Source organism: Aegilops tauschii, chromosome 4 (genome assembly GCF_002575655.3).
Source record: "Aegilops tauschii subsp. strangulata cultivar AL8/78 chromosome 4, Aet v6.0, whole genome shotgun sequence".
NCBI classification, from domain to species: domain Eukaryota; kingdom Viridiplantae; phylum Streptophyta; class Magnoliopsida; order Poales; family Poaceae; genus Aegilops; species Aegilops tauschii.
The window spans coordinates 362,308,354-362,380,442 of record NC_053038.3 but is presented as its reverse complement, the minus strand read 5'-3'; the positions used below and the strand labels follow the sequence as shown (position 1 = coordinate 362,380,442).

The 72,089-nt window shown below is 45.1% G+C and overlaps 1 protein-coding gene across 1 annotated transcript; it reads right to left on the bottom strand.

Moving 5' to 3' along the window:
* Positions 1-19,696: 19,696 nt before the first annotated feature.
* Positions 19,697-22,036, bottom strand: LOC109763356 (uncharacterized). Its single transcript, XM_020322196.4, has 9 exons — positions 21,856-22,036; positions 21,716-21,777; positions 21,511-21,601; positions 21,327-21,413; positions 21,176-21,229; positions 20,890-21,074; positions 20,668-20,750; positions 20,282-20,382; positions 19,697-20,138 (listed from the first exon to the last, which is right to left on the bottom strand). Exons 1-9 carry the CDS (start codon positions 21,907-21,909, stop codon positions 19,920-19,922), a joined length of 936 nt encoding a protein of 311 aa, XP_020177785.1. The 5' UTR covers positions 21,910-22,036; the 3' UTR covers positions 19,697-19,919.
* Positions 22,037-72,089: the final 50,053 nt, after the last annotated feature.

The window sequence follows — 72,089 nt, the reverse complement described above, 5'->3', positions numbered from 1 at the left end:
GCAAGTAACATACCGATTGACAAAGGGAATTGCATACGGATTGATTGAATCCTCGACACCGTGGTTCACCCGATGATATCATCGTGGAACATGTGGGAGCCAACATGGGTATCCAGATCCCGCTGTTGGTTATTGACCGGAGAGGCGTCTCGGTCATGTCTGCATGTCTCCCGAACCCGTAGGGTCTACACACTTAAGGTCCGGTGACGCTAGGGTTGTAGAGATATATGTATGCGGAAACCCGAAAGTTGTTCGGAGTCCCGGATGAGATCCCGGACGTCACGAGAGGTTCCGGAATGGTCCGGAGGTAAAGATTTATATATGGGAAGTCTTATTTTGGTCGCCGGAAAAGTTTCGCGCTTTATCGGTATTGTACCGGGAGTGCCAAAAGGGGTCCGGGGGTCCACCAAGGGGGTCCACCAGCCCCGGGGGGCCACATGGGCTGTAAGGGGTGCGCCTTGGCCTATATGGGCCAAGGGCACCAGCCCCAAGAGGCCCATGCGCAAGAGATAAGAAAGAAGGGAGAGTCCTAAAGGGGGAAGGCACCTCCGAGGTGCCTTGGGGGGGAAGGACTCCCCCCTGGCCGCACCCTTCCTTGAAGGAAGGGGCAAGGCTGCGCCCCCCCCCCCTCTCCCTTGGCCCTATATATAGTGGGGGGAAGGGAGGGCAGCAATATCTAAGCCTTGGGCGCCTCCCTCCTCCCCTGCAACACCTCTCTCTCTCTCGCAGAAGCTCGGCGAAGCCCTGCCGGAGACCCGCTACATCCACCACCACGCCGTCGTGCTGTTGGATCTCCATCAACCTCTCCTTCCCCCTTGCTGGATCAAGAAGGAGGAGACGTTGCTGCACCGTACGTGTGTTGAACGCGGAGGTGCCGTCCGTTCGGCACTCGGTCATCGGTGATTTGGATCACGGCGAGTACGACTCCGTCATCCACGTTCATTGGAACGCTTCCGCTCGCGATCTACAAGGGTATGTAGATCCACTCCTTTCCCCTCGTTGCTAGTAGACTCCATAGATGCATCTTGGTGAGCGTAGGAAATTTTTAAATTATGCTACGATTCCCAACATTAAGCTGGTGTGTGCAGGTCAGGCGTGTTTTCAATTAAAAGACCGTAGACGGAATTAGTCCTGATGAACTAAGTAAACCCATTACTCGTCGGAAAATAGTACTCCCTCTACAGAGGATATATTCCTGTCGGATAGCTATGTTCCTAGTTAAGGACCACAGTCTGAGTTGAATCTAGTAACGGTATTCGGATGGAGAACGATTTAACTAGAACTCAGTGACGGTATTCAGATGGAGAACGATTTAACTAGAACTCAGTGACGGTATTCGAATGGAGAACGATTTAACTAGAACTCAGTGACGGTATTCGGATGGAGAACGAATTAGCTGGATCATAGTAACGGTATTCGGATGGAGAACGAATTAGCTAGAACTCAGCGACGGTCTTCGGATGGAGAAACGGCTAGACTAAATTTTTGTTTATGACCTATGGCATCTGAGGATCATGTTGTAATTTTTTATGGACTAACCATTTACATTATGTATTTTTGTTGAGTATCCCTAGGATGGTTCTACCCCTTGGATATTCACTGTGATTATTCTTTTATAAGCCCTTTCTGTGGTGTCGCTCAGACGCCCGACTGCGGCATGCTTGTGGTTTATTTATTCCTTTATAAGCCCTTTATGTGATGTCGCTCAGACGTCCGACTGTGGCACGCATTGCCTTTATTTTCTGTTATAAGCCCTTTATGTGGCGTCTCCCCGACGCCCGACTGCGGCATTAGTATTCTTGCAGTTTCCTCTCGAGGAGTCATTCAGACCCTCGTTTGGCACCAGTATTACTATTCTTGCAGTTTCCTCTCGAGGAGTCATTCAGACCCTCGTTTGGCACCCAGTATTTTATTTTGGGATTTCGGGAGGACTACCGCCCGACTTCTCGCTCAGTGCATTTCTTTTACTCCCATATTGCACGTCCATGTTTTCTCTGCACGCGTGCATCACAGATTTTTGTTTACTTCATGGCAGACTTATCATCATAAATGTTTCGGAGTATGATTATCTCCTGTTATATTATACCCGTGTTCTTAATGTTTGCGAGTACATTCAAACGTACTCACTGGCTTGTCCCTGGCTATTGTCTTGGCCAGATTTTTGCGCATGGAGATAAGTATCGCGGTGACAGCCTCGGAGCCTACGTGTTGACGATAGCAACCTTGCAAAGATAGGAGTTATCCTGGTCAGCTGTTCTTGTGGGAAATGGAGTCCCATAGATGCAGATGTATCCAACCGCTTCCGCCCTCAACCATTAGAAACCAAATGTTGTACTCCTAGGCCACAATGGTCTTGTACTACATATTTTTGTACCTTGCTTGGGATTCTTGTATCAAGTTGGTGCCTCATCAGCTAACGGTAATCCTGGGGCTGGTGAGCACAAAGGCCGTTTTTCTTGGAAACTATTATCCCAAAAATCCGGTCGTGACATCGGGCAAGTCAGTCAAAGTCCATACTTCGTTTTTATACATGGATCCTATCTCGGATTTCATGGCTTCTAGCCATTTGTCGGAATCCGGGCCCACCATCGCTTCTTCATAGTTCGAAGGTTCACTGTTGTCTAACAACATGATTTCCAGGACAGGGTTGCCGTACCACTCTGGTGCGGAACGTGTCCTTGTGGACCTACGAAGTTCAGCAGTAACTTGATCCGAAGCTTCATGATCATCATCATTAACTTCGTCCCCAGTCGGTGTAGCCACCACAGGAACATCTTCCCGCGCTGCGCTACTTTCCGGTACGGAAGGGGTGACTATCACCTCATCAAGTTCCACTTTCCTCCCACTTACTTCCTTCGAGAGAAACTCTTTCTCTAGAAAGGACCCGTTCTTGGCAACGAAGATCTTGCCTTCGGATCTGAGGTAGAAGGTATACCCAATAGTTTCCTTAGGGTATCCTATGAAGACACATTTCTCCGACTTGGGTTCGAACTTTTCAGGTTGAAGTTTCTTGACATAAGCATCGCATCCCCAAACTTTTAGAAATGACAGCTTAGGTTTCTTCCCAAACCATAATTCATACGGTGTTGTCTCAACGGATTTCGACGGAGCCCTATTTAAAGTGAATGCGGCAGTCTCTAAAGCATAGCCCCAAAATGAGAGCGGTAAATCGGTAAGAGACATCATAGATCGCACCATATCCAATAGAGTGCGATTACGACGTTCGGACACACCGTTTCGCTGAGGTGTTCCAGGCGGCGTGAGTTGTGAAACGATTCCACATTTCCTTAAGTGCGCACCAAATTCGTGACTTAAATATTCTCCACCACGATCTGATCGTAAGAATTTTATTTTTCTGTCACGTTGATTCTCAACCTCACTCTGAAATTCCTTGAACTTTTCAAAGGTTTCAGACTTGTGTTTCATTAGGTAGACATACCCATATCTACTTAAGTCATCGGTGAGAGTGAGAACATAACGATATCCTCCGCGAGCCTCAACACTCATTGGACCGCACACATCGGTATGTATAATTTCCAATAAGTTGGTTGCTCGCTCCATTGTTCCGGAGAACGGAGTCTTGGTCATCTTACCCATGAGGCATGGTTCGCACGTGTCAAATGATTCGTAATCAAGAGACTCCAAAAGTCCATCTGCATGGAGCTTCTTCATGCGCTTGACACCAATGTGACCAAGGCGGCAGTGCCACAAGTATGTGGGACTATCGTTAACAACTTTACATCTTTTGGTATTCACCCTATGAATATGTGTAACATCACGTTCGAGATTCATCAAGAATAAACCATTGACCAGCGGGGCATGACCATAAAACATATCTCTCATATAAATAGAACAACCATTATTCTCGGATTTAAATGAGTAGCCATCTCGAATTAAACGAGATCCAGATACAATGTTCATGCTTAAAGCTGGCACTAAATAACAATTATTGAGGTTTAAAACTAATCCCGTAGGTAGATGCAGAGGTAGCGTGCCGACGGCGATCACATCGACCTTGGAACCATTCCCGACGCGCATCGTCACCTCGTCCTTTGCCAGTCTCCGTTTATTCCGCAGTTCCTGTTTTGAGTTGCAAATATGAGCAACCGCACCGGTATCAAATACCCAGGAGCTACTACGAGTACTGGTAAGGTACACATCAATTACATGTATATCACATATACCTTTGGTATTGCCGGCCTTCTTGTCCGCTAAGTATTTGGGGCAGTTCCGCTTCCAGTGACCACTTCCCTTGCAATAAAAGCACTCAGTTTCAGGCTTGGGTCCATTCCTTGGCTTCTTCCCAGTAACTGGCTTACCGGGCGCGGCAACCCCTTGCCGTCCTTCTTGAAGTTCTTCTTACCCTTGCCCTTCTTGAACTTAGTGGTTTTATTCACCATCAACACTTGATGTTCCTTTTTGATCTCCACCTCCGCTGATTTCAGCATTGAATACACCTCGGGAATGGTCTTTTCCATCCCCTGCATATTGAAGTTCATCACAAAGCTCTTGTAGCTTGGTGGAAGCGACTGAAGGATTCTGTCAATGACCGCGTCATCCGGGAGATTAACTCCCAGATGAGACAAGCGGTTGTGTAACCCAGACATTCTGAGTATGTGCTCACTAACAGAACTATTTTCCTCCATTTTACAGCTGAAGAACTTGTCGGAGACTTCATATCTCTCGACCCGGGCATGAGCTTGGAAAACCATTTTCAGCTCTTCGAACATCTCATATGCTCCATGTTTCTCAAAACGCTTTTGGAGACCCGGTTCTAAGCTGTAAAGCATGCCGCACTGAACGAGGGAGTAATCATCAGCACGTGATTGCCAAGCGTTCATAACGTCTTGGTTCTCTGGGATTGGTGCTTCACCTAGCGGTGCTTCTAGGACATAATCTTTCTAGGCAGCTATGAGGATGATCCTCAGGTTCCGGACCCAGTCCGTATAGTTGCTGCCATCATCTTTCAGCTTGGTTTTCTCTAGGAACGCGTTGAAGTTGAGGACAACGTGGGCCATTTGATCTACAAGACATATTGTAAAGATTTTAGACTAAGTTCATGATAATTAAGTTCATCTAATCAAATTACTCAATGAACTCCCACTCAGATAGACATCCCTCTAGTCATCTAAGTGAAACATGATCCGAGTTAACTAGGCCGTGTCCGATCATCACGTGAGACGGACTAGTCAAGATCGGTGAACATCTCCATGTTGATCGTATCTTCTATACGACTCATGCTCGACCTTTCGGTCCTCCGTGTTCCGAGGCCATGTCTGTACATGCTAGGCTCGTCAAGTCAACCTAAGTGTATTGCGTGTGTCCCGAGGCCATGTCTGTACATGCTAGGCTCGTCAACACCCGTTGTATGCGAACGTTAGAATCTATCACACCCGATCATCACGTGGTGCTTCGAAACAACGAACCTTCGCAACGGTGCAGAGTTAGGGGGAACACTTTCTTGAAATTATCATAAGGGATCATCTTACTTACTACCATCGTTTTAAGCAAATAAGATGCAAAAACATGATAAACATCACATGCAATCAAATAGTGACATGATATGGCCAATATCATTTTGCTCCTTTGATCTCCATCTTCGGGGCACCATGATCATCTTCGTCACCGGCATGACACCATGATCTCCATCATCATGATCTCCATCATTGTGTCTTCATGAAGTTGCCACGCCAACGATTACTTCTACTTCTATGGCTAACGCGTTTAGCAATAAAGTAAAGTAATTTACATGGCGTTATTCAATGACACGCAGGTCATACAAAATAATAAAGACAACTCCTATGGCTCCTGCCGGTTGTCATACTCATCGACATGCAAGTCGTGATTCCTATTACAAGAATATGATCAATCTCATACATCACATATATCATTCATCACATCTTCTGGCCATATCACATCACATAGCACATGCTGCAAAAACAAGTTAGACGTCCTCTAATTGTTGTTGCAAGTTTTTATGTGGCTTGAATAGGTTTCTAGCAAGAACGTTTCTTACCTACGTAAAACCACAACGTGATGTGCCAATTTCTATTTACCCTTCATAAGGACCCTTTTCATCGAATCCGTTCCGACTAAAGTGGGAGAGACAGACACCCGCTAGCCACCTTATGCAACTAGTGCATGTCAGTCGGTGGAACCTGTCTCACGTAAGCGTACGTGTAAGGTCGGTCCGGGCCGCTTCATCCCACAATACCGCCGAAACAAGATAAGACTAGTAGCGGCAAGAAGAATTGGCAACATCTACGCCCACAACTGCTTTGTGTTCTACTCGTGCATAGTAACTACGCATAGGCCTGGCTCATGATGCCACTGTTGGGGATCGTAGCAGAATTTTAAAATTTGCTACGCATCACCAAGATCCATCTATGGAGTATACTAGCAACGAGGGGAAAGGAGTGCATCTACATACCCTTGTAGATCGCGAGCGGAAGCATTCCAATGAACGAGGTTGATGGAGTCGTACTCTCCGTGATCCAAATCACCGATGACCGAGTGCCGAACGGACGGCACCTCCGCGTTCAACACACGTACGGAGCAGCGATGTCTCCTCCTTCTTGATCCAGCAAGGGGGGAGGAGAGGTTGATGGAGATCCAGCAGCACGACGGCGTGGTGGTGGATGTAGCGGGATCTCGGCAGGGCTTCGCCGAGCTTCTGCGAGAGGGAGAGGTGTTGCAGGGGAGGAGGGAGGCGCCAAAGGCTGTATTATTGCTGTCCTCCCTCCCCCCCTTTATATAGGCCCCCTAGGAGGGGGGCGCCAGCCAGGAACCCATCTGTGGGGGGGGGGCGGCCAAGGGGGGGAAACTTCCCCCCAAGTCAAGTGGGGCGCCCCCCACCCTAGGGTTTGCAACCCTAGGCGCAGGGGGGAGGCCCATGGGGGGCGCCCCAGCCCACTAAGGGCTGGTTCCCTTCCCACTTTAGCCCATGGGGCCCTCCGGGATAGGTGGCCCCACCCGGTGGACCCCCGGGACCCTTCCGGTGGTCCCGGTACAATACCGATAACCCCCGAAACTTTCCCGGTGGCCGAAACTGGACTTCCTATATATAATTCTTCACCTCCGAACCATTCCGGAACTCCTCGTGACGTCCGGGATCTCATCCGAGACTCCGAACAACTTTCGGGTTTCCGCATACTCATATCTCTACAACCCTAGCGTCACCGAACCTTAAGTGTGTAGACCCTACGAGTTCGGGAGACATGCAGACATGACCGAGACGCCTCTCCGGTCAATAACCAACAGCGGGATCTGGATACCCATGTTGGCTCCCACATGTTCCACGATGATCTCATCGGATGAACCACGATGTGGAGGATTCAATCAATCCCGTATACAATTCCCTTTGTCAATCGGTATGTTACTTGCCCGAGATTCGATCGTCGGTATCCCAATACCTTGTTCAATCTCGTTACCGGCAAGTCTCTTTACTCGTACCGCAATGCATGATCCCGTGACTAACTCCTTAGTCACATTGAGCTCATTATGATGATGCATTACCGAGTGGGCCCAGAGATACCTCTCCGTCATACGGAGTGACAAATCCCAGTCTCGATCCGTGCCAACCCAACAGACACTTTTGGAGATACCCGTAGTGTACCTTTATAGTCACCCAGTTACGTTGTGACGTTTGGCACACCCAAAGTACTCCTACGGTATCCGGGAGTTGCACGATCTCATGGTCTAAGGAGAAGATACTTGACATTGGAAAAGCTCTAGCAAACGAACTACACGATCTTTGAGCTATGCTTAGGATTGGGTCTTGTCCATCACATCATTCTCCTAATGATGTGATCCCGTTATCAATGACATCCAATGTCCATAGTCAGGAAACCATGACTATCTGTTGATCAACGAGCTAGTCAACTAGAGGCTTACTAGGGACACGTTGTGGTCTATGTATTCACACATGCATTACGATTTCCGGATAACACAATTATAGCATGAACAATAGACAATTACCATGAACAAAGAAATATAATAATAACCATTTATTATTGCCTCTAGGGCATATTTCCAACAAAAATATCCCTACGATTTGTTTCTTCACACTTATCGAAGAACCGTTCATACGAGTTGTTCATAGTATTCACTAGATACATTGAAATACTACCCGATCTTCCGGTAGTCCTTCTGCAAATACTTGTTTGCTTGCAGTATGGACAATTCCATTTGACTAGCAATAACCATTAAAATCCTTGTGATTGACATTCTGATCGTGTTGATTCAACATGTGTGTGAATGCACACAATCATCAGTTATTCCCTGGAAATTTCCTTCCGGCTCAGACGTCATTTTAAACGTGAGCTGGTTCTCAAGCAATCCAATTGTCGTCGATTGTACCCTAAGCCTACTCAACTATCCATCCTTAATCAGAGTTTTTGCCTCTGAGCCCTTGAATTGGAAATTATGATTCTTTGCCTTTGAGCTTTGAGTTAGTCAGTTGTTTCTATAATCTAAGGCCTTTGCATTGATTCTTCCTCTGGTTGTGCGCTGATGCACACATCAGCTCCGTTATGAACCGTCGGGTCCTTTGTTGAATTATCATCCGACAGCATCCATCGTATCCAAAAATCTCGAGAAGTTCTTTCCCTGTTACATAATGCCATTGATAAATCTTACTCTCTGTTTTGGCCAACCGTGCTCTGCTCTCAAGCTAGTGATGTTTACTATGAAGTTTGTGGTATATGTTCCTAAAATGCCCCGATGGGTTGAACCAACGCCTCCCCTAATCTGTGTGAACCCGAAAGATTTCACGGGTCATACTTATCTGGATTGCGCCAGGTAAAACTTTCAGCAACTAATGTCATTTTCGAAATACGAGAGGTGAATGGAAGGTTATGCATTGAAGACGTGGGAGTCGAACTTGAACCTTTGTGTTCTTGCCCATGGACACGATGTAGATCCTATCATGGAAGCTTCTTGTAATAATAACTATTTTTCCTTGATATAATATCCTTTGGTATCGGTGGATTGATCCTCTGCAATCGTGGTTCCGACCATATGTTCTTCTCTGATCCCATTTCTCGGGCAAGTTTAAGCACTTGTCTTCTGTGGATCAATACACCAGTCCAACCTTTACTTTGATCTATCATTGAGTATTACACTCTGGTATCTCGAGAATATCATGGAACTGCATAACTTTTTATGGGTTCTCCATCAAATGTTATTTCTCACCGAATCCAATTTTTCCAGGGTTCTGGGTTGTCGTCAACCGAGAACACCGAATAGTGAATCGAGTCCGTACTCCAATTCAATAACTCTTAAGTAATTTCCGTTGCTTATGAGTTTAATCCTTCAAGTCATTCCTAGCCTGATTGGCCATATTATTATCATGGTAAATTTTAACTGTGCTACCTGGTCCTTTCTTCCCGGAGCACAATTTTCGACGATGAGGTAACCTTACGCCGATCTTCCTCATTGTATCATTTCGCCTTGAACACCAAGCTTGATTTCGAGTTTGTGTCATACTCTTGGTTCCAATAATCTTTCGCCTCATCATTCCTTTGACTTGATGTCGTCGCCGATCGATTACATCTTCATGAAATCTCGCGACAAATGTGTCGTGAACATCATCAACATTCTGAGCTTTTCCAAGATATCTATCGAATTCTTGATGAGAAATACCGCCCTTTGGTCTCGATGATTTGTGTTATCATCGACCACTTTATTGCCTTCTGTTCAACACAAACTTGTTCGTGTTTTGTGTATACCTTGAGATCCTTGCTACCCAGCATTTGTTCTTCGTTACCTTGGAGTAATACCATTTTTATGTCAAGAATGTCGTGAGAATTTCACCACGTCTTAAGAGTTCTTGGTATTGTGATACTTCTCACCCTCACCATTCTTTCTTGGTCCCCGTATTGATTCTAACCGGGATACCAACACGTGAACCGTGCTGCTTGGGTTCTGTACTTCTAGCAACCCTATTGCTTTGAAGTTAATGGTCGATATTTCATTCTTAGACCATTGGTTATCGAATCACCATTCTAACATTGATCATGCTACCTAAGCCCATATTTCGGGTGCACCTTTCAACCAATGTTTAACTGTGTATGTTTTCCTCGAGCATACCTCATTATATCATTTGATTTGACAAATGTTATCTCCTTGTTCACATAAGTGTGGAAATCGATCTTTTGAAAATCTCAATGAATTGTCGCTGAGTTAATCAGCCACCTCCTCACCTCTCCTTGATTTAATGATGAACTCTTGTTTCGGAACTCGCTTCCATAGTTCAATTCCCAAGAATCTTATAATGTCATCTCGACAATTTGTGTTGCACCTTTCTTCTCAGGCATCCCGAGTCTGAGTTATCCTGACACCAATCAGATCTGAATCTCGGTCAGATATGATGGTTAGAACATATTTCCAAGAGTTATAACAATGGTCTTTATGTGACCCGGTAAGGTGATGTGGTGCCTAGCACACCTGGCCGGAGGCCCTATTGTTATAGTTTCCTTTTCAGCAAGGCTATCCTTTCTTCCATGAGGAAATTGTAAGACTTATTCTATAAGTTGTTCCTGATGGATCCTTTTTGTTTCCAAAGTCTGATCTTCACCTGTTGACCATGTCAATGATATCTCGAAGCATGTCTATGGTACTCCGATTTTTCAACAAGAACATTTGAAGCCCAATGCTAAATGTTTCTTGCTCAATTATCCAAACACCGTTGTATGGATAATGTCATGAAATTTCTCTCCCCTCACCTAGAGGCTTTTCTACGTAATATCATGTCATGGTTATCATGTTCTGCTTGTCCTTGGGAAGGATATACCCCTGAAATATGTGTTTAAACACATTTTCCTTTCCATTGTTCTGTTTAATCTGATAAACATACTATCCTTTCCATTGTTATGTTTAAACTTTCCAATACTCTGACTTAACTGAGTAGTGATAATTTCCTGCTTAGGTAAGCACCTCGATGTACCACTCTGTCAGTAAGACCCTGTTACTTTTGTTGATGACATTCCGGTAACCACCGATGGACGAGAACTTTGCCTATTGGTCCGCCTCGTTCAACGAGCAAAAAAATGGTTCTCTTCGTCCCTCGCCCTTGGTAATGATATTGTTGCTGACATAACTGACAGGCGATACTCTGACCTGCCTTGCTATCTTGACCGTGCAAATTGATTAGCGCCTTCCTACATTTAACCCACATGGTGGGCCCATAAACCACAGTTCCACATGATCGAAACCTGACTCTCCTGTACACCCCCTGATCTCAAAGTTATTCCTCGCACGTGGCCTCGTATGTAATTCACGAGCCACCTTCCGATGAGATCATCAATTCTGGTATCAGCCACAATGCTTATTCCCGTTGCTACGAACCCCTTTCACGCCCTGTTTCAGGCACCGAACGATTGCCTGCCCGCTCGAAACTTCTCATAATACCTTCTTACTTTGCTCTCGATATTTTCTAAGGTTTTAATTCGAGAGTTACTTTCCGCCACCTTCCCCGATGTTATCGACCAGGTAGTCAACCTTGCCGAGGTCCGTTCTCCCGGAATACTCCCCCTTTATTCTTTCGTAAGTACGATGGAGTTCCCGAAGAAAGGATGCTGACTTCATCATGATGACATGAAGCAGAGAAATGGAGACATCAACGTAAAGGATCAACTACTTCGGGAAGTGCAACAAAGACCGAGAAGACCCGTTAGAATTTCGCAACCTAGTATTTCCCACTTACTCCCCTCCTAAATCTCGGGACGAGATTTCTTGTAGTGGAGGAGATTTGTGACGCCCGGATAATTAAGCTATAGTAATCCCACGCTAATGATGCCATGTCACCACGGTTACTATTGTTAACCTCGCGATGTTTCGAAACCATTTCAAAATTCAAATTCAAATTAATGTCAACAATAAAAGTTTTCAAAAGTTAAAACAAAAATGTTCGGGAGGTGCCATATTTTGCATATGTAAATATAGTGCAATAAACACATTTTTATAAAATGCCTAGATATATTATAGTGGATGGAAACAACAAAGAAAAAAATAAAAAGAAAAGTAAAACAAAACAAAACAAAAAAAAGGAAAAGAGAAACCCCCCTCCCACTAGGCTTCGGCCCAGTAGGCCACCGGCCCAGCTGCCGGCCGGCCGAGCCGGCGCTCCCATATCCCCTCACCCCCCGCAAACCCTAACCCACGCACCCACTTCCCCCCACTCGCGCCCCCACTCTCCCTCTCCCCCGATCCATTCGGGCTCGGGCTCGACGCCCCGGTGCTGCCCCGCCGCCACACCGACGCCGCCCCGTCCTCACCTCCTCCCCGACCAGCGACCCAGGGCAACGGCGCCCCTCGCCGCACCCCCGACGCCGTGCCTCCTCGGATCCCGTCGCCGGAACCACGCCGCTCGCCTCTCCGTCGTCGACGCGTCCCCGTCCTCCTCCCCGCCGGCCTGCCTCCCCACCGCGCATCGTCCCCGTCGACCTCCCCGAGCCCCGCTGCCTTGACCCTACGGATCCACTGTGAGGCCCCCGGCCTCTCTTCCTCTTTGCTCCTCGCGCCGTCCCGCAGTCGTGCACGCGCCGCCCGGTGCTCGTGCTCGCGATGAGCTCGCGCGCACCCGCGCGTTACCCGCGCGCCAGCCTCGCTTCGCTGTCGACGCCGTCCGCACGCCGCTCGCCTCCCGCGCCGCTACCCCACTGCTGCGCCCCTGCTCGTCTGCAGCGTCGCCGCGCTTGGAGCTTCGCTCCCTGGCCCCTGCGCGCTGCACCCGCGTCTACCAGCCGCTACTGCGCCCCCCCCCCCCGTGCTATGCGCTGCTGTTGCTGCTGCCGAGGCCACTGCAGCCGGCGCCCCGCCCCGCTCCCTCACTCGCTACGCGCCCTGGCCGCGCCGGCTTCGCCCAGCCGTGCACGTGCTAGGCTAGCACGCGCCCCAGCCGCCTGCCTCGGTCGCGGCCACCTCCACGGCTGCCGGCGCCAGGCCGCGCCCCCCTTTCGCCTGCTGCCCGTAGCGCCCTGCCGGGCGGGCAGGCGCTCGTCGCCCGGCTCCGCCCGAAGCCCGTATCCGCTGCCCGTCGTCCGCTATGGCCTCCTGGCCAAATGACCAACGGGGCCCACGCCCCAGAACGAAAATTAAGAAAAAGATTTAATAAAAAAATAATAGATAAATAAATAATTAAAATATTAATTAATTAACTTAATTAATCCTGATTAGATTAACCTAATCACTAAGTTTAGTTAATTAATCTGTTAGGTTAGTTAACACTCAATGACAGCTGGGGCCCACACGTCAGATTGACTCAGTCAACGCCCTGTTGACTGCTGACGTCATGCTGACATCATGATGACGTCAGCAAGCACTATTCTGCATAATGTTTATTTAAAATAATTAAATAAATGCTAAAAATGATTTAAATATTTTAAAATTAATATAAAATAATCCGTAGCTCGGATGAAAATACTTTGTACATGAAAGTTGCTCAGAACGACGAGACGAATCCGGATACGCAGCCCGTTCGTCCGCCACACATCCCTAGCATATCGAACTCGCAACTTTCCCCCTCCGGTTCATCTCTCCGAAAACGTGAAACACCGGGAACACTTTCCCAGATGTTTTCCCCCTTCGTCGGTATCACCTCCTACCACGTTAGGGCGCGCCTGGCACCGTTACTTGTCTTGACATGCATATGTTTGCATTATGTTTATTGTTTCTCCCCCCTCTTCTCTCGTTAGACACCGAGACCGACGCCGCTGCTACCCAGTACGACTACGGTGTTGACGACCCCTCCTTCTCGGCTGAGCTTCCAGGCAAGCCCTCCCCTTTGATCACCAGATATCGCCTATTCCTTCTCTCTACTGCTTGCATTAGAGTAGTGTAGCATGTTACTGCTTTCGCTTAATCCTATTCCGCTGCATAGCCTGTCGTTGTTGCTATAGTTGTTACCCTTACCTGCAATCCTAAATGCTTAGTATAGGATGCTAGTATTCCGTCAGTGGCCCTACATTCTTGTCCGTCTACCATGCTATACTATTGGGCCGTGATCACTTCGGGAGGTGATCACGGGCATATGCTATATACTTTGTACTGTTACATTACTTATGATACTGTTCTGAGATGGGGGCTGAAGGGGCAGGTGGCTCCATCCCGGTAGAGGTGGGTCTGGGTTCCCGACGGCCCCCGACTGTTACTTTGTGGCGGAGCGACAGGGCAGGTTGAGACCACCTAGGAGAGAGGTGGGCCTGGCCCTGGTTGGCGTCCGTGGTTACTTCAAAATAACACGCTTAACAAGATCTTGGTATTTGATCTGAGTTGGGTCGTTGACCTTATACACAGTAACCGTCACGTGGGACAAGATATGGGCAACCGGCGTCGTGGTATCAGCCGAAGCTCTTTTTGACGTCAGCGACTGAGCGGCGCGCGCCGGGTTGGACTGGAACGCCTTCTCATGTATAAGGGAGGCTAGGTCTGCTCACCGGCCGCGTACGCAACGTGCAGGTGTGCAATGGGCGATGGGCCCAGACCCCTGCGCGCATAGGATTTAGACCGACGTGCTGACCTCTCTGTTGAGCCTAGGTGGGGCTGCGACGTGTTGATCTCCCGAGGCCGTACATGACCCAGGAAAGTGTGCCTGGCCAGAGGGATCGAGCGTGTCGGGTAATGTGGTGCACCCCTGCAGGGAAGTTTATCTATTCGAATAGCCGTGATCTTCGGTAACAGGACGACTTGGAGTTGTACCTTGACCTTATGACAACTAGAACCGGATACTTAATAAAACACACCCTTCCAAGTGCCAGATACAACCCGGTGATCACTCTCTAACAGGGCGACGAGGAGGGGATCGCCGGGTAGGATTATGCTATGTGATGCTACTTGGTGAACTTACCATCTACTCTCTTCTACATGCTGCAAGATGGAGGCTGCCAGAAGCGTAGTCTTCGACAGGATTAGCTATCCCCCTCTTATTCTGGCATTCTGCAGTTCCGTCCACCGATATTGCCCTTTACACAGATACCCATGCATATGTAGTGTAGATCCTTACTTGCGAGTACTTTGGATGAGTACTCACGGTTGCTTTTCTCCCTCTTTTTCCCCCTTTCCTTTCTTCCTGGTTGTCGCAACCAGATGCTGGAGCCCAGGAGCCAGACGTCACCGTCGACGACGACTCCTACTACACCGTAGGTGCCTACTACTACGTGCAGGCCGCTGACGACGACCAGGAGTAGTTTAGGAGAATCCCAGGCAGGACGTCTGCGCCTCTTTCGATCTGTATCCCAGTTTGTGCTAGCCATCTTATGGCAACTTGTTTAACTTATGTCTGTACTCAGATATTGTTGCTTCCGCTGACTCGTCTATGATCGAGCACTTGTATTCGAGCCCTCGAGGCCCCTGGCTTGTATTATGATGCTTGTATGACTTATTTTATTTTTAGAGTTGTGTTGTGATATCTTCCCGTGAGTCCCTGATCTTGATCGTACACGTTTGCGTATATGATTAGTGTACGATTGAATCGGGGGCATCACAATCCTATAGGCCCGATGCAGCTCTGTGTATTGCCACTTCTAGGCTCTTAGCGTTCATGGTAGCATGGGAGAAGGCCTTGGTAGCATGGGAGCCGGTTTGAAGACGATGAAGAGATAGAAGCTGACGCTGGAGAGAAAACGAGTGGAGGAGGATGCATCCTAGAAGAGATAAGGCTAAAGGAGTAAACTAATCGTATGGGACCACAAGCCAGCGCAGCGCGTTGGATGCGACCGGCGGAATTTCGGCCAGTCGACCGGGTACGAACATTTACCTAAACATTTTGGGTATAATTAAGGAGGAAGTGTCGTGATTTAGAAACATGTGTAGGAATGGGGTGTGCCGGTAGCATCCTCCGGAAATTATATTGAGCAGACATCTTTATTTTTACGTAATAATAAAAGGGTGATCGTTTTTTGCTCCTAAATTTTCGTCCGTACATCCGATTTTTTCGTCCGTCGTACGTTAGACCCGATCGAGTCGCTGGATCTTTTAAATTCACGTCCTGGTTTTCCAAGCCCACTCGAAGGTGAACACACCAATTTTTCCGGCCCACCCAGCCCAACAGTGCAAAAACAATATTGTGCAGAATCGAACTCACCAATTACGTGTTTGATACACCAATTTTTCTGCTCTTGAAGAAGGAATGGTGCAGCCGCGCCTATGGTCGACTGGGACAGGACGTGATGCGTGCATAGGTGAGTCGGGGAAGCATGCATGCACAGGGGGGGCGAGATGCCGGGCTGCATGCATGCCTGCTCGGTCGGATGTGCTCGCTATGATCATCATTCTCCTTCTCCGCTCTCATGAAATTTTTTAATTAGAAGCCATAATGAGTTATCGTTTTAATTTCGGAAAAGGCTATCGCTCAACCGGCGGATCTAGCGCGGGCGTCCGCCGCCTCCTTTGATCAACACGTGCCCTACCTCCAACGGGCTCGCAGCGAACGACGGTGGTGTTTTTGTTTTGCAACATCTACTTTGTTACAAGAAATATTTCCGCAACATCAGTTATGTTGCATAAGTTTCTTCCGTAACACCATATAAAGGTGAAGACAAAAAAAAAATCTGCAACATCATCTCAGTTGCAAAGTTTTTCTGCAACAATACCTTTGTTGCAAAAAAAAATGAAGATGGAATTTTTTTTTTGCAACATGACCTATGTTGAAAAAAATAAATCCCCAACACGATCGATGCTGGAAAAAAAATCAGCAACACAATTTTTGTTACAAGAGTTTCCGCAACAAGACCATTGTTGCAAAGAAGAGAAAGACATCCAGCCGCTCAATTTTGTCTTAATTAACGGCTCGCGAGGCGGTGGATCTCCGGCCGACGGATAGCAGCCCCTTTTATTTCTTACAAAAACACCTCTGATTTTAATTTTTTTCTTCTGAAAAAAATTCGTCCAGGACTTGGAGCGGAGCGAGAGATCCATCTGCAACTTGGAGTAGACCAAATATCGATGGAAGCTTTCACGTTCGGCTTTGATCTAGAAACGCCGCCCACTTTCAAGCTGATGAAATTTAGCTTTCTTTGAAATATGACAACTTTGTGTTGATGCTTTTCTTTACAAAAAAGTTTGCATTACTCTTGTCATGCCTATTAGTAAGCTTCTGAATTTCTTAGGGTGTCCACTAATATAAAAACAATACATATTCGAGCAATCTTCACTATCCAGATGCCTAAACAGTAATTAATGGTGTACCAAACACGTACTAGGTTTGACTGATGATGTCAAGTTGCATGGCATAAAATCTATTTAGGTCGTTGCATCATTAGTGACAATGAATAATGTTATTTCTTCCTATTATACTTTTATAAATTTCATTATGCACTAATAATATGAATTTCTGTTATTCACCCAGATCAATTGACTCGGGATCATGTTTCATTTCTGAACTACCGTCTTCAGTAACCCTACTATCAATCGGTCCATTGTTATTGTCATCAGCAACATGTGTCCCGCGACCCAGTTTACCAACCTTGCCACCCCTGATTCATAGTAAAACACATGTCTCTAAGCCTGATTTGCGTCCCTTGAAGTCTCCCGTTGCAACGCACGGGCCAGGGGCGGACCCAGGACAAAAATGACCCGGGGTCCCATCTCTATCACATATATGTCGATCTCATGTAATTATATAGATAAAAGTAACACACTTATAACAATACAATATACCAAGAATACAATATAACGTTGAATATGCTTACCAGAGATCTAAAATAAAGAGTTTCACTTGAAATATTAGTTGATAGCAGGAAATTGAACGTTGAAGAAGAACCGAAGTGTCCAGATTATGGATAAAGTATAACCGATGACAAGAAAATGCAACACTAGATCTTGATTGCCTACAAATCAAAAGAAGCAAAACCACTTAGAAAAATATTAATTACAGTTGTGAAATAATAAGTCTGATAAACCAAGGGATAGACAACATGTTTTCTTGTCTCCATTTTTTGAGAGAGCTCACAAATATTACTTAAACCAGAGGAGCGATCATCTTGCTCGGACACAACAATGTAAAGATGAAGGTGATGTCTAAGGTCCCTGAGTTCTCCATCATCAAAATATTTTGGATAAAATTTAGCAAGACTCATCAAATGCACTATGTTGAAATCACAAAATAATTCATTTGGGCTCAAAGTCGCCGAGCAAACAAGCAGTTCAGATTTTTTCTCTGTGATGCTATTATCAAATTCTTGAAGCAACCAATCAATAACATCATTAGAACAATCCACTTAAGAATAAGTACAAGTTTGAGAAGGCCCATTGGCCAAATATTTCCTTCTTACCAAATCTTGCTGATTTGGATGGTACTCATCAATGCTTCTTTTACCTCGATCATTTTTTTTCCTTCCCAATTGATCTCTTCTTCATCTTGAAATGAATTCCTTGTATTATTGGCAGAACTCCATATCTGGAGGCATTATTTTGTCCATGTGGTGATGGCGGGGTGGGACATTAATCCCGTTCATGCGGTGAGGCATTACTTTGTCCATCTGACGGTGGCGGGAAAGAGACATCATTCTGATTATGTTCGTGTGACGGACCAACATTTTCATCTTGCACTGAGGTTCTCCTCTTTTTTAGAAACCTTTCGATAAACCGAGCTTCACCTGAAATTTATAGTTTATTCAAATAATTAAAATTTGCAAGGAAGAAAAGAACTATGAATCATGTGTACGCACAGAATACTTGAATTGCAATTGCACGGTTGTAACATAAAAATTATTTGATATTGTGCTGCCGTCATAGAGTGTTGCAATATTGGTCTCCACTCGGTGCGAAATTATTTTAAAAAGTCCAATTACCCAATACAATCAAAATCTCTAGTCTTATTCAGTAGCCCTAATTCCCTAGGGTTAGAGAAAAAAGCAATAATTAGAACCGGATATGCAATAGAGGCTGAGGCAGACCGCATTAGGTTTGGGGACTGATGCAGCGTACCTGTTCCTTCTTTTCTCCACTGATTCGACGACTCGCCGTGATATGGCGATAGGCGGCGAGTACGGCGTACGGGGGGATACAGACGAAAGCCAAAGGTCAAGGGCACAAGGGCATAAAGCGCAGCGTGGAGCGGACGAATAGGAAAACACGTATGGATCTATTCGATCGATCCGCTGCGTGCATTAGACAGGTTGACTGGGTCTTCGTCACGCGCTGGGCTGCACTTGAGTTGTGCTGGGTGGAGCCTTGTATGGGTGTCCCTCTAGAAAAATTAGGGGTGTCCCAAGGTATGTGGGCTCTATAGGTATAACGTAAGACATTTTTTATCCGGTGTCCTGTGCTACCTGCTGGCACAACGTGGGCTCGCCCCTGGCACGGGCATATGTGCTAGTTAATAAAAGGCCCCTAAACTTGCTATTCGTAAGTTGCCTTTATTCTCGGCGTGAAGAAGACGCGACAGAGACAGGAGTCAAGACCTCATCGGAGACGGGGACGCCGCCATAATTCAAGTGACGTTTTTCAAGTGCTTCATGTGTTACTGCACAGAAACACAACAATAATATGGATCGAGTGCAATTCACCAACTGCACACAAATAGAACAATAACATGGTTTTTTATCAAGTACTCCCTCCCTTCCAAAATAAATGACTCAACTTTGTACTAACTTTAAATAAGTGACTCAACTTTGTACTAACTTTATTTGTTCTAACTTTATTTGTTCTAACTTTAGTACAAAGTTGAGTCACTTATTTTGGGACAGAGGGAGTAATATGCAGAGAAGTTTCCTTTCTGATTTGTAAATAAGTACTACCAAACAGGCTGAAAATTATGGTGACATACAAACCTAACTGTTGATTCTCAATCGAATGATGTCAGTTTACAATGCAAACCATCTACAAAAACGCAGTCAAGTAATATTCTTCAGATGATTTATTATCATAACTGAAGATCTGAATCTTGTGCCCTTTGGTTTGAGAAAGAGCTACTATCCCCTTCAACCTAATCCGCTATAGCTCTTTACGCTGTGCAGAGCTTCTTCTTCTAGCTCGACCAACATGCGGCAGAAGTCCTCGACATCCTTGACTGCTTCCTTGAATGTGAACCTGAACTCTTTCCAGTGGTACTGCTGAGGGACATCAGGTGCGGTAGCTCTTTCAGGAACCCTGGCGAGCACCTCAAATCCATGGTGATCAACGGAGAGCAAGACTGCATCCTTCAAGCAAAGAAAAATAGGATAGTCAACAGTACTGTGACAATAAGAGGACTTGGTTAATTTGTCCGGAAAGCTTCAGAAATGAGAAACTAATAATACACTTATCCTACATTGCACATTGTCCAGATATACAAGACACTTACTCTGGCAGTCACATCAAAATACTCGAAACAGAAAAGTATAAGTGCTCTCCGCCTTGGGTCACTCCTGTTGATACCATCAATAAGCTTCGCAGAGAATGGCACTACAAAGAATAATATATGCATTTAGAAACTGAAGTATTACTGCAAAATTAGAAGGTGCAAGTAGAAAAGTACATCTATTTAAGCAATCAACTAGCATCTTAATGACATTTCTGGAATTAAATGCTGCCAGTCAATAAAGTTGTTGGAAGGTACATAAGTAAAGATGCATAGCTGGAAAAAAATCTTGATAAATGGAGTTTTATTTACTCAATCGTCACACCAAGGTATACAATCGCATAGAGTACAAAACCCGGCCAGCTGAAATCAATTAAGTAGAAACTTACATAGCAGGTCGGCTTTTGGTGGTTCAAAAGTATCCAACTCAATATTATGGCTGCTCCCCAATGAATCTATGAAGACACACGAGCTGCAATGTAGATATCTCCGCAATCACAAATAGTTCCTTTTAACTAATTACACAGATGATCAACAGATATTTAATGCACCAATGGTAAACATAAAGACTAGATAATGAATATTAGAAAACATAAAGGCATATTACACACCCAATTTCAAACTTCAAGATATTGTAGGAGCTCTCTTCATTGAGTAAGCTAAGGAGACCTTCGCTGCGCGACCTACAAGTAGCACTTGCGGAAGACAATACCGTTGATACCCCATAAGTAGCTTCGCTAGCAGCTTTATGTTCCTTCAGAATAGCTTTCTTAAAGCTTTCAGCTATAACTGGAATCTTAAGACAAGCATATGAAGCACAATCAGTACCACTCTGCCGACTACGACTGGGAAATCGAACATGTTCACCCATGCTGGGGGTCTCCAAAATGGGCTTACCTTTGTCTCCTTCATGCGCAGGACATCGCCGGTCATAGCAACCCGGGGAGGCAACTGCACAAGACAACAATATCACCACGCGCTAGAGAAGGCAATCAAGCAACCATGCAGCAAATTGTGTTGCATTTGAGCTTATAGAGAAAGGACCGACCTTGTTGATTGACTTGAGCAAGCTGGCAAGGCGACCTGGGACTGGACTGGACACCGAGAGAGAACCCCGCTCGTCGATTATAATGTTCTACATGACAGCCGTTTCATACAAGCAATTCATCAGAACATAACAGCAACCACTATTTCAAATCAATCAACCATCTAAGAAAAAGATAGAGCATTACAATGTTGTGCATGTCGTTCTCGGGGACGATCAGGTAGGGCATGCCCTTTTGGACCATGTAGTGCACCCTGGACGTGTAAACCTCCCCCTTGCTGCCCACAGCCCCGAGCAAGACCAATCAAAAACAGCGAAATTTGGTATTTTAGCTGCTACTCGCACAAGCATATCGATCAAGAGGTTGAGGTTGTAGGAAGTGGCGTGCGCACCTTCCCTTGGCGTCGGCTTTGATGGTGTTGAGGTGGGCTTCCCAACTGGCGCCCAGGATGTTCTGCGAAGGGCGAGAGGGAGTCAGCGGCAGAGCCTAAAATCGGAGGAGCGAACCGCAGAGGATGCTTGCGGGAAGTACCCGGCACTTTTCGGCGGCGGAGAGGGCGGTGGATTTGGCCTTCGCCATCGCCATGGCCTCAGCTCCGCGCGCGCACCAGCTGCTCGCGGAAATGTGTCGGGGGAGCGAAGGGGCGCCGCCGGGGGTGAACGGGTGGTGCGGGTCTGCGGGATCGACCAGGAGAGCTGCAAAGCCCTGGGCTAGGGGTTCGCGCGGCCTTTTGGGTCTTCTCGTGGGCCAGTGGTTTAGTTCAGAGCTGCTCGCGAAGGGTGCGTTGGCGCGCGCGTGCTATATCTCGCACTAAGCGAGACCGACAGTTCTCTGGCCGAAGGGGTCTACAGTAATCGGGCCGGCCCATTTTTGCAGAGTTAATAAAGAAAAAAGATAGTTTTTTTGTTCTTTCACCGGCTTTCTCTGTTTTTTCTCTATTTTCATTCTGTTTTTTATTTTCTTTTCTTTTCGTTGTTTTTCTTTACTTACTTTTTCCTTCTTCTTTTTCTTTTCCTTCATTTCTTTTCTCTTCTCTGATTTTTAAATTATTTTTGCATTTGTTTCTTCGGTTCTAGTTTTTTTTGTTTTCATTTTCTGGGTTTTCTTTGTTTCTTTTGGTTTTAATCCTCAATTTTTTGTATATATGTCAACCACTTTTTTCTAACACATGTTTAAAACTTTTCCAACACAAATTTGACATTTTTTAATACATGATCAAAAAAATTCTATCACATTTTTAAATTTTCCAAATGCTTTTTTATATTTTTAAAATTTAATATTAACATTTTTTTAATAGATGGTCAACATTTTTATATGCATATTTATTTATTTTTTAAATGCTTGATTAATATTTTTCAAATAAAAATATTAACATTTTTTAAATACATGGTTAATATTTTTCTATACACGTTTAACATTTTCCAAACGCTTGATTAGCATTTTTCAAACACTTGTTCAACATTTTTTTCAAATGCTTGATTAACATTTTTATACACATGATCAAAGGTTTTTCATCATTTTTATTACATGTTCAACATTTTTTCTATACACATATAACATTTTCCAAATGCTTGATTACAATTTTCAAATACTTTTTCAACATTTTTTTTCAAACGCTTGACTAACAATTTTATATACATGATAAAAAATGTCATCATTTTCTTAATACATGGTCAACATTTTTTTATACACATGTAACATTTCCCAAATGCTTGATTTACATTTTTTGAATACTTGTTCAATTTTTTTCAAATGCTTGATTAACATTTTTTATATACATGATCAAAAAAATTCATCCTTCTTTCAATACGTAATCAAAAAAAAAATCTATACACGTTCAACATTTTTCAAATACTTGTAGAGTATTTTCGAATGTTTTTGTAGAGTGTTTTTATATATAATATTTTTCAAGTATAAATAAAAGTAAAAAATAAAGCAAGAAACAAAAACAAAAAACAAAAGAAAAAGATGTTGCGGCCTCTCGCGCGCATGGGCCAGCCCATCTCGCGTGCCCCTTCGGCGAGTTGGTCTGCAGTGATAGTGCGTTTCTCAACCACCCCCCCCCCCCCCCCCCGCCTCCCCAAAAAAATAACAAAAACAATTAGTTAGTGTGGGTAATTTTTTTTAATCAAGTGCAGTTGCACTATTTCGCTGAAACAAGAGCATGCTCGTGTTGCAGTTCATCCGGTACAAAGTGGTTGTGACATGTAACATGTGACTGTGGTGGTAGTCTGTGGGGACGACATAAGGATTATCTACATACATGTGTTAATGTCATCCCATTTTATTTTGTTCCATTTTTTCTCCAAAAAGCTACAACTTTTGAACCGAGCTTATGAACGAAGATCCATTTTCGCCGTTAAGTTTCACGATGAGCCCTTCAAAACTAGATTTATATGAATTGTTTTGATGATTTTTTACAAAAGCAACTTTGATGCTAGATGAGGTAACTTTAGTGCCAAACAGAAACAATTTCCCTTGCACCATGTGCACTAGTGAATTCATCTAGCACGTATATCATACACAATTTTAGAAACCATGGCAGATAACTTTCACAACTTTCACCGTATTTAGGCAACTGAGCATCATCCGTAGGCAACTTTGGCATTACATGAAGGCAACTTTACGTTAGAAGGTGCATACAAAATATATTATGTATAGACGGTCCTATAGTTGCCTATTCATGTCTTGTGAAGGAGGTAAAATATTTCTCCTAAGTTGCCTATCATGATTATGAAGTTGCCTACAACATAATATGTGTACTAAATTAAGACTAATGTTAGAAAACAAATAAGATAGCCAACTTCACTCCATTAAAATAAACTAATTAACAACAGTGAACAACTTGAAAAATAGAGGCAGGTAACATCACATCACTTTCAGAAGCTACTTTCTTTCTACGGGCGGAAACTTTAGTGCTACAAATAGGCAATTTCACTACATTTCGTGTTCTAGTTCATTTTATTTAACATTATCCTAACTTGATCATTTCTACGTCTAAGTTTCCCTCCATTGATGCTCGTATGTCGTTGTTTCTAAATTCCATATAATACTATGAAGTCGTCTACCACTGATTCTCAATTGTCTGTCATTACTAGTTAGTTGCCTATCATGGGTGATATATGTTATTTGACATTTCCAATTAGTTGTCTACCAATGATTCACAGATGCATGTCATCACTAATCAGTTGCCTACAGTACTATGAAAAGTTATCCACCGTCACTGCTCAAGTTGCCTATAATCTAAAGCATAGTATTACGATACTTGCTAGTTGTGGTAGGTAACTTAAAGGTGAATCTAGTTAACTTGTTAGTGATGGTAGCTAACTATATAAGAAATTATCGTTGGTAAGCAGTCAAACTAAGAAGAAGTTTCTTTCCTATAGCACTAAAGTTGCCCCCATAACGTCCAAAGTTGTTCTATTAAAAGTTCGTAGAAACATACCCATATGAAATCTAGTTTTAAAGAAATCATTGTCACAAACCCAAAGAAAAAGTTACAACTTAAAAAATTGAAACCCCAAATAAATGCATGTGGATCTTGTCTGAGAAAGCATGGGGACGGGGATTAGATACTTCCTTCTTTTTGTGCGCTCGGAGGAACGAGGTGTGTCAGTTGACTTTTTGGTTAGTTTGCTCAGTTGCCCCCAAGAAGCTATGGGTAGACACTTTTTTATTTCAGGGAGATAGTATTGATAATATGAGAGGAGTGAAATGCATTCATGGTCACTGAACTTGAGTTAAAAGCTCACTCTGATCACTTTACTTAAGAATACGGTTAATATAATCATTATGTACAACTTTCAGTGATTATACAATCATTGGCTTATCGTATAGCTTTGTATATCACTCTATTAATTGGTCGGTCAATATTACACATGGCAAATAGTCCTACATGGCCCCGCCTGCTAATGGGTGGAGAAATAGGAGTACTGAACACTACAGTCCACACGCGTTAGCCAGTTCAACCTGTTAAATTATAAATCATTATACATACTAAATAAACAGACGCTTGTCGTACAATAGCACACTTACACTCACACACACTGCACACTAACACACATGCGCACAACACACATTTGCACGCGCGCACACACACAGTGCACACAACACATTGAGGTTTGGTAGTCTAAGGGCATCTCCAATAAAGACACTCAAAACACCCACAAACATATGGACCGAGTTGTTCGGATGCTACAAGCCATCCAATGCGAACATGTACTTGCCCGTGACGCGTCGACGTGTCCATTTTTTCGCAAGCCAAAGCAAACTAGGGGGCTTTGGGGGGACGGGGGTTCCGACCTCCGCCACGTTGGACTCTGATATCCACGGTCCACCTAAAGCCGAGATGAAGCCCGGGCATTTGGAGCGGTCCACACTATTTTTGTGCCAAAACCCCCATTTCCCTACCCTCTCCGCTTCGATCGCCACCACCCTCCACCCCAACTCCCCCACTTTTCCCTTCCATCGTCGCATGGACCCGTAGGAGAAGCTCGGACTTGGCATAGGTGAAGCATCGAAGGTGGCCTCCCGGAAAATCAACTCGGCGATACGGCAAGTCCGCCACCTAAAAAAGGTAAATGATGAGTCCGCTGGCAAAAATAAGGGTGGCCGATGAGGTGGAGGGGTCGGGTGGGGCCGGGGATGAGGGGTGCCGGCACTGTCCGTGCATATGTCGCCCTGGCCGGAGCAATATCGGTTGCCCTACTTCTATGCCACCAAACAGCTCGGCCAGCAACAACAGTCCTCGGCCTCCCTCGTAGGGTACGTGTCATATTTCATCGATGTCAATGTGGCGCCGCTCCATTTCCTTGACTCGGCGTCGTCGCAACTTATTCAGTCGCAGACGCCGGGCTTGGATCAGCTTGGTACCCGCTCTCTGTTCGCGGGTATGTCTCAATCGGGCGAGACAACGTATGACGACGCGGACATGGAGATGATGGAGATAATCCATGATGGAGACAGAGGTGGAGGCGGCTTCGAGGATGGACAAGTGGATGACTCGAAGCTAAAGCTGTACAGGCAGCAGCCTGGCACTTACACGCAACCAGGTGATAACCCACAAGTATAGGGGATCGATTGTAGCCTCTTTCGATAAGTAAGAGTGTCGAACCCAACGAGGAGCTAAAGGTTGAACAAATATTCCCTCAAGTTCTATCGACCACTGATACAACTCTACGCACGCTTAACGTTCGCTTTACCTAAAACAAGTATGAAACTAGAAGTACTTTGTAGGTGCTTTTGGATAGGTTTGCAAGATAATAAAGAACACGTAAAGAAAAAGTAGGGGTTGTTTAGGTAAAAAACAATAAAGTTAGTATAGCGAGTGTGGAAAAGTGGTGGTAGGAGTTGCAAAATTTGTTGGGGAACGTAGTAATTTCAAAAAAATTCCTACGCACACACAGGATCATGGTGATGCATAGCAACGAGAGGGGAGAGTGTTGTCCACGTAACCTCGTAGACCGAAAGCGGAAGCGTTAGCACAACGCGGTTGATGTCGTCGTACGTCTTCATGATCCGACCGATCCAAGTACCGAACGTACGGCACCTCCGAGTTCAGCACACGTTCAGCTCGATGACGTCCCGCGAACTCCGATCCAGTAGAGCTTCACGGGAGAGTTCCGTCAGCACGACGGCGTGATGACGGTGATGATGTTGCTACCGATGCAGGGCTTCGCCTAAGCACCGCTACGATATGACCGAGGTGGAATATGGTGGAGGGGGCACCGCACACGGCTGGAATAGATCAACAGATCAACTTGTGTGTCTAGAGGTGCCCCTGCCCCCGTATATAAAGGAGCAAGGGCGGAGGCGGCCGGCCAGGAGGAGGGCGCGAAAAGGGGGGAGTCCTACTCCCACCGGGAGTAGGACTCCTCCTTTTCCTTGTTAGAGTAGGAGAGGGAAGGAAGGGAGAGAGGAGGAGAAGAAAAAAGGGGGGCGCCGCCCCCTTCCTTGTCCAATTCGGACTAGAGGGGAAGGGGGCGCGCGGCTGCCCTGGCCGCCCCTCCTCTTCTCCCACTAAGACCCATAAGGCCCAATTAACTCCCCGTGGGGTTCCGGTAACCCCCCGGTACTCCGGTTTTCTCCGAAACCACTCGAAACACTTCCGGTGTCCGAATATAGTCGTCCAATATATCGATCTTTACGTCTCGACCATTCCGAGACTCCTCGTCATGTCCGTGATCATATCCGGGACTCCGAACTACCTTCGGTACATCAAAACACAAAAACTCATAATACCGATCGTAACCAAACTTTAAGCGTGCGGACCCTACGGGTTCGAGAACTATGTAGACATGACTGAGACACGTCTCCGGTCAATAATCAATAGCGGAACCTGGATGCTCATATTGGCTCCTACATATTCTACGAAGATCTTTATCGGTCAAACCGCATAACAACATACGTTGTTCCCTTTGTCATCGGTATGTTACTTGCCCGAGATTCGATCGTCGGCATCTCAATACCTAGTTCAATCTCGTTACCGGCAAGTCTCTTTACTCGTTCTGTAATGCATCATCCCGCAACTAACTCATTAGTCACATTGCTTGCAAGGCTTATAGTGATGTGCATTACCGAGAGGGCCCAGAGATACCTCTCCGACAATCGGAGTGACAAATCCTAATCTCGAAATACGCCAACTCAACAAGTACCTTCGGAGACACCTGTAGAGCACCTTTATAATCACCGAGTTACGTTGTGACGTTTGGTAGCACACAAAGTGTTCCTCCGGTAAACGGGAGTTGCATAATCTCATAGTCATAGGAACATGTATAAGTCATGAAGAAAGCAATAGCAACATACTAAACGATCAAGTGCTAAGCTAACAAAATGGGTCAAGTCAATCACATCATTCTCCTAATGATGTGATCCCGTTAATCAAATGACAACTCATGTCCATGGTTAGGAAACTCAACCATCTTCGATTAATGAGCTAGTCAAGTAGAGGCATACTAGTGACACTATGTTTGTCTATGTATTCACACATGTATTATGTTTCCGGTTAATACAATTCTAGCATGAATAATAAACATTTATCATGATATGAGGAAATAAAATAATAACTTTATTATTGCCTCTAGGGCATATTTCCTTCAGTCTCCCACTTGCACTAGAGTCAATAATCTAGATTAAACAGTAATGATTCTAACACCCGTGGAGTTTTGGTGCTGATCATGTGAGGCTTAGTCAACGGGTCTGCAACATTCAGATCCGTATGTATCTTGCAAATCTCTATGTCTCCCACCTGGACTTGGTCCCGGATGGAATTAAAGCGTCTCTTGATGTGCTTGGTCCTCTTGTGAAATCTGGATTCCTTTGCAATTGCACCAGCATTGTCACAAAAGATTTTCATTGGACCCGATGCACTAGGTATGACTGTTGGGGAACGTAGCAGAAATTCAAAATTTTCCTACGTGTCACCAAGATCAATCTAGGAGATGCTAGCAACGAGAGGGGAGGAGTGCATCTACATACCCTTGTAGATCGCGAGCGGAAGCGTTCAAGAGAACGGGGTTGATGGAGTCGTACTCGTCGTGATCCAAATCACCGATGATCCTAGCGCCGAATGGACGGCACCTCCGCGTTCAACACACGTACGGAGCGGGGACGTCTCCTCCTTATTGATCCAGCAAGGGGGGAGGAGAAGTTGATGGAGATCCAGCAGCACGACGGCGTGGTGGTGGAAGTAGCGGGATCCCGGCAGGGCTTCGCCAAGCGCAAGCGGGGAGGAAGAGGTGTCACGGGAGGGAGGGAGGCGCCAGGGCTTGGGGTGCTGCTCCCATGCGCCTCCCCACTATATATAGGGGTGGAGGGGGCTGGTTTCTTGCCCTCCAAGTCCATTGGGGCGTTGGCAAAGGTGGGGAAAGAAATCCCATCATTTCCCTTCCCCACCGATTATTATCCCCCTTTTTTAGGGATCTTGATCTTATCCCTTCGGGATATGATCTTATTCCTTCTAAGGTGGGATCTTGGTGCGCCTTGACCAGGGGTGTGGGGCCTTGCCCCCACTACCCACGTTCATGTGGGTCCCCCCATGCAGGTGGGCCCCACTTCGGAACCTTCTAGAACCTTCCCGGTACAATACCGAAAAATCCCGAACATTTTCCGGTGGCCAAAATAGGACTTCCCATATATAAATCTTTACCTCCAGACCATTCCGGAACTCCTCGTGACGTCCGGGATCTCATCCGGGACTCCGAACGACTTTCGGATTTCCGCATACTAATATCTCTACAACCCTAGCGTCACCGAACCTTAAGTGTGTAGACCCTACGGGTTCGGGAGACATGCAGACATGACCGAGACGACTCTCCGGTCAATAACCAACAGCGGGATCTGGATACCCATGTTGGCTCCCACATGTTCCACGATGATCTCATCGGATGAACCATGATGTCGAGGATTCAATCAATCCCGTATACAATTCCCTTTGTCAATCGGTACGTTACTTGCCCGAGATTCGATCGTCGGTATCCCAATACCTTGTTCAATCTCGTTACCGGCAAGTCACTTTACTCGTACCGTAATGCATGATCCCGTGACCAAACACTTGGTCACATTGAGCTCATTATGATGATGCATTACCGAGTGGGCCCAGAGATACCTCTCCATCATACGGAGTGACAAATCCCAGTCTCGATTCGTGCCAACCCAACAGACACTTTCGGAGATACCTGTAGTGCACCTTTATAGCCACCCAGTTACGTTGTGACGTTTGGTACACCCAAAGCATTCCTACGGTATCCGGGAGTTGCACAATCTCATGGTCTAAGGAAATGATACTTGACATTAGAAAAGCTCTAGCAAACGAACTACACGATCTTGTGCTATGCTTAGGATTGGGTCTTGTCCATCACATCATTCTCCTAATGATGTGATCCCGTTATCAATGACATCCAATGTCCATGGTCAGGAAACCATAACCATCTATTGATCAACGAGCTAGTCAACTAGAGGCTTACTAGGGACATGTTGTGGTCTATGTATTCACACATGTATTACGGTTTCCAGTTAATACAATTATAGCATGAACAACAGACAATTATCATGAACAAGGAAATACAATAATAACCATTTTATTATTGCCTCTAGGGCATATTTCCAACAATGACACCTAGATCGGATATGAACTCCTTCATCCAGACTCCTCCATTTGCTGCTTCCGAAGCAGCTATGTACGCCTCTTCACACGTAGATCCCGCCACGACGCTTTGTTTAGAACTGCACCAACTGACAGCTCCACCGTTCAATGTAAACACGTATCCGGTTTGCGATTTAGAATCGTCCGGATCAGTGTCAAAGCTTGCATCGACGTAACCATTTACGACTAGCTCTTTGTCACCTCCATAAACGAGAAACATATCCTTAGTCCTTTTCAGGTATTTCAGGATGTTCTTGACCGCTGTCCAGTGATCCACTCCTGGATTACTTTGGTACCTCCCTGCTAGGCTAATAGCAAGACACACATCAGGTCTGGTACACAGCATTGCATACATGATAGAGCCTATGGCTGAAGCATAGGGAACATCTTTCATTTTCTCTCTATCTTCTGCAATGGTCAAGCATTGAGTTTGACTCAACTTCACACCTTGTAACACAGGCAAGAACCCTTTCTTTGCTTGATCCATTTTGAACTTCTTCAAAACTTTTTCAAGGTATGTGCTTTGTGAAAGTCCTATCAAGCGTCTTGATCTATCTCTATAGATCTTCATGCCTAATATGTAAGCAGCTTCACCGAGGTCTTTCATTGAAAAACCCTTATTCAAGTATCCTTTTATGCTATCCAGAAATTCTATATCATTTCCAATCAGCAATATGTCATCCACATATAATATCAGAAATGCTACAGAGCTCCCACTCACTTTCTTGTAAATTCAGGCTTCTCCAAAAGTCTGTATAAAACCATATGCTTTGATCACACTATCAAAACGTTTATTCCAACTCCGAGAGGCTTGCACCAGTCCATACATGGATCGCTGGAGCTTGCACACTTTGTTAGCTCCCTTTGGATCGACAAAACCTTCTGGTTGCATCATATACAACTCTTCTTCCAGAAACCCATTCAGGAATGCAGTTTTGACATCCATTTGCCAAATTTCATAATCATAAAATGCGGCAATTGCTAACATGATTCGGACAGACTTAAGCATCGCTACGGGTGAGAAAGTCTCATCGTAGTCAATCTCTTGAACTTGTCGAAAACCTTTTGCAACAAGTCGAGCTTTATAGACAGTAACATTACCGTCAGCGTCAGTCTTCTTCTTGAAGATCCATTTATTCTCAATGGCTTGCCGATCATCGGGCAAGTCAACCAAAGTCCACACTTTGTTCTCATACATGGATCCCATCTCAGATTTCATGGCCTCAAACCATTTTGCGGAATCTGGGCTCACCATCGCTTCTTCATAGTTCGTAGGTTCGCCTTGGTCAAGTAACATGACCTCCAGAATAGGATTATCGTACCACTCTGGTGCGGATCTTACTCTGGTTGACCTACGAGGTTCAGTAGTAACTTGATCTGAAGTTTCATGATCAATATCATTAGCTTCGTCACTAATTGGTGTAGGTGTCACACGAACCGGTTTCTGTGAGGAACTACTTTCCAATAAGGGAGCAGGTACAGTTACCTCATCAAGTTCTACTTTCCTCCCACTCACTTCTTTCGAGAGAAACTCCTTCTCTAGAAAGGATCCATTCTTAGCAACGAATGTCTTGCCTTCGGATCTGTGATAGAAGGTGTACCCAACAGTTTCCTTTGGGTATCCTATGAAGACACATTTCTCCGATTTGGGTTCGAGCTTATCAGGTTGAAGCTTTTTCACATAAGCATCGCAGCCCCAAACTTTAAGAAACGACAACTTTGGTTTCTTGCCAAACCACACTTCATAAGGCGTCGTCTCAACAGATTTCGATGGTGCCCTATTTAACGTGAATGCAGCCGTCTCTAAAGCATAACCCCAAAATGATAGCGGTAAATTAGTAAGAGACATCATAGATCGCACCATATCTAGTAAAGTACGATTACGACGTTCGGACACACCATTACGCTGTGGTGTTCCGGGTGGCGTGAGTTGCGAAACTATTTCGCATTGTTTCAAATGTAGACCAAACTCGTAAATCAAATATTCTCCTCCACGATCAGATCATAGAAACTTTATTTTCTTGTTACGATGATTTTCCACTTCACTCTGAAATTCTTTGAACTTTTCAAATGTTTCAGACTTATGTTTCGTTAAGTAGATATACCCATATCTGCTCAAATCATCTGTGAAGGTGTGAAAATAACGATACCCGCCGCGAGCCTCAACATTCATCGGACCACATACATCAGTATGTATGATCTCCAACAAATCTGTTGCTCGCTCCATTGTTCCGGAGAACAGCGTTTTAGTCATCTTGCCCATAAGGCATGGTTCGCAAGTACCAAGTGATTCCAAAAGTCCATCAGTATGGAGTTTCTTCATGCGCTTTACACTGATATGACCCAAACGGCAGTGCCCCAAATAAGTTGCACTATCATTATCAACTCTGCATCTTTTGGCTTCAACATTATGAATATGTGTATCACTACTATCGATATCCAACAAAATAGACCACTCTTCAAGGGTGCATGACCATAAAAGATATTACTCATATAAATAGAACAACCATTATTCTTAGATTTAAATGAATAACCATCTCGCATCAAACAAGATCCAGATATAATGTTCATGCTCAACGCTGGCACCAAATAACAATTATTTAGGTCTAAAACTAATCCGAAGGTAGATGTAGAGGTAGCGTGCCGACGGCGATCACATCGAGTTTGGAACCATTTCCTACGCGCATCGTCACCTCGTCCTTAGCCAGTCTTCGCTTAATCCGTAGTCCCTGTTTCGAGTTGCAAATATTAGCAACAGAACCAGTATCAAATACCCAGGTGCTACTGCGAGCTCTAGTAAGGTACACATCAATAACATGTATATCACATATACCTTTGTTCACCTTGCCATCCTTCTTATCCGCCAAATACTTGGGGCAGTTCCGCTTCCAGTGACCAGTCTGCTTGAAGTAGAAGCACTCAGTCTCAGGCTTAGGTCCAGACTTGGGTTTCTTCTCTTGAGCAGCAACTTGTTTGCCGTTCTTCTTGAAGTTCCCCTTCTTCTTCCCTCTACCCTTTTTCTTGAAACTGGTGGTCTTGTTGACCATCAACATTTGATGCTCCTTCTTGATTTCTACATCCGCAGCCTTTAGCATTGCGAAGAGCTCGGGAATTGTCTGATCCATCCCTTGCATATTATAGTTCATCACGAAGCTCTTGTAGCTTGGTGGCAGTGATTGAAGAATTCTGTCAATGACACTATCATCCGGAAGATTAACTCCCAGTTGAATCAAGTGATTGTTATACCCAGACATTTTGAGTATATGTTCACTGACAGAACTATTCTCCTCTATTTTGCAGCTATAGAACTTATTGGAGACTTCATATCTCTCAATTCGGGCATTTGCTTGAAATATTAACTTCAACTCCTGGAACATCTCATATGCTCCATGACGTTCAAAACGTCGTTGAAGTCCCGGTTCTCAGCCGTAAAGCATGGCACACTAAACTATCGAGTAGTCATCAGCTTTGCTCTACCAGACGTTCTTAACATCGTCAGTTGCATCTGCAGCAGGCCTGGCACCCAGCGGTGCTTCCAGGACGTAATTCTTCTGTGCAGCAATGAGGATAATCCTCAAGTTACAGACCCAGTCCATGTAATTGCTACCATCATCTTTCAACTTTGCTTTCTCAAGGAACGCATTAAAATTCAACGGAACAACAACACGGGCCATCTATCTACAATCAACATAGATAAGCAAAATACTATCAGGTACTAAGTTCATGATAAATTTAAGTTCAATTAATCATATTACTGAAGAACTCCCACTTAGACAGACATCCCTCTAATCATCTAAGTGATCACGTGATCCAAATCAACTAAACCATGTCCGATCATCACGTGAGATGGAGTAGTTTTCAATGGTGAACATCACTATGTTGATCATATCTACTATATGATTCACGCTCGACCTTTCGGTCTCAGTTCCGAGGCCATATCTGCATATGCTAGGCTCGTCAAGTTTAACTCGAGTATTCTGCGTGTGCAAAACTGGCTTGCACCCGTTGTAGATGAACGTAGAGCTTATCACACCCGATCATCACGTGGTGTCTCGGCACGACGAACTTTGGCAATGGTGCATACTCAGGGAGAACACTTTTATCTTGAAATTTAGTGAGAGATCATCTTATAATGCTACCGTCAATCAAAGCAAAATAAGATGCATAAAAGATAAACATCACATGCAATCAATATAAGTGATATGATATGGCCATCATCATCTTGTGCTTGTGATCTCCATCTCCGAAGCACCGTCATGATCACCATCGTCACCGGCGCGACACCTTGATCTCCATCGTAGCATCGTTGTCGTCTCGCCAACTTTTGCTTCTACGACTATCGCTACCTCTTAGTGATAAAGTAAAGCATTACATGGCGATTGCATTGCATACAATAAAGCGACAACCATATGGCTCCTGCTAGTTGCCAATAACTCGGTTACAAAATATGATCATCTCATACAATAAAAAATAGCATCATGTCTTGACCATATCACATCACAACATGCCATGCAAAAACAAGTTAGACGTCCTCTACTTTGTTGTTGCAAGTTTTACGTGGCTGCTACAGGCTGAGCAAGAACCGTTCTTACCTATGCATCAAAACCACAACGATAGTTCATCAAGTTAGTGTTGTTTTAACCTTCTGAAGGACCGGGCGTAGCCACACTCGGTTCAACTAAAGTTGGAGAAACAGGCACCCGCCAGCCACCTGTGTGCAAAGCACGTCGGTAGAACCACTCTCGCGTAAGCGTACGCATAATGTCGGTCCGGGCCGCTTCATCCAACAATACCGCTGAACCAAACTATGACATGCTGGTAAGCAGTATGACTTGTATCGCCCACAACTCACTTGTGTTCTACTCGTGCATATAACATCTACGCATAAAACCAGGCTCTGATACCACTGTTGGGGAACATAGTAATTTCAAAAAAATTCCTACACACACAGGATCATGGTGATGCATAGCAACGAGAGGGGAGAGTGTTGTCCACGTACCCTCGTAGACCGAAAGCGGAAGCATTAGCACAACACGGTTGAAGTAGTCGTACGTCTTCATGATCCGACCGATCCAAGTACCGAACGTACGGCGCCTCCGAGTTTAGCACACGTTTAGCTCGATGATGTCTCGCGAACTCCGATCCAGCAGAGCTTCGCGGGAGAGTTCCGTCAGCACGACGGCGTGATGACGGTGATGATGTTGCTACCGACGCAGGGCTTCGCCTAAGCACCGCTACGATATGACCGAGGTGGAATATGGTGGAGGGGGCACCGCACACGACTGGAATAGATCAACAGATCAACTTGTGTGTCTAGAGGTGCCCCCTGCCCCCGTATATAAAGGAGCAAGGGGGGAGGCGGCCGGCCAGGAGGAGGGTGCGCCAAGGGGGGAGTCCTACTCCCACTGGGAGTAGGACTCCTCCTTTTCCTTGTTGGAGTAGGAGAGGGAAGGAAGGGAGAGAGGAGGAGAAGGAAAAAGGGGGGCGCCGCACCCCTTCCTTGTCCAATTCGGACGAGAGGGGGAGGGGGGCGCGGCTGCCCTGGCCGCCCCTCGTCTTCTCCCACTAAGGCCCACAAGGCCCAATTAACTCCCCGGGGGGTTCCGATAACCACTCGAAACACTTCCGGTGTCCGAATATAGTCGTCCAATATATCGATCTTTACGTCTCGACCATTTCGAGACTCCTTGTCATGTCCGTGATCATATCCGGGACTATGAACTACCTTCGGTACATCAAAACACCAAAACTCATAATACCGATCGTCACCAAACTTTAAGTGTGCGGACCCTACGGGTTCAAGAACTATGTAGACATGACCGAGACACGTCTCCGGTCAATAACCAATAGCGGAACCTGGATGCTCATATTGGCTCCTACATATTCTACGAAGATCTTTATTGGTCAAACCGCATAACAACATACGTTGTTCCCTTTGTCATCGGTATGTTACTTGCCCGAGATTCGATCGTCGGTATCTCAATAGCTAGTTCAATCTCGTTAGAGGCAAGTGTCTTTACTCGTTCCGTAATGCATCATCCCGCAACTAACTCATTAGTCACATTGCTTGCAAGGCTTATAGTGATGTGCATTACCGAGAGGGCCCAGAGATACCTCTCTGACAATCGGAGTGACAAATCCTAATATCGAAATACGCCAACTCAACAAGTACCTTCGGAGACACCTGTAGAGCACCTTTATAATCACCGAGTTACGTTGTGACGTTTGGTAGCACACAAAGTGTTCCTCCGGTAAACGGGAGTTGCATAATCTCATAGTCATAGGAACATGTCTAAGTCATGAAGAAAGCAATAGCAATATACTAAATGATCAAGTGCTAAGCTAACGGAATGGGTCAAGTCAATCACATCATTCTCCTAATGATGTGATCCCGTTAATCAAATGACAACTCATGTCCATGGTTAGGAAACTCAACCATCTTCGATTAATGAGCTAGTCAAGTAGAGGCATACTAGTGACACTATGTTTGTCTATGTATTCACACATGTATTATGTTTCCGGTTAATACAATTCTAGCATGAATAATAAACATTTATCATGATATGAGGAAATAAATAATAACTTTATTATTGCCTCTAGGGCATATTTCCTTCAAAATTGTCCCTAAGCAATTGACTAATTTACTAGACCGATAGCAAGTTTTATGTGGGAGAGGCCACTGCTAGCATGTCATCCCTGACTTGGAATTCTATGCACTTATGATTGGAACTATTAGCAAGTATCTGCAACTACTAACGTTCATTAAGGTAAAACCCAACCATAGCATTAAGATATATTGGTCCCCCTTCAATCCCGTACGCATCAATTTCTATGCTAGGTTGAAGCTTCTGTCAGTCTTGCCCTCCAATACATAGTCCTATCAACATACAACTAACCCTATGGTGTGATCCACCCGCGCGCTCATATGATGGGAACCAAAGGACAGCAACATAACCACAAGCAAATTAAACCAATCATAGCAATTCACCAATTACTGGTAGGACAACGAAAATCTACTCAGACATCATAGGATGGCAACACATCATTGGATAATAATATGAAGCATAACGCACCATGTTCAAGTAGAGGGTACAACGGGTTGCGGGAGAGTGGACTGCTGTAGATAGACGGGGGAAGGTGATGGAGATGTTGGTGAAGATGACGGAGGTGTTGGTGTAGATCGCCGTCGCACGATGATGGCCCTGGCGGTGTTCCGGCGCCACCGGGAGAGAGGGGGAGAGAGCCCCCCCCTCTTCTTCTTCTTCCTTGACCTTCTCCCTAGATGGGAGAAGGGTTTCCCCTCTGGTCCTTGGCTTCCATGGCATGGAAGGGGCGAGAGCCCCTCCGAGATTGGATCTGTCTCTCTGTATCCCTCTGTTTCTGCCTTCCCAGATCTGGCCTTTCACCGTTTCTTATATTCCCGGAGATCCGTAACTCCGATTGGATTGAAATTTGAACACGATTTTTATCCGGATATTAGCTTTCTTGCGGCAAAAGAAGGGCACCAACCACCTTACGGGGTGACCACGAGGGTCAGGGGCGCGCCCCCTGCCTTGTGACCCCCTCGGGCATCGTCTCGCATTGATTCCACTTCCCAAAATTCACATATATTCCAAAAAAAATCTCCGTCAGTTTTTATCCCATTTGGACTCCATTTGATATGGATTTTCAGCAAAACAAAAAAACATGCAACAAACAGGAACTGGCACTGGGCACTGGATCAATATGTTAGTCCCAAGAATAGTATAAAAATTTGCCAAAAGTATATGAAAGTTGTATAATATTGGCATGGAACAATAAAAAATTATAGATACGACGGAGACATATCAGCATCCCCAAGCTTAATTCCTGCTCGTCCTCGAGTAGGTAAATGATAAAAAAGATAATTTTTGATGTGGAATGCTACCTAGCATAATCTTGATCATGTAATCTAATCATGGCATGAATATTAAGACACGAGTGATTCAAACCAATAGTCTATCATTTGACATTAAGACAATAATACTTCAAGCATACTAATAAAGCAATCATGTCTTTTCAAAATAACATGGACAAAGAAAGTTATCCCTACAAAATCATATGGTCTGACTATGCTCCATCTTCATCACACAAAATATTCAAATCATGCACAACCCCGATGACAAGCCAAGCAATTGTTTCATACTTTTGATGTTCTCAAACATTTTCAACTTTCACGCAATACATGAGTGTGAGCCATGGATATAGCACTAAAGGTGGAATAGAATATGATGATGGAGGTTGTGTGGAGAAGACAAAAAAGGAGAAAGTCTCACATCGACGCGACTAATCAACGGGCTATGGAGATGCCCATCTATTGATGTCAATGTGAGGAGTAGGGATTGCCATGCAACGGATGCACTAGAGCTATAAGTGTATGAAAGCTCAAACTGAAACTAAGTGGGTGTGCATCCAACTTGCTTGCTCATGAAGACCTAGGGCATTTGAGGAAGCCCATCGTTGGAATATACAAGCCAAGTTCTATAATGAAAATTCCCACTAGTATATGAAAGTGATAACTCAAGAGACTCTCTATATGAAGAACATGGTGCTGCTCTGAAGCACAAGTGTGGTAAAAGGATAGTAACATTTTCCCTTCTCTCTTTTCTCTCATTTTTTTGTTTTTCTTTTTTTATAGGCTTCTTTGGCCTCTCTCTTTTTTGGGGGGCCTTTTTGGCCACTTTTATTTTGATAACCTCACATGGGACAATGTTATAATAATGATGATCATCACACTTTTATTTACTTACAACTCAATATTACAACTCGATACTAGAACAAAGATATGACTCTATATGAATGCCTCCGGCGGTGTACCGGGATGTGCAATGATCTAGCATAGCAATGACATCAAAAAAGGGACAAGCCATGAAAACATCATGCTAGCTATCTTACAATCATGCAAAGCAATATGAAAATAAATGCTCAAGTCATGTATATGATGATGGTGGAAGTTGCATGGCAATATATCTCGGAATGGCTATGGAAATGACATGATAGGTAGATATGGTGTTTGTTTTGAGGAACATATAAGGATGCTTATGTGTGATAGAGCGTATCGTATCGTGGGGTTTGGATGCACCGGCGAAGTTTGCACCAACTCTCGAGGTGAGAAAGGGCAATGCACGGTACCGAAGAGGCTAGCAATGATGGAAGGGTGAGAGTGCGTATAATCCATGGACTCAACATTAGTCATAAAGAACTCACATACTTATTGCAAAAATCTGTTAGTCATCGAAACAAAGTACTACGCGCATGCTCCTAGGGGGATAGATTGGTACGAAAAGACCATCGCTCGTCCCCGACCGCCACTCATAAGGAATACAATCAATAAATACCTCATGCTCCAACTTCGTTACATAACGGTTCACCATACGTGCATGCTACGGGAATCACAAACTTCAACACAAGTATTTCTACAATCCACAACTACCCAATAGCATGACTCTAATATCACCATCTTTATATCGAAAAACTATTGCAAGGAATCAAACATATCATATTCAGTGATCTACAAGTTTTATGTAGGATTTTACGACTAACCATGTGAATGACCAATTCCTGACATCTCTCTAAATAGATATAAGTGAAGCAAGAGAGTTTAATTCTTTCTACAAAATATATGCCCACGCTCTAACAAATATAAGTGAAGCAAAAGAGCATTCTACAAAGGGAATGGCGGTTTTCTATGTGTAGGGAAACAGGCAATCCATACTTCAAATGATATAAGTGAAGCACATGAAGCATTCTATAAAGCCATACTAAAAAGATATAAGTGAAGTGAAAAGAGCATTCTATAAATCAACCATGGACTATATCATACCAGCATGGTGCATAAAAGAAAAGTGAAAACTAAATGCAAAAGATGCTCCATGATTTGCACATATCGCATGAACGAAACGAATCCGAAAACATACCGATACTTGTTGAAGAAAGATGGGATGCCTTCCGGGGCATCCCCAAGCTTAGACGCTTGAGTCTCCTTGAATATTTACTTGGGGTGCCTTGGGCATCCCCAAGCTTGAGCTCTTGCCTCTCCTCCTTCTCCTCATATTGAGACCTCCTCGATCTTCGAACACTTCATCCACACAAAACTCAACAGAAAGCTCGGTAAGATCCGTTAGTATAATAAAGCAAATCACTACTCTAAGTACTGTTGCAAACCAATTCATATTTTGTTTTTTTCATTTTATCTACTGTAATATAACTTTTCCATGGCTTAATCCACTGATAGAAATCGATAGTTTCATCAAAACAAGCAAACTATGCATCAAAAACAGAATCTGTCTTAAACAGGACAGTCTGTAATAATCTGAACATTCACCATACCTATGGTACTCCAAAAATTCTGAAACAATTAGGAAAAATAAAAAATTTGTATAGAAATACAGTGCAAAAAATTTCAGAACCTTTTGACGTTCCAGTAAAAAATGTAAAATCGCGCACTACAGCCAAAGTTTCTGTTTTGCACCGCACGAACCAACAAGCAATGTAAACATCCTAAAGGAAAATATTGGCACATTATTTTTATAATACAATGGAATTTTACAAGGGGATAATTATTTTTGCTGAAAAGTTTCTGTAATCAAGATTCACAAAGTTTCCGTGAGCATGAACAAAGTTCAAGGATCTCCCCCACTTCAACAATGCTTGTCTCTCTCACTTTCACTTTCCTTTTTGAAAAGTTTTGGGTTCCCCTCTTTATTTTTTTGTTTTTAAACTTTATAAAAGCACTCAACAGAAATAAATGACTCTCTAAAACTTCCGAGTTGTCTCCCTGGCAGCACTTCCTTTAAAGCCATTAAGCTAGGCATAAAGTGCTCAAGTAATGAATCCACCCGGATCCCAAGGTATATCAAAGCCAATTTGAATCAACAATGATTTGTAATTTAGTAGTGAGCACAAAGTAACATATATCAGGCAATGACGAAGTCTAACTCTCTTCCTATGCATCGGCATGTCATACAAGAACAATTCATGCACATCAAGTAAAGGCCAATACATAGCATAAGGAGTTTCTTGCAATTCTATCGTGTTGGAAACATAAAGAGGCGGAGATGTAGTTCCTCTCTCATAATAATTGCAAGTAGGAGCAGCAAGCACATGCATATTATAGTCATCAAAATTCTCATGTGCAACGGTAAAAGGCAACCCATCAATATAATCCTTAATAAGTGCAAACTTCTCCGATATAGTGTAGTCGGGAGAATTTAAAAAGATAATAGGACTATCATGCGTGGGTGCAATAGCAACAATTTCATGTTTAACATAAGTAACTATAGCGAGTTCATTTCCATAAGCATAGTTCATATTGGCATCTTGGCCATAAGCATAGCAAGCATCATCAAAAAGGGATATTTCAAAAGAATCAACGGGATCATAACAATCATCATAGCATTCATCCTTCGGTAAATTCGAAGGGAAATTAAACAATGTATGGGATAAAGAGTTACTCTCATTAGATGGTGGGAATGGGTGATCAATCCGCTCTTCCTCCTTTTGTTCTTCGCTCTCCTCCTCATCTTTTTCATCCAATGAGCTCACAATGTCATTAATTTCTTCTTCCATAGACTCCTGCAAAATATTAGTCTCTTCTTGGACAACGGAGACTCTCTCAATAAAATCATCAATATCAGAATTGAATTCATAATTCTCATAGCAATATTTAAGTATAGCAAAATTTCCAGGTCTGTAAACAGCATCATCAAGATTTTCACACTCTTTAAACAAAGATTCAGTTTCATAAGCACCCATAAAAGCAACGAATTCTTCTATTTGTTCCACATCATAGTAATCATATATACCATTAGCATAAGAAGCCAAGGTTTCATCATCATTAAATTTGCATGAAAAGGAAGGTGTGGAGCCTTCATCCTAGAGCAACAAGTATAATCATATCACAAGCATAGTTCCCGAGCATACCACTTCAATATATGAATTTGATCCCATAATAGTTTCCCTTTTTGAGTCAAGCGATAATCCCTAAAGTATTCACATTGATCCCATGTTACTCCCATTATAAAGTTGAATGGGGTTTTCTCAGGATTATCAAAGTAGTACATAATATCTTTCACATAATGAGCATCGAGGGTTTTAGGAGGTTCCCATCTCCATGAGTAGCAAGTAAACCTATTTTTTTGGTATTTCGTGTTCCATATCCATAAATAAAGATAGAGAACAACTTAGAACAGAAAATAAAAATTACTTAGTGATAAAGCAAACAGGTAGACACGAGAATATTCACCCCACACTATAACTCCCCGGCAACGGCGCCAGAAAAAGGTCTTGATAACCCACAAGTATAGGGGATCAATTGTAGCCTCTTTCGATAAGTAAGAGTGTCGAACCCAACGAGGAGCTAAAGGTTGAACAAATATTCGCTCAAGTTCTATCGACCACCGATACAACTCTACGCACGCTTAACGTTCGCTTTACCTAAAACAAGTATGAAACTAGAAGTACTTTGTAGGTGTTTTTGGATAGGTTTGCAAGATAATAAAGAGCACGTAAATAAAAAGTAGGGGCTGTTTAGGTAAAGATGCAATAAAGTTAGTATAGCGAGTGTGGAAAAGTGGTGGTAGGAGTTGCGAAATTGTCCCTAAGCAATTGACTACTTTACTAGACCGATAGCAAGTTTTATGTGGGAGAGGCCACTGCTAGCATGTCATCCCTGACTTGGAATTCTATGCACTTATGATTGGAACTATTAGCAAGCATCCGCAACTACTAATGTTCATTAAGGTAAAACCCAACCATAGCATTAAGATATATTGGTCCCCCTTCAATCCCGTTTGCATCAATTTCTATGCTAGGTTGAAGCTTCTGTCACTCTTGCCCTCCAATACATAGTCCTATCAACATACAACTAACCCTATGGTGTGATCCACGCGCGTGCTCATAGGATGGGCACCAAAGGACAGCAACATAACCACAAGCAAATTAAACCAATCATAGCAATTCACCAATTACTGGTAGGACAACGAAAATCTACTCACACATCATAGGATGGCAACACATCATTGGATAATAATATGAAGCATAAAGCACCATGTTCAAGTAGAGGGTACAACGGGTTGCGGGAGAGTGGACCGCTGTAGATAGATGGGGGAAGGTGATGGAGATGTTGGTGAAGATGACGGAGGTGTTGGTGTAGATCGCCGTCGCACGATGATGGCCCCGGCGGTGTTCCGGCGCCACCGGGAGAGGGGGAGAGAGCCCGCCTTCTTCTTCTTCTTCTTCTTCTTCTTGACCTTCTCCCTAGATGGGAGAAGGGCTTCCCCTCTGGTCCTTGGCTTCCATGGCATGGGAGGGGCGAGAGCCCCTCCAAGATTGGATATGTCTCTCTGTCTCCCTCTGTTTCTGCCTTCCCAGATCTGGCCTTTCACCGTTTCTTATATTCCCGGAGATCCGTAACTCCGATTGGATTGAAATTTGAACACGATTTTTATCCGGATATTAGCTTTCTTGCGGCAAAAGAAGGGCACCAACCGCCTTATGGGATGTCCACGAGGGTCAGGGGCGTGCCCCCTGCCTCGTGGCCTTCTCGGGCATCGTCTCGCGTTGATTCCAGTTCCCAAAATTCACATATATTCCAAAAAAAATCTCCGTCAGTTTTTATCCCGTTTGGACTCCGTTTGATATGGATTTTCTGCGAAACAAAAAAACATGCAACAAACAGGAACTGGCACTGGGCACTGGATCAATATGTTAGTCCCAAAAATAGTATAAAAAGTTGCCAAAAGTATATGAAAGTTGTATAATATTGGCATGGAACAATCAAAAATTATAGATACGACGGAGACGTATCACCAGGCACGCAGTCGGGCACGTACAATGAGGCGGGCGCACAGTCGGGCAACCGGACAGCTGAAGGAAGACATGTATGAGATCCAAAGAAGAGGGGTAGAGGAGAAAGCTTCAACATGTGGGAGGACGAATTGTTGTGTGATGTGTGGTTGGCCACTAGCGTTGATCCAATCCATGGCACAAAGCAAAAAAGATGCAACATTCTGTTGGGAAACGTAGCATGCAATTTCAAAAAAAATTCCTATGCTCACGCAAGATCTATCTAGGAGATGCATAGCAACGGGAGGGGGAGAGTGTGTCCACATACCCTCCTAGACCGAAAGCGGAAGCGTTTTGACAACGCAGTTGATGTAGTCGAACTTCTTCTAGCTCCGACCGATCAAGCACCGAACGTACGACACCTCCGAGTTCTGCACACGTTCAGCGCGATGACGTCCCTCACCTTCTTGATCCAGCAAGGTGTCGAGGAAGTAGATGAGTTCCGTCAACACGACGGCATGGTGACGGTAATGGTGAAGTGATTCTCGCAGGGCTTCACCTAAGCACCGCAAAACTATGAACGAGGTGTAAACTATGGAGGGGGGCGCCGCACATGGCTAACAATTGATGTTGTGTGTTCTAGGTGCCCCCTCCCCACATATATATAGGTGGGAGGGGAGAGAGGCATCCAGAGGCGCCCTAGATGGCCGCCACCCCCTAGGGGGCATGCCTTGCCCTGCACTCCCCTTTCTGAAGGAAATATGCCCTAGAGGCAATAATAAAGTTGTTATTTTATATTTCCTTATATCATGATAAATGTTTATTATTCGTGCTAGAATTGTATTAACCGGAAACTTGATGCATGTGTGGATACATAGACAAAACACAGTGTCCCTAGTAAGCCTCTACTAGACTAGCTCGTTAATCAAAGATGGTTAAGTTTCCTAACCATAGACATGTGTTGTCATTTGATGAATGGGATCACATCATTAGGGGAATGATGTGATGGACAAGACCCATCCGTTAGCTTAGCATAATGATCATTAAGTTTTATTGCTATTGCTTTCTTCATGACTTATACATATTCCTTTGACTATGAGATTATGCAATTCCCGGATACCGTAGGAATACCTTGTGTGCTATCAAACATCACAACGTAACTGGGTGACTATAAAGATGCTCTATAGGTATCTCCGAAGGTATTTGTTGGGTTGGCATAGATCGAGATTAGGATTTGTCACTCCGAGTATCGGATAGGTATCTCTGGGCCCTCTCGGTAATGCACATCATAGTAAGCCTTGCAAGCAATGTAACTAATGAGTTAGTTACGGGATGATGCATTACGGAACGAGTAAAGAGACTTTTCGGTAATGCGATTGAACTAGGTATGAAGATACCGACGATCAAATCTCGGGAAAGTAACATACGGATGACAAAGGGAATAACGTATGTTGTCATAACGGTCCGACCGATAAAGATCTTCGTAGAATATGTGGGAGCCAATATGAGCATCCAGGCTCTGCTATTGGTTATTGACCGAAGAGGTGTCTCGGCCATGTCTACATAGTTCTCGAACCGTAGGGTCCGCACGCTTAACGTTCGATGACGATTTGTATTATATGAGTTATGTGATTTGGTGACCGAATGTTGTTCGGAGTCCCGGATGAGATCACAGACATGATGACGAGTCTCGAAATGGTCGAGAGGTAAAGTTTCATATATAGGACGATAGTATTCGGACACTGGAAGTGTTCTGGGGTTACCGGGTACGTATCGGGTCACCGGAAGGGGTTCCGGGCTACCCCCGGCAAAGTATATGGGCCTTATGGGCCAAGAGGGGAAACACACCAGCCACAAAGGGGCTGGTGCGCCCCCTCATATGGGCTGTCCAAATTGGAGAAGGAAAGGGGAGGGAGGAAAGGAAAAAGGGAATAGGATTCCCCCTTCCCCCTCTTCCCTTCCTACTCCGAATAGGAATAGGAAAGGGGGGAGGCCAAATTGGGAGGTGCCCAAGTAGGATTCCTCCTACTTGGGGCGCCCCCTTGGCTACCTCTCGTCCACTCCAACCTATATATATGAAGGGGGGCACCGCTAGAACACACAACAAACATTGTTAGCCGTGTGCGGCGCCCCCCTCCACAGTTTACGCCTCCGGTCATATTCACGTAGTGCTTAGGCGAAGCCCTACGCTGATCACTGATAACCCACAAGTATAGGGGATCGCAACAGTTTTCGGGGGTAGATTATTCAACCCAAATTTATAGATTCGACACAAGGGGAGCCAAAGAATATTTGAAGGTATTAGCAGCTGAGTTGTCAATTCAACCACACATGGAGATTAATTATCTGCAGCAAAGTGATCAGTAGCAAAGTAGTTTGATAGTTTTGATAGTAGTGACAGTAGTAACAATAATGGTAACAGTGATAGCAGTAATTTTGTAGCAAGTGTAACAGTGATGGTAGCAGTAGTAACTTAGCAGAAACAATATAGGATAAATTCGTAGGCATTGGATCGGTGACTTGTTGGATGATTCATCATGAGACAGTTATAACCTAGGGCGATACGGCACTAGCTCTAGTTCGTCAATATAATGTAGGCATGTATTTCGTAAATAGTCATACGTGCTTATGGAAAGAACTTGCATGGCATGTTTCGTCCTACCCTCCCATGGCAGCGGGGTCCATATTGGAAACTAAGGGATATTAAGGCCTCCTTTTAATAGAGAACCGGAACAAAGCATTAACACATAGTGAATACATTAACTCCTCAAACTACGGTAATCACCGAAAGAAGTCCCGGTTTTTGTCACTCCGGGGTTACCGGATCATAACACGTAGTAGGTGACTATAACTTGGAAGATCAGATCTAGAACATGGATATAATGGTGATAACATAAACGGTTCATATCTGAAATCATGGCACCCGGGCCCAAAGTGACAAGCATTAAGCATAGCAAAGTCATAGCAACATCGATCTTAGAACATAGTGGATACTAGGGATCAAGCCCTAACAAAACTAACTCGATTACATGATGAATCTCATCCAACTCCTCACCGACCAGCGAGCCTATGAAGGAATTACTCACTCCTGGTGGGGAGCATCATGGAATTGGCAATGGAGAAGGGTTGGTGATGACGAAGAACGAAGATCCCCTCTCCGGAGCCCCAAACGGACTCCAGATCTGGCCTCCCGATGAAGAACAGGAGGTGACGGCGGCTCCGTCTCGTGGATCGCGATAATTCTTTCTAATTATTTTTTTCTGGAAAAATAGGATTTTATAGCGTCGGAATCAGGGTCTGCGGGGCCACCAGGTGGGGACAACCCACCTAGGCGCGCCAGGAGAGCGGGGCGCGCCCTGGTGGATTGTGCCCACCCAGGGGCCCCTCTCCGGTAGGTCTTGGCTCCAGAAATTCTTATATATCATATAAAAATTCCTCGCAAAGTTTCGTTCCATTCCGGGAACTTTTATTTCTGCACAAAAACAACACCATGGTAGTTCTGCTAAAAATAGCGTCAGTCCGGGGTTAGTTGCATTCAAATCATGCAAATTAGAGTCCAAAACAAGAGGAAAAGCGTTAGGAAAAGTAGATACGTTGGAGACGTATGAACTCCCCCAAGCTTAAACATTTGCTTGTCCTCAAGCAATTCAATTGATAAACTGAAAGTGAAAAAGCAAAACTTTTACGAACACTTTTGCTCTTGATTGCATAAATAAGCTTAAACATCACCGAGGTTTTTAACCACATTACAACTAACCATGCCGACAATAACTCTTAAAGATTATATTGACTCATATCAATGACATAATCAGCTAGCGAGCAATAATAAGATATCTCAAACGGCAACACGTTGTCAAAACAACCATGATATAATATGACAATAGTGGTATCTCGCTAGCCCTTTCTAAGACCGCAAAACATAAATGCAGAGCACCTCCAAAGTCAAGCAGCGACTAAACAGTGTAATTCATGGTAGAAAAGATCCAGTCATGATGCACCCAACATTAGCTACACATAATGCATAAGTCATGACAGCTGTGCTCTCAGGTTCTAGCGCTTGTTTTAGAAGGTGATGACACAACATAAAAGTAAATAGATAGTCCCTTCGCGGAGGGAAGCAATGATTTGCAGAGGTGCCAGAGCTCAATTTTTAAAACAGAGGTAAATTATATTTTGAGACATGCACCCTTCTCATTTACTTCACGACCATCAGTTATCAATATCTACCATGCTAAGCACGCTAGTGGCGGTTCCCAAGCGATAAAAGTAAAGGTTTTGATTCCATTGGGATTTTTTGTTTGATTATTTGAGAGATTAACTCTTTTTCAGTTTGCAGTTTGGGACTGGGCATCCCTATTACCGCCCTTTTTTCGTGCGATGGCGAGTGAATAAACACTCGACCTGAGAATAACCCACTTAGCATGGAAGATACCGACCACCTCTTGTCGTTCCATGAACGATCCATGCACACAAAAAGGATATTTATTTAGAAGTTTTTAGAGGTGGCACATGCAAATTTACTTAGGACGGCAGGGTAATACCGCATATAGGTAGGTATGGTGGACTCATCTGGAATAACTTTGGGTTCAGGGTTTTTGATGTACAAGTAGAATTCCCACTTAGTATAGGCGAAGGCTAGCAATTAGATTGAGAAGCGGCCAGCTAGAGAGCAACAACAGTGATAAACATGCATTATGCATAAGTAACATTGGACACTAGCATGAGTAGGATATGAACACCATGAACATAAATATCATAGAGGCTATGCTAGTTTTGATTCAACTACATGCATGAACATGTGCCCAGTCAAGCCACTCAAACATTCATAGGAGGATACCATATCATCATACTACATCACAATCATTTTAATGCAATGTTGATATCCAAGATAAATCATTATCCACTCCTAGCTACTTATGCATGGCATGAGAAACTATAATCTCTAATTGTCATTGCAAACATGTTTAATCATAATGGGCTGAATCATGGATACTAGGTTAAACATATTTACACAAACAGAACAAGTCGAGTTAATACCCGTTTCTCTCTGCCACGGCCAGTTCATCGAATATCGTCATTATTGCCTTTCACTTGCACGACCGAACGATATGAAAATAGTAATAGTGCAAGAGTGCTGTGGACTAAGCTGGAATCTGCAAACATTTTATTCAACGGGAGAAGACAAGGTAAAATGTGCTCTTTATTAGTTCAACAATTATTCAAATGAGAGCCACTCAACATTTTCATCGTGATCTTCTCCTTAGTAAGACTCGAATAAAAAGAAAAGAAAATTAGAGAAACACACTGAAATATTTTTGGAGTTTTTGATTTTCTTGAACAAGCAAATGAAAGGGAAAAGTAAAAACGAGAAAAACTATTTACACGGGAAAGCTCCCAACAAGCAAAAGAAGAATAAGGAAATCTTTTTGGGTTTTCTTTTTAATATTACTACTAAGCATGCATAGAAAGTAAATTGACTACAGCTAAATTTTTTTGGTTTTTCTAAAGTTTTTCAAACACACAAGAAGAAAGCAAGAAAATAAATCTAAGCATGGATGATACAATGAAAAAGTGCGAACACCCACAAGTGAATTAAGTGAACATGAATGTAAAGTCGGTGGAAACACGTACTCCCCAAGCTTAGGCTTTTGGCCTAACTTGGTAGTCGATCAGTAGCCTGGATGGTAGTAGTGGTGCTGAGGAGCGGGCATCCACTCATCCCACTACTGAGGTTCCTCCGCTACTTCTGCAGCAGCCTGAGCGTTCCGGTAGGCGATGATGTCTACAGGCATGATCCTATATCCGCCCCTGGCAACAGAATCAAACAAAGCAGAGCAGGCAACGGAATAACATCACGAGTTCTCACACTAAAGACCAAGTTATATGGAATAGGGATGTTAGGAGATTCGATATCAGTGAAATGGTGGTGATCCATGGCTGCACGATCTAGGTAAACTTTGGTAAGAGGGTAATCATGATGGCGTATCTCAACATTAAAGTGAGCCGCCAAACGAGTAGCATAAATCCCACCATGTATTTTACCCTGGGATTTATTAAGATGGAGGCGACAAGCCACAATAGCTCCCAAGCTATAAGTGTTGTCGCCCTCTAATGCACGACGTAAAACAACAAGGTCTGGTGAACTAAGTGCACCCACCTTCTCCCTAGCAAGCAAGCATTTTGCAATGAAAAGTGCAAACTAATGAACAGCGGGAAAATGCAAGCCAACGGCAGTGGTAGCTGACACCCCTCTCTCATCTCCCACTGTCAAAGTGCGATAAAAAGCCTCAAACCCAGCCGGCCTAGGCTCGGCTAAGCACCCGTCAAAAGGGATCATGCATATGTCACAAAATACAGTAAGTGGTATCTGATGGTCTTCAGCATATAAATCAAAGCTCACTTCAGGAGGATTATTCCTAGGAAGGAAGTAAAACTTTGAACAAAGATGTTTGTGAGGATTTGGTGCTGTTCACACTCATCTGTGATGAAGTCGGTGAGGCCGGCATTAGCAGCATATTGTGTAAACTCCTGAAGGATTCTAGCCTCTTCCAGGAACGGGGTGTGCGGCCATTCACACGGCCGTACTTTCGCCAACCTACGAGGATGAAGATCAATATCAGATTTCTCCCCAATAACACCCTTGGAGTTCTTCTTGGAGCCAAACTTCCTAAAGATGTTCATGGTTTTCCTATGAATTTTTTTTTGAAATTTATTAGCCTACAAAATTTTCTCAACAAAACTTCACAAAATTGATACCAACTACTCACAGGGATGCATAGAGGCCATAACAAGCATTCAAACTACTCAGAACTCTAAGAATTTAACATGCAAGCACATCTACAACAGCACCAAGAGTAGCTAATTATTCAAAATATAAACCACTAAAGCAAAAACTAATTGGACAAAAGGTGGAGTCACATACCAAGAAACAATCCCCCAAAATAGTTTCGGAAGCGGAGCTTCGAGCAAAGAGATCGAAATCCGCGGATTTGAGAGCAAGAACATGGGAGAGAGAGCAAGGGAGATTTTTTCTAGAGGTGAGTGATGATGTGGGACGAAGAGATAAGTGAGGGAACCACAACCCACCACGGCGCGCCTGGGGGTCCTGGCGCGCCCAGGTGGGTTGTGCCCACCTGGTGCACCTCCCTCTGATATTATTTGCACCAGAAATTCAGAAATATCCAGAAAAAAATGTATTAAATTTTCAGGGTATTCTGAGAACTTTTATTTTTGGGTCATTTTTTTATTGCACGGGAAATTCAGAAAACAGACAAAACATGGCATTTTATTTTATTTAAATAATAAAAACAAAAAACAAAAAGTAGGGACAGAAGGTAGTGCTTACTAAATTCATCAACTTCATACCATTCAAAAATGATTCATTAATAAGGTTGATCAGGTCTTATTAACAACCACCTATTAGCATGAAACCGGAGAACTTTCGTAAATCACTAAGTTACCTCAATGGGGATATGAATGTCCCCAACAATAAGAATTTCATATTCCTTTTTGACAGTAGGTAGAGGTATTTGAAAACTTCCAATAGTGATTGTCGTAGATTTTTCAATAACATTAATACCATTCACTTGGAATTGTTTCTTCGGAAAGTGCACCGTATGCTCATTACCGTTGATATGAAAAGTGACCTTGCTTTTATTGCAATCAATAATAGCCCCTGCAGTATTCAAAAAGGGTCTACCAAGGATAATAGACATGTTGTCGTCCTCGGGCATCTCAAGTATAACAAAGTCAATCAAAATAGTAACACTTGCAACAACAATGGGCACATCCTCACAGATACCGATAGGTATGGCAGTTGATTTGTCAGCCATTTGCAAAGATATTTCAGTAGGTGTGAGTTTATTCAAATCAAGTCTTTTATATAAAGAGAAAAGCATAACACTAACACCAGCTCCTAAATCACACAAAGCAGTTTTCACATAATTCTTTTTGATGCAGCAAGGTATAGTTGGTATTCCCAAATCTCCAAGTTTTTTAGGTACTCCATCCTTAAAAGTATAATTAGCAAGCATAGTGGAGATTTCAGCTTCCGATATTTTTCTCTTATTTGTGATGATGTCTTTCATATACTTTGCATAAGGAGGCATTTTCAAGATATCAGTCAAGCGAGTACGCAAAACGACTAGCCTCAGCATTTCAGCAAAGCTTCAAATTCTTCATCATCTTTCTTTTTAGTTGACTTGGGTGGAAAAGTCATAGGTTTTTGAACCCACGGTTCTCTTTCTTTATCGTGTTTTCTAGCAATGAAGTCTCTTTTATCATACCTTTTATTCTTAGGTTGTGGGTTATCAAGATCAACATGTGGTTCTATCTCAACATCATTATCTGGTTCTTTATTACTTGTTTGAGTGTCTTCATGAACCTGCAGCGGTGGTGAATTAAGACCATGTATTTCTTCAATAGGAGGTAAATTTTTGACATCCTCAGCTTTAATACATTTTTCCTTCATAGATTTCTTTGCCACTTGCATATCTTCATGACTGATATATAATATACCCCTCTTCTTTGGAGTGGGTAGGCATATCTTCGTGCACACAACCAGGAGCAAGAGTATTGTACCAAGCTTTAGCATCACCCTTTAATGAGAAAGGAAATAATTTGAGAATAAAGTAGTAGCGAGTCTTCTCATCATGAGTAAAAAGGGTGGCTATGTCATTCAACTTAGTAAGATGTGCCACAACAGTTTCAGTTTCATAACCATGGAAAGGATCAGATTCAACCAAAGTAATTAAATCTGGGTCAACAGAGAATTCATAATCTTTATCATCAATAAAGATAGGTGAAGTAGCAAACTTAGGATCACATTTCATTCTAGCATTCAGATTTTTTTCTTTATACTTGCATAATAATTTCTCTAGATCATCTCTATCTCTAGAAGCAAGAATATCCCTAGTTGTTTCCTCACTCATAACATAACCTTCCGGTACCTTAGGCAATTCATATCTAGGAGGGCTAGTTCTAACAGGTGTTTCAGGAGATTCAGTTTCAAGTTTATCATCAGATTCAACAACATCATGTTGTATTACTCTAGCAATCTGTTTGTCAAGAAAATCACCAAGTGGCACATCATCATTATCAAGCAAGGTACTAGCATCATCATAAGCATCATTCATAGTAGAAGTAGCATCATCAATAACTTGCGACATATTAGAATTAATAGCATGTGGTGGTGTTGCAAGTTTGCTCATAACAGAAGGTGAATCTAAAGCAGAACTGGATGGCAGTTTCTTACCTCCCCTCGTACTAGAGGGAAATATCTTAGTCTTAGGATCCTTCAGATTCTTCATAGTGATAATTTGATAATAATCCCAAGTGACTCAACAAATATAGCTATGCTCCCCGGCAATGGCGCCAGAAAAAGGTCTTGATAACCCACAAGTATAGGGGATGCAACAGTTTTCGAGGGTAGAGTATTCAACCCAAATTTATAGATTCGACACAAGGGGAGCCAAAGAATATTTCAAGGTATTAGCAGCTGAGTTGTCAATTCAACCACACCTGGAGATTAATTATCTACAGCAAAGTGATCAGTAGCAAAGTAGTTTGATAGTTTTGATAGTAGTGACAGCAGTAACAGTAACGGTAACAATGATAGCAGTAATTTTGTAGCAAGTGTAACAGTGATGATAGCAGTAGTAACTTAGCGGAAACAATATAGGATAAATTCGTAGGCACTGGATTAGTGACTTGTTGGATGATATTCATCATGTGATAGTCATAACCTACGGCGATACAACACTAGCTCTAGTTCGTCAATATAATGTAGGCAGGTATTCCGTAAATAATCATACGTGCTTATGGAAAGAACTTGCATGACATCTTTTGTCCTACCCTCCTGTGGCAGCGGGGTCCATATTGGAAACTAAGGGATATTAAGGCCTCTTTTTAATAGAGAACCGGAACAAAGCATTAACACATAGTGAATACATGAACTCCTCAAACTACGGTAATCACCGGAAGAAGTCCCGGTTTCTGTCACTCCGGGGTTACCGGATGATAACACGTAGTAGGTGACTATAACTTGGAAGATCGGATCTAGAACATGGATATAATGGTGATAACATAAACGGTTTAGATCTGAAATCATGGCACCCGGGCCCAAAGTGACAAGCATTAAGCATAACAAAGTCATAGCAACATCAATCTTAGAACATAGTGGATACTAGGGATCAAGCCCTAACAAAACTAACTCGATTACATGATGAATCTCATCCAACTCCTCACCGACCAGCGAGCCTACGAAGGAATTACTCACTCCCGGTGGGGAGCATCATGGAATTGGCGATGGAGAAGGGTTGGTGATGATGAAGAACGAAGATCCCCCTCTCCGGAGCCCCAAACAGACTCCAGATCTGGCCTCCCGATGAAGAACCGGAGGTGACGACGGCTCCGTCTCGCGGATCGCGATAATTCTTTCTCCTTCATTTTTTCTGGAAAAATAGGATTTTATGGCGTCGGAATTAGGGTCTGCGGGGCCACCAGGTGGGGACAACCCACCTGGGCGTGACAGGAGAGGGGGGCGTGCCCTGGTGGGTTGTGCCCACCCAGGGGCCCCTCTCCGGTAGGTCTTGGCTCCAGAAATTCTTATATATTGTATAAAAATTCCTCGCAAAGTTTCGTTCCATTCCGAGAACTTTTATTTCTACACAAAAACGACACCATGGTAGTTCTGCTGAAAACAACATCAGTTCGGGGTTAGTTTCATTCAAATCATGCAAAGTAGAGTCTAAACAAGAGGAAAAGCGTTAGGAAAAGTAGATATGTTGGAGACGTATCAATCACTTCACCATCAACGTTACCACACCGTCGTGCTGACGGAACTCTCCCTCGAAACTTTGCTGGATCAAGAGTTCGAGGGACGTCTTCGAGCTGAACGTGTGCAGAACTCGGAGGTGTCGTACGTTCGGTGCTTGATCGGTCAGAATGAGAAGAAGTTTGACTAGATCAACTGAGTTGTCAAACGCTTCCGCTTTCGGTCTACGAGGGTACGTGGACACACTTTCCCCCTCTTGTTGCCATGCATCTCCTAGATAGATCTTGCGTGAGCGTAGGATTTTTTTTAAATTGCATGCTATGTTCCCCAACAGTGCATCCGAGCCAGTTCTATGCGTAGATGATATGCACGAGTAGAACACAAAGAGTGATAGTCATACCGCTTACCACCAACGTCTTATTTTGATTCGGCGGTATTGTTGGATGAAGCGGCCCGGACCAACCTTACATGACCATGTTCATGAGACCGGTTCCACCGACAGACATGCAACTTGTTTTGCATAAAGGTGGCTGGCGGGTGTCTGTTTCTACAACTTTAGTTGAGTCGAATTTGACTACGGCCGGTCCTTGTTGAAGGTTAAAACAACAAACTTGACGAAACACCGTTGTGGTTTTGATGCGTAGGTAAGAACGGTTCTTACTAGAAGCCCATAGCAGCTACGTAAAACTTGCAACAACAAAGTAGAGGACATCTAACTTGTTTTTGCAAGGCATGTTGTGATATAAGACATGATGTGATATACGTTGTTGTATGAGACGATCATGTTTTGCAAAAGTTATCGGCAACAGCAGGAGCCTTATGGTTGTCGATTTATTGTATGAAATGCAATCGCCATGTAATTGCTTTACTTTATCACTATGCGTTAGCAATAGTTGTAGAAGCAATAGTTGGCGAGACGACAATGACGCTACGATGGAGATGAAGGTGTCAAGCCGGTGACAATGGAAATCATGATGGTGCTTTGGAGATGGAGATCAAAGGCACAAGATGATGATGGCCATATCATGTCACATATTTTGATTCATGTGATGTTTATCTTGTATGCATCTTATTTTTCTTAGTACGGCGGTAACATTATAAGATGACCCCTCACTAAAATTTCAAGGTATAAGTGTTCTCCCTGAGTATGCACCGTTGCGACAGTTCGTCGTGCCGAGACACCACGTGATAATCGGGTGTGATAAGCTCTACGTTCACATACAACGGGTGCAAGATAGTTTTGCACATGCAGAATACTCGGGTTAAACTTGACGAGCCTACCATGTACAGACATGGCCTCGGAACACTGAAGACCAAAAGGTCGAACATGAATCATATAGTAGATATGATCAACATAGAGATGTTCACCATTGAAAACTACTCCATCTTGATGTCTACTACGCAACTTTATTCTTGTAGACACGTGTTGGGCCTCCAAGCGCAGAGTTTTGTAGGACAGTAGCAATTTTCCCTCAAGTGGATGACCTAAGGTTTATCAATCCGTGAGAGGTGTAGGATGAAGATGGTCTCTCTCAAACGATCGTGCAACCAAATACAAGAAATCTCTTGTGTCCCAAACACACCCAATACAATAGAAAATTGTATAGGTGCACTAGTTCGGCGAAGAGATGGTGATAAAAGTGTAATATTGATGGTAGAAATATATTTTTATAATCTGAATAAATAAAAGCAGCAAGGTAGCAATTAGTAAACGGGAACAAAAACGATGTTGCAATGCTTAAAAACAAGGCCTAGGGTCCGTACTTTCACTAGTGCAATCTCTCAACAGTGCTAACATAGTTGGATCATATGATTATCCCTCAAAGTGCAGCAAAGAATCACTCCTGAGTTCCGATTAGCGGATAACAAAAGATAGAAATTGTTTGTAGGGTATGAGACCACCTCAAAGCTATTCTTTCTGTCGATCTATTCAAGAGTTCGTACTAAAATAACACAAAGCTATTTTTTCCGTTCGATCTATCCTAGAGTTCGTACTAAGATAACACCAAAGCAAGTTCATATTCATAATACTCAATCCACACAAAGAACTATAAAGAGACCCCGAAGTTTCCGTCGGAGAAAAACGTGCATCAACCCCTATGCATAGATTACCCCAATATCATCGCGGAATCCACGAGTTGAATGCCATAACATATATCAAGTGAATCAATAAGATACCCCAATTGTCACCTCAAGTATTCATACCGCAAGACATATATCATGTGTTCTCATCTCTGAATATTCAATCCGACAAGACAAAACTTCAAAGGGTAAAGATTCAATTCATCATAACAAGAGTATAGAGGGTAGAAACATCATATGATCCGACTATATTAACAAAGCCCATGATAGAAATCATGAGAGAGAGAGAGAGATTAAACACATAGCTACTGGTACAAACCCTCAGCCCCGAGGGTGGACTACTCCCTCCTCATCATGGTGGCCGCCGGGATGATGAAGATGGCCACCGGAGATATTCCCCCCTCCGGCAGGGTGCCAGAATGGGTCTAGATTGGTTTTCGGTGGCTACAGAGCCCTGCGGCCGCAGAACTTCTGATCTAGGTTAACCCCGAAGGGTTTCGGAATATTTGGGAATTTATAGTGCAAAGAGGGGGTGCGGGAGGCCACCGAGGTGGGCACAACCCACCTGGGCGCTCCAGGGGGCCTGGCGCGCCCTGGTGGGTTGTGCCCCCCTCGGGGCACCCCCCGGGTGCAGCTCTGGCCCATTGGGTTCCTTCTGGTCCATAAAAAATCCCCGTGGAGTTTCTTTGCGTTTGGACTCCGTTTGGTATTGATTTCCTGCGATGTAAAAAACAAGCAAAAAATAGCAACTGGCACTGGGTCAATAGGTTAGTCCCAAAAAATGATATAAAGTTGCTATAAAATGATTATAAAACATCCAGGAATGATAAAATAATAGCATGAATACTTCATAAATTATAGATTCGTTGGGGACGTATCACATCTCACGTGATGATCGGACATGGTTTAGTTGATATGGATCACGTGATCATTTAGATGACTCGAGGGATGTGACACCCCAAAATTTTGACCTTGTTTTATTTATTAAATTTTTTGCCAGGAAATAAAACTTTTCCATTTGTCAAGATTTACCCTTTTGTTATTTTGGATTTTTGCCTCTAGTGGAAAAACCTTCAAAGAGTATTGTTGGACTTGAACACTCTCTATAATAAAACAATTCTTTATCAGTGGATTTTAAATTGCAAGATTTGTTTTCTTAGAGCTTTATTCTTTTAAAATGATTTCTTTGAATTTGGAGCCTGTTTTGCACTCCAACCATTTGATAAATGCCTTTAAAATTTCCACCAAAATTTGGGGATGTCATGTGATGTTTCCACATCACTTTTATGCAAAAATACCTTTTGGCCATTGGAGATTTTGAGCTCTACACCAACTTTTCCAATCTGGTCCAGTAGGCACTTTTGCACTACAACCCATTTAAATATTTCTTTAAAAATTCTTCCAAGTGTTTGGAGATGTCAGTGGATGCATACAATTCAACTCTATGCAAAAACCCAGTGATGTTCTTTGAAAAATTTGAGTGAATCAACCTCTTTTTCATTCTGGCCCAGTTTGGTGATTTGAACTGCAACTCTATTTTATTTTGCTCTGGTGCCCATGACCCTTTTTCCTACTTGTAGCCCTCCCTTCAAAACCCTTAAGTCCAGGAGAGTGGACTCATTGGAGGATTTTAAGTGCATGCAATAAACCCTTTTTCTTTCTGTCCAAAACTGGAGTTTTGCAAAACTTGCACTAACAAGTTTCTGGATTTGCCCTTATGATCTTGACATCATCTCCTACACCTAAAGAGACCCTGATCTGGAGATTTTGGCCACTCCAAGAGTTGCCTAAGTGCACTTGGCATTCTGTCGAGCACTTGGTGTGCACAGTCAGTTTTGGGCATGTTTCCTAGTTTGCACTGTGAACTTGCTCCAATGACCCAGCAACCTTGTCCACTGAACTCCTAGCTGTCTCTACCCCTGTCCTGTTAATTACCAGCCCCACCCTCGCGCTCTAGACCGCCCTGGCATTTCATCGAGCAGGTTCCGTGCGTGCTCTGGGCGCGCCCAGAGCGCACGTTTTGCACGCGCGCGCACTGAGCCGCCGCGCCGCACTGCCGCACTCGACGCGACCCGTCCCTGGCCCCTGCTCCACCACTGAACCGCGCACTAGCTCGCCCCCTCTCCACGCCATCTCTGGCGCCCTGCAGCGCCGCTGGCAGAGCGCCTTGGCGGCACGCCGGCGTCGGCAGCGGCCTCTGCCATGTTCGGCACCGCCCAAACCACACCAGCGCGCCAGCTGCCCCTGTGAATAGCTCGATCTTATCCCGAAGCTCGTCGGCACGCGCTCGTCGCCGCCACGTCGCCCTGCAGCTACAGCACGGCTGTCGCCGGTGATCTTATCCTCAGCCGCCGCGGCCCAGCCCCGAGCACCTATTTAAAGGGTCCCCGAGCTCGTTCAAGACCCCAGGCGACCTCAGACTTCCCTCCTAGCGCTCCCCAAGCAGTGGATCGACCCGTAGTGGCCATCTTCCTCGTCTCCGGCCAGTTCGGCCGCCGCCGAACTCCGGTGCAATACATCGCAGCCAGCCACTCTCTCGCCCAACCAACGCCACCAGTAGCTTCCCCTGGTCCTTGCGGAGCTGCCCAACTACCCAACCTCGATCGGAGACCACCGGATCCCAAAAACCACTTCACCACCGTAGCCCCCTCCGCCGCGGAGCTCGCCGCCGGCGACTCCTTCCACCTCCGACGACCCAGCGACCACCAAGAGGACCGCCTCGGTCTGGCCGGTCCATCCCCGCCCTCAGATGCCCTCGAGGAGCCGCCGTTCGTCGCCGGCGATCGCCGGAGTCCCGCTCCCGTCGGGCAGAGAGAGGAGGGAGAGGGAGGAACGGTCAAACCTGACCAGTGGGCCCTCTGGACCCACTGTCAGTGACCCACGCGCCGTCTTCTCTGTTTTAAGTGAAGGCGCGTAAGTCCCGAGTATGTCTCCTCTACTGCGAAAGCGTATTTCTCCCGAAACGTTTTCTTTTCTGGTTTTATTTAAAAACAGAGATTTGACCAAACTTTGACTAGCTATAACTTTTAAAATAAAACTCCAAATGAATGGATTCTTTTTCCTACCTCTCCCAAATTTCATCTAGTTTATTTTAAGATTTATTTCAAAAAAAATTGAGACAACTTTTTGTACTGTGTTTGAAATATTTGTTATTTGGATATTTTGCAGAATAGGGATAATGGAGAGAAGAGAAAGCTTTCAAAAAGTGCATCCTTTGCATACTCTTGAAGGCAAGCATTTCTGAACTCTGGCATAATATTTTGTTGTGGTGTTCTGATGCGATTACAACACCATTTGGCTTGGAGTGTGCGTTACCTTTATGTAACGATAAAGTCTCGTGCATAAGTGCTTTTGGAGATATTTTGTGGTCAGCAATGGATACGCTAGTGATTTGGATCATCCTCGTGAGCTCCTCATGCATACCGGAAGGAAGCCGGGAAAGCCGTGGTCTTGGGTAGACACGAGCTTAGTCCCTCGTCGAGACGAGTAGGTCCGGTATGGCATGGTGAGGCTTGATGAGTGGTGATTTATTCCACTAATGGTAATATTGTTGGAGGACACTTGGACCACCTGAGTCGGTCATAAGTCGAGTCTTGGTCAGTAGCTTCCCTATTTGTTGGTACCACCACTGGTCCCTATCGCAGACGGGGTATGGTTCAGTAAGTTGTCAACCCCTTACCAAAGCACACACCGTACAGAGAGGCCATAGTGGAAGATACCGGAGGCCTCCGGTAGGCATGCCACTTGGTCCGGGGGCATGGGTGTTTTCCGGTTGGGACCGAGAGGGGGGGCACCCCCTTAGAGCGCGCGAATAGAAATTTGATCCCATGCTACGTCGAGGTTGTAGCCTCCCCACTTAGAGTTTTGCTTGGCAGGTGTCGTGGGTGATTCCAGACATCGGTGAGTTAAGCTGGTGTGTGCAGGTCAGGCGTGTTTTCAATTAAAAGACCTTAGGCGGAATTAGTCCCGATGGACTAAATAAATCCGTTACTCGTGGGAAAATAGTACTCCCTCTGCAGAGGATATATCCTGTTGGATAGCCATGTTCATAGGTAAAGACCACAGTCTGAGTGAGATCTAGTAACGGTATTCGGATGGAGACACGGCTTGACTAGATTATGGTAACGGTATTCGGATGGAGACACGGCTTGACTAGATCATAGTGACGGTATTCAGATGGAGACACGGCTTGACTAGACCATAATAGCGGTTTTCGGATGGAGAAACGGCTGAACTAAATATTGTTTATGATTGTGGTACATATGGGTTATGATCTTTATTATTGTGGACTAACCATTTACATTATGTATTTTATTGAGTATCCCTGGGATGGTTCTACCTCCTGGATACTCACTGTGATTATTCTTTTATAAGCCCTTTATGTGGTGTCGCTCAGACGCCCGACTGCGGCATGCTTGTTGTTTATTTATCTTTTATAAGCCCTTTATGTGGTGTCGCTCAGACGCCCGACTGCGGCATGCTTGTTGTTTATTTATCTTTTATAAGCCCTTTATGTGGTGTCGCACAGACGCCCGACTGCGGCATGGCTACTCTTGCATTTTCCTCTCGAGGAGTCATTCAGACACTCGCTTGGCCCTCAGTATTTTACTTTGGGATTTCGGGAGGACTACCGCCTGACTTCTCTTTTGTTTCCCATGCATCATTATCTCTATGTCTGATTGCACTTGTTAATCTGTTCTCATGCATCGTGTTTACATTTGTTATATCTTATGTTTGAACTATCTTGCGAGTACTTTCATAGCACTCACCCACGTACTGCATGTTCATATTATCTCTGCATGCGAGCAACGCAGACTTTCGTGGCAGACGTTGTGATCATAATTATTTCGGAGCAGGATTGTCCCTTATTATATTATACCCGTGTTCTTAATGTTTGCGAGTACCTTCAAACGTACTCACTGGCTTGTCCCTGGCTATTGTCTTGGCCAGATTTTCGCGCATGGAGATAAGCATCGTGGTGACAGCCTCGGAACCTACGATAGCAGCCTCGCGAAGATAGGAGTTATCCTGGTCAGCTGTTCTTGTGGGAAATGGAGTCCCATAGATGGAGATGTACCCAACCGCTTCCGCCCTCAACCATTAGAAACCAAATGTTGTAGTCCTAGGCCACAATGGTCTTGTACTACATATTTTTGTACCTTGCTTGGAATTCTTGTACCAAGTTGGTGCCTCATCAGCTAACAGTAATCCTGGGGCTGGTGAGCACAAAGGCCGTTTTTCTAGGAAATTACATCCCGAAAATCCGGTCGTGACAGACTTGGTATCAGAGCCAGGCTGACCATTGGCTAATCCTATCTTAGCCAGGTCAATAAACTTAGGTTAACCAAACCACCAGACCTTAGCCAAAACCCGGTCAAGCTTCCCGCGTAAGATAGCTCCACAGTGACCCGACGCCTTTCGGCGGACGGTGCCCAACCTATCAGCCTAGCCCGTCGATCACGCGCCAGTGACCGACACCCAACCCGTCTCAATCGCAAGCGTGCGGAGGAAGACTCCGTCCCCTTTCCCTATAAAAAGGGAACGCTAGCCTCAACACAGCACAGCACAGCCTCTGTCCCCCAAAACCAAGCCACGATGCCTGGTCCCATTGTTCACAATGAGACCACAGCAACCAACCTTGGAGGTTTTGTGACCGTGCTCGCAAATCTCACCCGCCGTGCCTATGCGTTAGAAGAGCCTCCTGAGTATGTTGTGTACCAGGGGCCCATGTACGGTGAGAGCCGTCAGTACTGGGCCACTGTGCACATCTATGGTAGGGGTCTGTCGCCAGAACGCCCCTACAGGTTCACTGGAAGGACAACTTCCTTTGAGCCACAAGCCATCCAACTGGCAGCTCGAGAAGCTATAGTTCAACTCCGGCACTTGTCGCCCAGAGTTAACTGTCGCTCGTTCTACTACTACCCCAGTCGTGACGGGTATGGTAGGCCGCCCCAGGTTGCCAACGGAGACCACGAGACAGATCCTGCGCTGTTGCATCTGGTGCGCTATGTAAGCGCACTAGAGCAACTGTTCGATCAGGTCACCCTTGATCTGATCGCAGCTCGTGGAGAACTGGTTCGCCGAGCCCCGGCGAGAAGAGAAGCGGAGCCCGACGCCGACAACCCAGTCGTGCTGTTCGGACACCCGATCGATCCCTTGAGGTCTACGCCAGCCACCAACCAGAGTGCTTTGGTGACCCCAGAAGCGCTTCGTCGCCTTTTGGGATCCCATTCCAACGGGATTGTGGCCAACAACCCCCGCGATGGTCATCACCACTACCCCGACCCTGCAGTCCCTCAACCTCAGCCGGCAAATCCTGACGGAGAAACCCGTGGAGAAACCTCGGCATCCGCCAGGCCAGCCCACCTAGACATTAACGAAGTAGACTAAGTCGCTCGAGTTGTATTGAGCCTTAGTTTTCCTATGCTTTGTAACGGTGTGGCCTGGTATCGCTTTTATTAAATGCTGTCCGCTTGTGCGTCCCTATTTTGGAGTAGTAGCTATGCATATGTACGATAGCGTACAGTTGCATTTTTAAATTTCGGGCGCAGCTATCTAGACCGATCCCGACAGCACCCACAGTAATGCGTCACATTTATGTGATGCGTATATCTGTGGCTTTGACCCAAGTACAGGATCGACAACCAGTTACCCTTCACCACGGTGGATAACCCAGCCCCGATGCTATATAAAGGCCACTTCGTGACCTTGCCGAGCACCCCTCAACTTTGTGCGCAACACTCACAGCCATTCCTTGCCATGCCGACCCCCAGTATTTATCTGAGAACCCCCGACGCAACCCCGGGCAGTTTTGTTAAATTATTGTGGGACTTTACCTGCAGTGCTATGAGTGCCACCCGTCCACCCCAGTACGAGTTGCTCAAATCGAGGATCACCCCTTCCACCTCGAAATATTGGGCAGTGGTGCACATCCCTCCCGCCTACCCAAACCAAGACCCAACGGAAGTCTCCTTCGTGGGGAAATCCATGCCGACTCCGCATATGGCCATAGAAGCTGCTGCATACGAGGCGCTCGCTCGTCTTCGATTCGCGGTACCCTATGCCAGCGAGCGAGGATACTATTATTTTCCGAGTCGTGCAGCACCCGGAGAAGTTGCATCTTTTCCCGGTGGATGAATTGAGCGAGATCCAGTACTGGCCAACCTTGCCCAGTACGTTATCGCTCAGGAGCGTTTAACTCAGCGAGTTATGGGTTATCTCCAGAGCCTCGCTGATTTAAATCCTCGGATCGCCATTGGCAGACCGCTGAGGCCTGACCAGGAGAGGCGCATTCATCGACTAGTCAACCCGCTTCCCCCGATAGAAGAGGAGTGTGCCCCAGTACCAGAGGCGTTTTCTCAGGACCCTGTCTTTTTGCCGTTTTCCTTGTAAACGCCTCCGCTATATTTATTATCCCAGTATTTTTATTTATGTGTTGTGGTACGTTTGTGGTTCCAAAATTTTGTGCGACGGATCCGATTTTCTTTAGTTCCTGTTATGTGAGCAGTTTTACTGCTGTTAGTTTGGTTTTATTTATCTTTCTCTCGCAACATGTTTTGAGGAGATTTCTTTCCCCGAGTCACTGCTGCATATATATTTTCACGACATGGATTTTATTTCGCACAGCATCGTAACAGCAGACTCACAGCTGCAACCACTCGACCTCGGGGACTATTACAAATCCTTGAGCACATTTTTGCGCCTAACTGATCACACGCGAGGGCACCACAGTCTCAGTGAGAGAGATTTGTGAGTGATCATTCAGGCACGAGTTGTCCCAGCACACCGACGACAGTTAGCCCTCGATGCCGCGCCTAATCCACGTGATCGCCGCCGCCGCGAAGAGCTAACACTCGAACGGCAGCATCACGACGATCATCCAGGATCATCGCGCACAGGAGCACGGAGAACCCCAGCAGCACCGCCAAACCTCCACACACCAGGACCACATACCAGTCCGGCATCGCCTCCGCCATTAGAGCCTCGTCTCGAGCTCCTCCTAGCAGCAATGAAGGAGAAGGAAGGAGGAGTAGAAGCGAGGCCAGGTGTGAGGAAGAAGAGAGGAGCACCGCGATTGTTTTATAGCTCGAGATCGGTGTACGGTGGGCGAGGTCCACCAGCGCCACTCGTCGCTCGACCGCCGATGTTCGGAGGCGAGTCCGCGAGCAGTGCCGATAGCACACTGGCCCGCGAGGTGAGTGCACGCTGCACCGGCAGCTAGCACGCCGCGCACTACCACGGTACGGCCTCGATGCCCTACGAGCTAGGCATCGCCGGTGGAGGAAGCGCGGGAGAGCGCGCGAGAGAGAGGAGAGAACCAGAGGTGGAAGAAGAGGCCGACAGTGGGCCCTGGGTCCACCTGTCAGCCAGAGAGAGCACTGCGCTCTCGGGTACGACCAACGTATTTTAGTAATTTAGAATTTATTCTAAATTACTGTATCCACGTAGTAATATCTCGTTTTCCCTAACCGTAGATTTTTCCACACTACGCCAGTGTATCGCACTGTGGTTTTACACCACTTATTGCCCCCTCACTATAGCCACTTTGTTATTGTGCAGTTGAATGACTTCTTTTGATAAAAACGGTTTTTGTTCAAAACAGCTTTTAACAAATCTCGAGGACGAGATTTTTCTTAAGGGGGGTAGTGTTGTGACACCCCAAAATTTTGACCTTGTTTTATTTATTAAAATTTTTGCTAGGAAATAAAACTTTTCCATTTGTCAAGATTTACCCTTTTGTTATTTTGGATTTTTGCCTCTAGTGGAAAAACCTTCAAAGAGTATTGTTGGACTTGAACACTCTCTATAATAAAACAATTCTTTATCAGTGGATTTTAAATTGCAAGATTTGTTTTCTCAGAGCTTTATTCTTTTAAAATGATTTCTTTGAATTTGGAGCCTGTTTTGCACTCCAACCATTTGATAAATGCCTTTAAAATTTCCACCAAAATTTGGGGATGTCATGTGATGTTTCCACATCACTTTTATGCAAAAATACCTTTTGGCCATTGGAGATTTTGAGCTCTACACCAACTTTTCCAATCTGGTCCAGTAGGCACTTTTGCACTACAACCCATTTAAATATTTCTTTAAAAATTCTTCCAAGTGTTTGGAGATGTCAGTGGATGCATACAATTCAACTCTATGCAAAAACCCAGTGATGTTCTTTGAAAAATTTGAGTGAATCAACCTCTTTTTCATTCTGGCCCAGTTTGGTGATTTGAACTGCAACTCTATTTTATTTTGCTCTGGTGCCCATGACCCTTTTTCCTACTTGTAGCCCTCCCTTCAAAACCCTTAAGTCCAGGAGAGTGGACTCATTGGAGGATTTTAAGTGCATGCAATAAACCCTTTTTCTTTCTGTCCAAAACTGGAGTTTTGCATAACTTGCACTAACAAGTTTCTGGATTTGCCCTTATGATCTTGACATCATCTCCTACACCTAAAGAGACCCTGATCTGGAGATTTTGGCCACTCCAAGAGTTGCCTAAGTGCACTTGGCATTCTGTCGAGCACTTGGTGTGCACAGTCAGTTTTGGGCATGTTTCCTAGTTTGCACTGTGAACTTGCTCCAATGACCCAGCAACCTTGTCCACTGAACTCCTAGCTGTCTCTACCCCTGTCCTGTTAATTACCAGCCCCACCCTCGCGCTCTAGACCGCCCTGGCATTTCATCGAGCAGGTTCCGTGCGTGCTCTGGGCGCGCCCAGAGCGCACGTTTTGCACGCGCGCGCACTGAGCCGCCGCGCCGCACTGCCGCACTCGACGCGACCCGTCCCTGGCCCCTGCTCCACCACTGAACCGCGCACTAGCTCGCCCCCTCTCCACGCCATCTCTGGCGCCCTGCAGCGCCGCTGGCAGAGCGCCTTGGCGGCACGCCGGCGTCGGCAGCGGCCTCTGCCATGTTCGGCACCGCCCAAACCACACCAGCGCGCCAGCTGCCCCTGTGAATAGCTCGATCTTATCCCGAAGCTCGTCGGCACGCGCTCGTCGCCGCCACGTCGCCCTGCAGCTACAGCACGGCTGTCGCCGGTGATCTTATCCTCAGCCGTCGCGGCCCAGCCCCGAGCACCTATTTAAAGGGTCCCCGAGCTCGTTCAAGACCCCAGGCGACCTCAGACTTCCCTCCTAGCGCTCCCCAAGCAGTGGATCGACCCGTAGTGGCCATCTTCCTCGTCTCCGGCCAGTTCGGCCGCCGCCGAACTCCGGTGCAATACATCGCAGCCAGCCACTCTCTCGCCCAACCAACGCCACCAGTAGCTTCCCCTGGTCCTTGCAAAGCTGCCCAACTACCCAACCTCGATCGGAGACCACTGGAGCCCAAAAACCACTTCACCACCGTAGCCCCCTCCGCCACGGAGCTCGCCGCCGGCGACTCCTTCCACCTCCGACGACCCAGCGACCACCAAGAGGACCGCCTCGGTCTGGCCGGTCCATCCCCGCCCTCAGATGCCCTCGAGGAGCCGCCGTTCGTCGCTGGCGATCGCCGGAGTCCCGCTCCCGTCGGGCAGAGAGAGGAGGGAGAGGGAGGAACGGTCAAACCTGACCAGTGGGCCCTCTGGACCCACTGTCAGTGACCCACGCGCCGTCTTCTCTGTTTTAAGTGAAGGCGCGTAAGTCCCGAGTACGTCTCCTCTACTGCGAAAGCGTATTTCTCCCGAAACGTTTTCTTTTCTGGTTTTATTTAAAAACAGAGATTTGACCAAACTTTGACTAGCTATAACTTTTAAAATAAAACTCCAAATGAATGGATTCTTTTTCCTACCTCTCCCAAATTTCATCTAGTTTATTTTAAGATTTATTTCAAAAAAAATTGAGACAACTTTTTGTACTGTGTTTGAAATATTTGTTATTTGGATATTTTGCAGAATAGGGATAATGGAGAGAAGAGAAAGCTTTCAAAAAGTGCATCCTTTGCATACTCTTGAAGGCAAGCATTTCTGAACTCTGGCATAATATTTTGTTGTGGTGTTCTGATGCGATTACAACACCATTTGGCTTGGAGTGTGCGTTACCTTTATGTAACGATAAAGTCTCATGCATAAGTGCTTTTGGAGATATTTTGTGGTCAGCAATGGATACGCTAGTGATTTGGATCATCCTCGTGAGCTCCTCATGCATACCGGAAGGAAGCCGGGAAAGCCGTGGTCTTGGGTAGACACGAGCTTAGTCCCTCGTCGAGACGAGTAGGTCCGGTATGGCATGGTGAGGCTTGATGAGTGGTGATTTATTCCACTAATGGTAATATTGTTGGAGGACACTTGGACCACCTGAGTCGGTCATAAGTCGAGTCTTGGTCAGTAGCTTCCCTATTTGTTGGTACCACCACTGGTCCCTGTCGCAGAAGGGGTATGGTTCAGTAAGTTGTCAACCCCTTACCAAAGCACACACCGTACAGAGAGGCCATAGTGGAAGATACCGGAGGCCTCCGGTAGGCATGCCACTTGGTCCGGGGGCATGGGTGTTTTCCGGTTGGGACCGAGAGGGGGGGAACCCCCTTAGAGCGCGCGAATAGAAATTTGATCCCATGCTACGTCGAGGTTGTAGCCTCCCCACTTAGAGTTTTGCTTGGCAGGTGTCGTGGGTGATTCCAGACATCGGTGAGTTAAGCTGGTGTGTGCAGGTCAGGCGTGTTTTCAATTAAAAGACCTTAGGCGGAATTAGTCCCGATGGACTAAATAAATCCGTTACTCGTGGGAAAATAGTACTCCCTCTGCAGAGGATATATCCTGTTGGATAGCCATGTTCATAGGTAAAGACCACAGTCTGAGTGAGATCTAGTAACGGTATTCGGATGGAGACACGGCTTGACTAGATTATGGTAACGGTATTCGGATGGAGACACGGCTTGACTAGATCATAGTGACGGTATTCGGATGGAGACACGGCTTGACTAGACCATAATAGCGGTTTTCGGATGGAGAAACGGCTGAACTAAATATTGTTTATGATTGTGGTACATATGGGTTATGATCTTTATTATTGTGGACTAACCATTTACATTATGTATTTTATTGAGTATCCCTGGGATGGTTCTACCTCCTGGATACTCACTGTGATTATTCTTTTATAAGCCCTTTATGTGGTGTCGCTCAGACGCCCGACTGCGGCATGCTTGTTGTTTATTTATCTTTTATAAGCCCTTTATGTGGTGTCGCTCAGACGCCCGACTGCGGCATGCTTGTTGTTTATTTATCTTTTATAAGCCCTTTATGTGGTGTCGCACAGACGCCCGACTGCGGCATGGCTACTCTTGCATTTTCCTCTCGAGGAGTCATTCAGACACTCGCTTGGCCCTCAGTATTTTACTTTGGGATTTCGGGAGGACTACCGCCTGACTTCTCTTTTGTTTCCCATGCATCATTATCTCTATGTCTGATTGCACTTGTTAATCTGTTCTCATGCATCGTGTTTACATTTGTTATATCTTATGTTTGAACTATCTTGCGAGTACTTTCATAGCACTCACCCACGTACTGCATGTTCATATTATCTCTGCATGCGAGCAACGCAGACTTTCGTGGCAGACGTTGTGATCATAATTATTTCGGAGCAGGATTGTCCCTTATTATATTATACCCGTGTTCTTAATGTTTGCGAGTACCTTCAAACGTACTCACTGGCTTGTCCCTGGCTATTGTCTTGGCCAGATTTTCGCGCATGGAGATAAGCATCGCGGTGACAGCCTCGGAACCTACGATAGCAGCCTCGCGAAGATAGGAGTTATCCTGGTCAGCTGTTCTTGTGGGAAATGGAGTCCCATAGATGCAGATGTACCCAACCGCTTCCGCCCTCAACCATTAGAAACCAAATGTTGTAGTCCTAGGCCACAATGGTCTTGTACTACATATTTTTGTACCTTGCTTGGAATTCTTGTACCAAGTTGGTGCCTCATCAGCTAACAGTAATCCTGGGGCTGGTGAGCACAAAGGCCGTTTTTCTAGGAAATTACATCCCGAAAATCCGGTCGTGACAGACTTGGTATCAGAGCCAGGCTGACCATTGGCTAATCCTATCTTAGCCAGGTCAATAAACTTAGGTTAACCAAACCACCAGACCTTAGCCAAAACCCGGTCAAGCTTCCCGCGTAAGATAGCTCCACAGTGACCCGACACCTTTCGGCGGACGGTGCCCAACCTATCAGCCTAGCCCGTCGATCACGCGCCAGTGACCGACACCCAACCCGTCTCAATCGCAAGCGTGCGGAGGAAGACTCCGTCCCCTTTCCCTATAAAAAGGGAACGCTAGCCTCAACACAGCACAGCACAACCTCTGTCCCCCAAAACCAAGCCACGATGCCTGGTCCCATTGTTCACAATGAGACCACAGCAACCAACCTTGGAGGTTTTGTGACCGTGCTCGCAAATCTCACCCGCCGTGCCTATGCGTTAGAAGAGCCTCCTGAGTATGTTGTGTACCAGGGGCCCATGTACGGTGAGAGCCGTCAGTACTGGGCCACTGTGCACATCTATGGTAGGGGTCTGTCGCCAGAACGCCCCTACAGGTTCACTGGAAGGACAACTTCCTTTGAGCCACAAGCCATCCAACTGGCAGCTCGAGAAGCTATAGTTCAACTCCGGCACTTGTCGCCCAGAGTTAACTGTCGCTCGTTCTACTACTACCCCAGTCGTGACGGGTATGGTAGGCCGCCCCAGGTTGCCAACGGAGACCACGAGACAGATCCTGCGCTGTTGCATCTGGTGCGCTATGTAAGCGCACTAGAGCAATTGTTCGATCAGGTCACCCTTGATCTGATCGCAGCTCGTGGAGAACTGGTTCGCCGAGCCCCGGCGAGAAGAGAAGCGGAGCCCGACGCCGACAACCCAGTCGTGCTGTTCGGACACCTGATCGATCCCTTGAGGTCTACGCCAGCCACCAACCAGAGTGCTTTGGTGACCCCAGAAGCGCTTCGTCGCCTTTTGGGATCCCATTCCAACGGGATTGTGGCCAACAACCCCCGCGATGGTCATCACCACTACCCCGACCCTGCAGTCCCTCAACCTCAGCCGGCAAATCCTGACGGAGAAACCCGTGGAGAAACCTCGGCATCCGCCAGGCCAGCCCACCTAGACATTAACGAAGTAGACTAAGTCGCTCGAGTTGTATTGAGCCTTAGTTTTCCTATGCTTTGTAACGGTGTGGCCTGGTATCGCTTTTATTAAATGCTGTCCGCTTGTGCGTCCCTATTTTGGAGTAGTAGCTATGCATATGTACGATAGCGTACAGTTGCATTTTTAAATTTCGGGCGCAGCTATCTAGACCGATCCCGACAGCACCCACAGTAATGCGTCACATTTATGTGATGCGTATATCTGTGGCTTTGACCCAAGTACAGGATCGACAACCAGTTACCCTTCACCACGGTGGATAACCCAGCCCTGATGCTATATAAAGGCCACTTCGTGACCTTGCCGAGCACCCCTCACCTTTGTGCGCAGCACTCACAGCCATTCCTTGCCATGCCGACCCCCAGTATTTATCTGAGAGCCCCCGACGCAACCCCGGGCAGTTTTGTTAAATTATTGTGGGACTTTACCTGCAGTGCTATGAGTGCCACCCGTCCACCCCAGTACGAGTTGCTCAAATCGAGGATCACCCCTTCCACCTCGAAATATTGGGCAGTGGTGCACATCCCTCCCGCCTACCCAAACCAAGACCCAACGGAAGTCTCCTTCGTGGGGAAATCCATGCCGACTCCGCATATGGCCATAGAAGCTGCTGCATACGAGGCGCTCGCTCGTCTTCGATTCGCGGTACCCTATGCCAGCGAGCGAGGATACTATTATTTTCCGAGTCGTGCAGCACCCGGAGAAGTTGCATCTTTTCCCGGTGGATGAATTGAGCGAGATCCAGTACTGGCAAACCTTGCCCAGTACGTTATCGCTCAGGAGCGTTTAACTCAGCGAGTTATGGGTTATCTCCAGAGCCTCGCTGATTTAAATCCTCGGATCGCCATTGGCAGAC

What these genes read in the sequence shown, in the direction of transcription:
- LOC109763356 (XM_020322196.4), bottom strand. Translation starts at nt 21,909, where the DNA reads ATGGCGATGGCGAAGGCCAAATCCACCGCCCTCTCCGCCGCCGAAAAG. An exon ending in CCGCCGCCGAAAAGTGCCGG is followed by an intron (nt 21,778 to 21,855) that starts GTACTTCCCGCA and finishes CGCCCTTCGCAG; the next exon opens with AACATCCTGGGCGCCAGTTG. An exon ending in AGAACGACATGCACAACATT is followed by an intron (nt 21,414 to 21,510) that starts GTAATGCTCTAT and finishes GCTGTCATGTAG; the next exon opens with AACATTATAATCGACGAGCG.